At 38.9% G+C, this 60,948-nt stretch overlaps 5 protein-coding genes, 1 long non-coding RNA gene and 2 pseudogenes across 7 annotated transcripts; 4 read left to right on the forward strand and 4 right to left on the reverse strand.

Moving 5' to 3' along the window:
* The first annotated feature begins 1,401 nt into the window (after window positions 1-1,401).
* On the forward strand, window positions 1,402-4,165 carry LOC137741940 (G-type lectin S-receptor-like serine/threonine-protein kinase LECRK3). The gene has a single exon (XM_068481642.2). It carries the CDS (start codon window positions 1,549-1,551, stop codon window positions 3,973-3,975), a length of 2,427 nt encoding a protein of 808 aa, XP_068337743.1. The 5' UTR covers window positions 1,402-1,548; the 3' UTR covers window positions 3,976-4,165.
* Window positions 4,166-7,744: 3,579 nt separating this feature from the next.
* Window positions 7,745-15,790, reverse strand: LOC148692637 (uncharacterized). The gene is made up of 7 exons (XR_015953168.1): window positions 15,345-15,790; window positions 15,175-15,243; window positions 14,483-14,544; window positions 9,487-13,800; window positions 9,317-9,385; window positions 8,625-8,686; window positions 7,745-7,942 (listed from the first exon to the last, which is right to left on the reverse strand). It is a non-coding gene; the product is annotated as an uncharacterized LOC148692637 (long non-coding RNA).
* Window positions 15,791-18,186: 2,396 nt separating this feature from the next.
* LOC137742136 (G-type lectin S-receptor-like serine/threonine-protein kinase RLK1) lies at window positions 18,187-20,906 on the forward strand. Its single transcript, XM_068481897.2, has one exon. It carries the CDS (start codon window positions 18,312-18,314, stop codon window positions 20,733-20,735), a length of 2,424 nt encoding a protein of 807 aa, XP_068337998.1. The 5' UTR covers window positions 18,187-18,311; the 3' UTR covers window positions 20,736-20,906.
* A 14,370-nt stretch (window positions 20,907-35,276) lies between these two features.
* Window positions 35,277-36,017, reverse strand: LOC137742411 (histone H3.2). Its single transcript, XM_068482271.2, has one exon. The coding sequence runs from the start codon at window positions 35,872-35,874 to the stop codon at window positions 35,464-35,466; it is 411 nt and encodes a 136-aa protein (XP_068338372.1). The 5' UTR covers window positions 35,875-36,017; the 3' UTR covers window positions 35,277-35,463.
* Window positions 36,018-46,456: 10,439 nt separating this feature from the next.
* Window positions 46,457-49,643, forward strand: LOC137743841 (IRK-interacting protein). Its single transcript, XM_068483775.2, has 2 exons — window positions 46,457-46,950; window positions 47,943-49,643. The coding sequence occupies exons 1-2, from the start codon at window positions 46,711-46,713 to the stop codon at window positions 49,485-49,487; spliced, it is 1,785 nt and encodes a 594-aa protein (XP_068339876.1). The 5' UTR covers window positions 46,457-46,710; the 3' UTR covers window positions 49,488-49,643.
* A 390-nt stretch (window positions 49,644-50,033) lies between these two features.
* Window positions 50,034-53,827, reverse strand: LOC137742693 (carbamoyl phosphate synthase small chain, chloroplastic). Its single transcript, XM_068482627.2, has 10 exons — window positions 53,556-53,827; window positions 53,028-53,160; window positions 52,512-52,600; window positions 52,367-52,427; window positions 52,196-52,263; window positions 51,941-52,069; window positions 51,729-51,838; window positions 51,010-51,357; window positions 50,736-50,901; window positions 50,034-50,439 (listed from the first exon to the last, which is right to left on the reverse strand). The coding sequence occupies exons 1-10, from the start codon at window positions 53,683-53,685 to the stop codon at window positions 50,390-50,392; spliced, it is 1,284 nt and encodes a 427-aa protein (XP_068338728.1). The 5' UTR covers window positions 53,686-53,827; the 3' UTR covers window positions 50,034-50,389.
* A 1,759-nt stretch (window positions 53,828-55,586) lies between these two features.
* LOC137741598 (UDP-glycosyltransferase 92A1-like) lies at window positions 55,587-57,834 on the forward strand (annotated as a pseudogene).
* A 104-nt stretch (window positions 57,835-57,938) lies between these two features.
* LOC137743238 (lysine-specific demethylase JMJ30-like) lies at window positions 57,939-60,387 on the reverse strand (annotated as a pseudogene). The gene is made up of 6 exons (XR_015953295.1): window positions 59,851-60,387; window positions 59,443-59,651; window positions 59,183-59,317; window positions 58,925-59,069; window positions 58,506-58,599; window positions 57,939-58,313 (listed from the first exon to the last, which is right to left on the reverse strand). The product of XR_015953295.1 is annotated as a lysine-specific demethylase JMJ30-like (transcript).
* Window positions 60,388-60,948: the final 561 nt, after the last annotated feature.

The raw sequence follows: 60,948 nt of genomic DNA on the forward strand, positions 1-60,948 counted from the left end.
TTTCCCGGAAAACGCCTCGAAAGCCGCGAAGGCCGTTGGAAACTGGTAATATTCAAATGAATATAACTTATTCAATACTCAATGAAATTAAGTGAAACAAAAAGGAAAGTTGTAGTCCTCAGCGAGACGAAGAGATTGATACGTTTCACACCGGCCAACTCACTGTGGTTTGGCTGGAAATTGCATCGAAAGAGGCCGTGCTCGTAGGAAAACTGAGGAAGTATCCCGGAATTGGTTCTTCTTGGTTTTGACGTCCAAAGCAAGTACAAGGGGGTTAGTTTTCAACCAGTGACGAGGGACAGACGATCAAAAGGGTTTAGAAACTTACCCTCGTGACGGGAATTCGAGAAAAGATTTCGGAGCTCATCCTGCATACCGGAACTCAGTAACTCTTTCGCCTTTGTCGGGTTTCAATGATGCAGGAAGGGAGCTCGAGGATGGTGGTGTTGTTTGTTGGTGAGAAAAGCCCTCGGAGGGGACTGAGATAGAGAGAGCCGAGAGGGGGAGAGAGTTGTGAGAGGGAGAGATAAGGGAGAGTGAGCCGAAGGAGAGAAAGAAAGACTTTTCAGAAAAAAAATAAAAGAAAGGGAAAGGGCACCGGGGGACAAAACAGGGGTTGTGCCCTTGGGTTCACCAATTAAGACCCAAAAATCAATTTTAAGAGAAAAAGAGCTAACCACAAGTGAAATTTCATGAAAATACACATATTTTCCGATAAAATCGGAACGATGTTGTTACGGGAAGACTTAGTCGTCTTTGTTTGGTCATGGAGGTCTGTTTTCAATCTGCATTTACTTTTCAAATTTTCTTTGTGAGCCCCATTGTTGAATTTTGACTGGTGGACTTGAATGGCCGGCAGATGCGTGATTCATACTCGTATTTACTAGTCCTTTTGGTTTGGAACATTCATATATATTATATATTATATTTTGGAATCTAGAATCTCGAGTGTAGTGATAAATGTTCTTAACTATTTAAGTTACAAGTTCTTTGTTGATTTGGAACATTTATAAGTGCTTAGGTAAGTAGAATCATAAAATGGACGAGGGACGAGAATAGGATGAAAAGAGATTTGAGAGAGACAAGTCAGCGGGCTATTACTAATTACATCAATATTGCTCTAACTTGCAACATTATAAAGAGTTGAGAGAAACAATAAGTTTGATCACAGAAAGTTTCGGTGTTATTATGTACAGAACTATTCATTATATTATTTTTTCAAAATGAAATTCTTGTATTTTGAACAATGATTAAATGTGTAATTTGAACACGATATGTGTAGGTTCGGAGAAATTATTGTGTAGGCTCGGATAAATTTTTGTTTGTGACCCTAGCGAGGTCTGAGGTCACGTCGTGGCTGATGGGTACTACGGATGGGGTAAAGGCCTTTAATTTCAGGAAACAACTTAGAAAATGACAGGGATGGAGATTAGTCAAGCCTAAATTATGGTGCACGCACATTTACTTGCAGAGATAACAGGGAACCAATGCTTTATTAAGAAATATAGCTAATCAATAAAGCTAAGTTGAAAAATTGGTGCTTTTGCAATGGCAGTGGCTCTTTCTGTAGAGATACTTTTGTTCTCCTCACTGTTTTTGCTACCAATTTCTGTGTTTTCCCAAAATAATGGAAGAGTAGCAGTTGGGAGTTCTCGAACTGCAAGTACAGGTGACTCCTCATCATGGCTTTCTCCATCCGGTGATTTCGCGTTTGGATTTTCTCCCCTCGGAAACAATGATCTTTTCTTGCTTTCGATATGGTATGCGAAAATCCCAGAAACCGTAGTTTGGCATGCATATGAGGATAACAACCCCGTGGTTGCACCTGGGGGATCAATTTTGAACTTGACTGCCAACGGTGGACTAGTTCTCAACAATCCTCAGGGTGGAGAGATATGGAAATCCGGAACAACCTCCGGGACTGTTGCGATCGGGGTCATGAATGACATCGGAAACTTTGTCCTTCAAGACGAAAACTCGGGGAGCTTGTGGGAGACCTTCAGCAATCCTACAGACACCGTTTTGCCTGGACAGACAATTCAGAGAAATGGGAAGCTTTCGTCTAGACAATCGAAGACTAACTACACAAGAGGGCGGTTCCAGCTGCGCTTGCAAGATGATGGAAACCTCGTGCTCAACACCGTCAACTTGCCAACAGATTTTGCCAACAACCCTTACTTCGACACGAACACCACCGCAGGGACTGGGGAAGGTAATGAAGGTAGTCAATTGATGTTCAACAGCTCAGGGTACATGTTTGTTCTGAGAGAAAATGGTGGAAGATTCCCTCTTACAGGGCCACAGGGAGTCTCGGCGAGGGACAACTACATAAGGGCAACTCTTGATTTTGATGGGATTTTCACTTTATATTCTCACCCGAAAAACTTCACTGGAAATGAAAGCTGGAGTAGTCCTCTGTGGTACAAGCCGGATGACGATATTTGCCAAACACTTCGTGAAGACATGGGTGTTGGTGTTTGTGGTTACAACAGTGTCTGTGAGCTCAAAACAGATAATAGGCCAACCTGCAAATGCCCGGAAGGGTTTTCTTTTCTTGATCCGAATGATATATACCGAGGATGCAAACCCGATTTTATACAAGGCTGTGAAGAAGATGAGCTGCAAGGTCCCAGAAAAGATTTGTATGATGTCAAAGTGCTGACAAATACTGATTGGCCAACCTCAGATTATGTGCAGCTAAAGCCTTTTACCGCGGACAAGTGCAACGAGTCTTGCTTTCAAGACTGTTTGTGCGCTGTTGCTGTTTTCCGGTCTGCAACCTGCTGGAAAAAGAAGTTACCTCTCTCGAACGGGAGAGTGGATGTCAGTCTTAATTCACAGACCTTCATAAAAGTTCGAAAGGATAATGCCACTCTGCAGCCTCCTCCAAAGCCAATTCCAGATGATAAAGAGAAGAGCCGGAACGCTGTGATACGCGTAGAATCAGCACTATTAGGTACCTCTATGTTTGTTAATTTTGTCTTAAGTTCTGCTATCTGTCTCGGTATTTTCTTCATTTTCCGGAAGAAACCTGTAAGATCTAGTACCGATATTGTTTTGGACTCGAATTTGCGCTCTTTTAGCTATGAAGAGCTACGAGAAGCTACAAATGGGTTCAATGAAGAATTAGGAAGGGGTGCTTTTGGAGTGGTTTTCAAAGGGGTGATGCAAATTGGTTCTGGTGTTGAAGTGGCGGTGAAGAAGCTAAACTATGTTATGCAAGATGTCGAGAAGGAGTTTAAAACAGAACTGAAAGTAATTGGTCAGACGCATCACAAGAATCTGGTTCGTCTTTTTGGATATTGTGACGAGGGGCAACAGAGATTACTAGTTTATGAGTTCTTGAGAAATGGCACATTGGCAAGCTTTCTTTTTTCTGATATGAAACCAAGTTGGAGACAGCGAATTGAAATCGCTTATGGCGTTGCGCAGGGGCTTTTGTACTTGCATGAAGAGTGCGGCACGCAGATTATCCATTGTGACATAAAGCCGCAGAACATACTTCTCGATGATTATTACACTGCTCGGATCTCTGATTTTGGTTTGGCAAAACTTTTGCTGATGAATCAGAGCCAGACTCAAACCGCCATCCGAGGAACAAAAGGTTATGTTGCACCTGAGTGGTTCAGGAACTTGCCAATCACTACCAAAGTTGATGTGTACAGCTTTGGTGTTGTACTGCTGGAAATCATTTGTTGTAGGAGAAGCGTTGACATGGAAGGTAACTGTGAAGAGAGAGCAATTTTAACGTACTGGGTTTATGATTGCTACGTTGAAGGAGGACTAGATGCTGTTGTAGATTGTGAAGTTGAGGCCTTGGGTGATCGAACGACACTGGAAAAGTTTGTGATGGTTGCGATTTGGTGTATTCAGGAAGATCCATCTCTTAGGCCTACTATGAAGAAGGTTGTGCAGATGCTTGAAGGAGTTGTCGAAGTGCCTGTTCCACCATGTCCATCCCCATATACCAGATAAGGTTGAACCGCCGTTATTTGTATTGCAGCGATGGTGTATTTATTGTCACAGTAGTAGCTAGCTTGTTTCCTGTTTGTCAGTCTGTGTTTAGTTTACCAATTTTTGGTTTTGTAAGGCAATGATTTAGATAAAACGGTAAATGCTTTATGTATGTAACTCTTGTTATGAATGATAAAGTTTGTTATGAAAACATTTTCGTTTGCTTAGTCTGTTGGTGCTGATGAAGTTTGTGGCTTATCTTGTACGAATTGGACTTATGGCATCTGAATTTTGATTTTTCAGTTAGTTTTTTTCCTTAGGAACTCAAAAACACAAAAATTTGATGTTATCAAAACATAATGGCATCATTTTTAATTTTTAGTTACTTTTTTTTTTCCTTACAAACTCAAAACGTACACATATTTAGTTTTGTCAAAACATAATGGCATACCCTCTTTTGGCATCTTTTGTTGGTTCAATCTTTATTCTCTATGGAAAACTCGTAAAATTACTGTAGTAACCTACTAAAAATACACACAGATTTGGTCTTATGGTAACATAATGGCCTTAGATTTTCATTTTTCAATTACTCTTTTTTCTTATGAACTCAAAACACACGATTTGGTCTTAGCAAAGCACAATGGTCTTCCCTCTTCTGGCATCTTTCGTTTGTTCAATCTTTATTCTCTGTGGTAAACCACGTGAAATTACAGTTACACTCATGAAAAAAACACAAATTTGGTCTTATTGAAACATAATGGCCTCAAGTTCTATTTTTCAGTTACTCTTTCTCCTTGTAAACTCAAGATGCACAAATTTCATCTTATCAAAAGAAAGTGTTGTTCCCTCTTTTGGCATCTTTTGTTGGTTCAATCTCTATTCTATGTGGAAAATAACTCATGAATTTACTATTGTACCCTCCCGAAAACACACAAATTGGTCTTATCGAAACATAATGGCCTCATATTTTAAATTTTCAGTTACTCTTTCTCCTTATGAACTCATAATCCACAGATTAATTCTTATCGAAACGTCTTCCCTCTTTTCACATTTTTGTGGTTCATTATGTAATTGGCATCTATCGTTAGATCAGTAGGTATTATCTGTGGAAAAACAATAAGTTAATTTTTTAGTTACTCTTTTTCCTTATGAACTCAAATCCCACAAGTTTGGTCTTATCAAAACATTATGGCCTCCTTTCTTTTGGCATCTTTCATTGCTTCAATCTTTATTCTTCGCGCAAAAATCATGAAACTAATGTACCAATATCCCAAGAAAACACACATATTCGGTCTTATCGACACATAAGGATCTCAGATTTTTTTTTTTTTTAGTTACTCTTTTTCCTTATGAACTCAATAACACAGGGATTTGTTATTCCCTCTTTTGGCATCTTTCATTGGTTCAATCTCTATTCTTTGTGGTAAAACACGTGAAATTACAGTTACGCTCTTGAAAAAACACACAAATTTGGTCTTAATGAAATGGCCTCAAGTTTTATTTTTCAGTTACTATTTTTCCTTGTAAACTCAAAAGGCACGGATTTTATCTTATCAAAACATAGTGGCATATCCTCTTTTGGCATCTTTCATTTGTTCAATCTCTATTCTGGAAAATAACTTGTGAATTTACTATTGTACCCTCCCAAAAAATGCACAAATTTAGTTATCTTATCGAAACATAATAGCCTCATATTTGAAATTTTCAGTTATTCTTTCTCCATATGAACTCATAACGCATAATCTTATTCTTTTCGAAACATCTTCCCTCATTTGACATCTTATGTGGTCCATTATGTATTTTGCCATCTTTCGTTGGACCATTGTGTATTTTGGCATCTTTTGTTGGACCAGTAGGTATTAATTGAAAAAACTTGTGAACCCCTCTTGAAAAACACATAGATTCGGTCTTATCGAAACATAATGACCTGATTTTAATTTTTCAATTACTCTTTTTCCTTATGAACTCAATAACGCACGAATTTGGTCTTATCAAAATATAATGGTCTTCCCGCTTTTGGCTTCTTTCGTTGGTCCAATCAGTATTCGTTGTGAAATTACCGTTGTCACTTCCCAAGCAAGAATTCATCCCAACCTCCCTATATAACCCAACATGGTGAAAGCTAAGACGAACAAACATATCGACCATTCAAGTCATTTACCCTGTGTAGCTTGCGCAACTCTCATGGTTTATGTAATTGAGTTTCGAACTCAATCATTTCATTGTTCTTTCACCATCCAACTTCTCCAATCCACTTCAAACAATCACATGATGGATTCATTCATGATGATCATCATCCTCGTTTATGATGAAGTCATGCCTAATGACGCCAGTCAGCAAAATTTCGATCCTCCAACTCCTGATATCCGAGAGTCCAGTCTTGCCCAGGGAGTCCACCGTCCGTCAGACAAAGACGATGGCCGTGGTGATCACGAAAATGTTTCCATTGATGATGAGAATATTATTTCTATTCTGGGAGATGATGATGGACGGATACACAGCCTCCCTCAAGAAGGGGTGGATCGTGACGATTTTGTGGTGCCGTTGGATCACCTGAACAGAAGCACTCCGGTGGTGGGTCGTCATGATCATGAGGCAGACTTGAAATTACCGTTATACACTAACCTATATTCTAAGTTCCTAACAGAACGCTATGACAGAACAGAAGGGAAAATAATCGTACTTACCCATATTCCCATTTCCATCAACCTTCATTCTACCTTCAATTTCCTATGTCATCCTCATTTCCCAAACTCCATTTCCGTCAAGCAAAACAATGGATCCGGCAGACCCGCCACCAGCATCACCACAACCAGCAGCAGCAAGCCATCTTGGTTAGTCGGCTGATCCACTCAGCTTTCACCGAAAAGCTCAAACCCCAACTTCACCCGTCCTGAGGAGCATGCCTATAACGACACTATCAAGGAGGGGCTGCAGCGTCACCACAACCAGCAGCAGCAAGCCATCTTGGTCACTCGGCTGATCCACGCACCTTTCACTGAGAAGCTCAAACCCCACCTCACCGGTCCAGAGGAGCATGCCAATAACGACGCTATCAAGGAGGGGCTGCAGCACCACCACAACCAGCAGCAGCTAGCCATCTTGGTCACTCGGCTGATCCACTCAGCTTTCACCAAGAAGCTCAAACCCCACCTTCACCCGTCCCAATGAGCATGCCAATAACGACGCTATCAATGAGGGGCTGCAGCCGCTTGATGTGGAAATTATTTCTCATCTGGGAGCTGATGAGCGATTCACAGCATGCGCCACGGCGGACCCGACAAATGGTACAGTTGTCCGATACGCCACGGAGTGTACGAGTCGGCACAGGTCTTCTCTATATATCCTAACAGAGCAAGATGAAAGCTACGACATAACCAAAAAAAGGAAAATAATCGTCCGCGGCCCAAACCTCATCTTTGTTTAGGTTTTCCTTGCTGCCAAAGTTAGTTCTTTGTTACAGTTCTATGTACTGTTCTCCCCTCTTAACAAATTGAAAGTCTAAATTAATTTACATTTTGACAGAACATTTCATCTTTTTATTACCTTTTTTTCCAGTGCCATTGGTCAAGATTTCATCTTTATATTGCTTAAGGGAGCACAATGCAATTTGGATTTAGCTAAACCCAATATAAATCTAATCTATTTATAAGAAAAATAAACATAAAATTGCACCTCCAATGACACGCCCCGACCCCGATATTCCCTGAATACCAGGATAGGCACGCGCTGGCCGACACCCGAGGGTGACGAAAGCCATTTATTAAGTGCAAATGCTGAAAATAAGGGATAAATAAGGCTTATAAATATAAAAGAATAATGAATATGCAAATAAGGACCGTGTTCAGAGCACACCTCTAATCTAGAACACTAAAGAAAATAATATAAAATTGAATGAAACAAAGGAGTGGGTCCTACACCGAGAGGACTCGAAGATGCCGATGCGGAAGTGCCTGGACGTCGGGATTGTATGCCTCGATTCTAAGTCCTGAAGGGGGCGCAAAACAAACATGAGTGGACCAAGTTGATATATATATAATAAAACAGTTATCAACATACTAACCCCCAGGTTTTATGAAAACACAAATATAATGATAAACATAGGTTTTCCGAAATCTAGCATGTCGTGCAATGTCTCAAATCATCAATCGCATAAATAATAAACACTAGTGAATGTCCGATATAACACTTCAGGCCCCATGCCGGCTCCCCGTCTCTGAGCAGACAGTCAGAGGAAAATGCACTTCAGGCCCCTTGCCGGCTCCCCGTCTCTGAGCAGACAGTCAGAGGAAAACACACTCCAGGCCCTATGCCAACACCAAACCGTCGCCCGGGACGGACCGGATCTATCCCTACGTCCCGTAGCGGAAAGGACCACTAGGTAAGTATAAAACCAGTGAACATACATATATTGAAAATCAACTTCATAGTATAAAGTCATCCATCATCTATACTATAAAGAAGTGTTCTAAACATGTTCTAAATATCATATCGTCATCCATCAGATATTCTATAAGAACATGGGTTATAGGAAAAATAGTAATAATTCAAACTAGCCTCAATAAGCATGTTATCTCGTAAAACGTTCATAAAACATAATCATCAAATCATGCTTTTCATGTATGCATTTATACTATCAAAACATGCATTTTTAGAAGGGGTCCACTCACAGTACTTAGCTGCCGAAGAGCCATGCAACTAGCGAAGACGGAAACGCCACAATTAAACGCCCCTAAGCACATAAACGGTACATTTAGTCAAACTCTACTCAAACGATTGAATTTGGGAAAACGAACATCGGAAACGGGTTTAGAACGTCGAAATTAGCCTAGGAGGGGTCTCGCACGAAAACTCAAAAAGTCAACGATCAAAGTCAACGTTGACCGTTGACCAGTCAAGGTCAAAGTCAAAGGTCAACGCTGACCGTTGACCCACTCAACGGGTCACGGGTTTGGGCTTTAGGGTTTTGGGGTTAGGGTAATTGGGTTAGGTTTTAGGTGGGTTGGGTTTGGGTTAGAAGGAAAGTGGGTTTGGGTTTGAAATCTCATGGCCCAAGGCCTAATTTAAAAGGGGAAATGTGTTTGGGCTGCAACCAAGGCCCTAAGGCCTTTGGGTTTTTAAAATGAAACAAAATAAAAATAAAAAGGAAAAGGTTTAGGGTTTTGGGCCAGAGACCAAACGGGCCTAAGGCCCGTGTGAGGGTGGAGAACGGCCCGAAGGCCTGGGTGTGCCGGAGAAGGACGCCGGAATTCGGCCGGAATTTAGACAAACTTTGAACATCCATAACTTTGTTAATACTCGACGAAAACAAGTGATTCAAAAATGAAAATCGTAGCTCTCGAAGAGACGAAGAGAATGGTACCTCACACGACGTCTAACTCGCCGTGGTTTGGCTGGAAAACACCTCGAAAGTCACTGAGGTCGCCGGAAACTGGGTAAGATTCAAATGAGTATAACTTCTTCAATACTCAATGAAATTAGGTGAAACAAAAAGGAAAGTTGTAGTACTCAGCGAGACGAAGAGATTGATACCTTGCACGCCGGCCAAATCGCCGTGGTTTGGCCGGAAATTGCCTCGAAAGGGGCGGTGCTCGCCGGAAAACTGGGAAAAGTCTCCGAGGTGGTTTCTTCATGGTTTGACGTCCAAAACACAACCACGGGGTTAGAAAAGAGCTATAGGTGTGGGCATGGGTGTGTGTGTGTGTGTGTGTGTGGGTGTGTTCTGCTCGGAGAAAAGAGCACCGAGAGGAGGGGGGAAAGAGAGAGCACGGAGGAAGAAAGAGAGAAGAGAGGAGAAGACTTTTCAGAAAAAAAAAGGAAAAGAAAAGGGAAAGGGAAGGAACCGGGGACAAAAACAGGGGGTGGGCCCTTTGGGCTCACCAATTAAGGTTCAAAAACAATTTTAAAAAGGAAGGTATCCCCCAAACTTAGTGAAAATACAAAAATACCTATTTTCTTATGTAAATCCCGGGACGGGTTCTTACAATCTACCCCCCTTAAAAGAATTTCGTCCCGAAATTTAAAATCACCACTTAAACCGAAAAGCTTGAAAATAGGAAGAAGAATATATGTATAAAGAGAATTCAAGTCAGAGTGGGTGCATCAAAGAGAATATGCCACACCGTCGCGAGCGGGTTGCCAAATCCTCTATCATGCCTCCAAACTCTTACTTTCTTCCCCATCAGTGTAAAAGTAGAAACATACTTTAATAAGATATAAAGTTGAAAACATATATAGACGTAAGGTCAAAAATAAGTACACAAAATACTATAGCGTCAAAATAGTCAAAATAGATATGTACTAACATATAGGTCGAAAACTCGCGCTTAACTTAAAAACTGAAAATGGAAATACTTCCCCCAAAACATTTGTAACGTCGAAAACAAATAATTACAGAAAAGGAAGTTAAAATACTTACTGAAAATCAAAACTGAAACTCAAAGCTGAAAAAAAATGAGAGTGGGTCTCGCCTAAGCATACGAATGTCACGTACTCCGAGAAAAGATGCGTCTCTAGGTCAAGTCCTAACAATAGCAAATCCGTACCAACTGCTGAAGACGAATCTTCCTGCCCACTTGCTTAACGAACCCAACGAATAAGTTTTCAATACCACAGTCGGCCGCCCGTGATATCGATCACCCATTTGTTGTCTCGATAAGCAAGCAGTAATTTGCTAAGGGTGCACAATTTCACGCGTCTTAAATTCCATCTTTCGAATACTAGTTCACAATACTCCTCTGCTAACCAGTATTGCCTGTAGAACTCTCGTACCATGCCGCAAAAAATGGCGTACTCAAACCGAACAAAACAAAAACTGTCGTCATAAAACTCTAACCAGTATCAAGCATACTAACCTCCTCAATTCTTCCAAAAGTGACCAACTACTCCAGTGTTTTGCCAACAAAGAACCCATTTGAAAACTGTACCTTGGGATTCAAAAGAAGTGGCTACCATGTTACTAGTAGACCCAAAAGCTCAAGCCAAGCAAGCAGAAAATGAAAAGTCACCTTTCCCAACAAGCAGTATCTCTTGGGAATCATTGTAGTGCTCAAACCACCTCTCCAATTTTGCTTAGTTGCAGATTTCTAGTAAAACAAGGTCAAAGTTGATGGAAAGTAGGACCCTCAAGTGATCAACCTAAAAAATAAATTAGAGTACACACCTTTCGAGAGAAGTGTAAAGATTTTCCGATTCTCGCCTCGACCGCGCTGGGGTGCCAACCCAGAGTACACTAAACAGATATGCTAGAAGTGTTTCAATAACCACGTACTCACAACAAAAGAGTCTTGAAGTGAAACAGTGAAAAGATGAGTTGAGACGGCACATAACATTGGAAAAGAACCGATGTGATGCCTATGAATTATAGTAAGATAGTGATACAATCCACTGACCTTCTGTACTCAAACCTTCATCCAACTCTTACTAAAAGATCGCACAAACATCACGCTCACGTGCTCACGAACCGAAGGATCCTGGTGCCAAGGTAGTGGAAAGCTACGTTGAAGCGAACACATCACATCATCGAAAAGGTCTACCAAAGTACGATATGATGGTTATGAATTGTAGCAAGATAATGAGTGGTGACCGTTCAATTCAGCGTGAAGACAATGATGCAATCTGCCGCTCACCTGCACCACAATCTTCACCAACCTCTTACCACAAGTCAACTCCAACCTCACACCCACGTGGAACTCTTCCTGGTAAGTAGGGTAAGCTTGTGAAAAGATTATGCTCCCAACATTTATGTCTGAAAAGATAAGAATTGGGCGCACAGTTCCGCCGAATTGATCGATCGTGAATTCTTCACTGATTGAGCGAGAAGCCATGTAGAGAAGGCTAAAAGAACACTCAAGAATTTGAGGATCAAAACAAGTTTATTAAAACTAAAGTACAAGATATCTGGATGAGTGAGAAATCATGCCAAGAACAAACAAGCGAAAGAAGGTAAAGATGCAGAAATAGAAATCACTGTTTATGATTATTTGGTTAATCAACACAGTAAGGTTGATTGGTTCCTTAGCCAAAAAGGAAATAGGTATAAGCTCAAGAATAGTCAAGAACTGCTAATAAGGTTTGGCGAGGCCAAAGACATTTCGAAATTCACAAAACTTTGTGAAAGCTGTTTCAAAGTTCAAAAATTAAACATAGAACCTCTGAACCAACAGAATGACGAAGAAGAAAGATACAAAGCAATCTGTGTAAGCATGCAGTGACACGATTGGCTACCTCAAAGTGATGCTCTTGAGCAAACCAAAGCTCAATGAGTCCAGGGAAGTTCAAAGTAAAGCTCGATCTTCGTACAAAGATGAATATGGTAGTCTTAAGCCATTACATTGAAAAGTTACAAAGCTGAACAGTTAGTGGACAAGAGCACTGGTCAGTTGGGCTACAAGCAAAAGGCTAAGTTCACTTCCACCGAAAGTATGTGGACAAGGTTCTAGGACTTACCGTCTAGTGCCAAATCTAGGTGAAGTTCAAGAAGTCTGTTTATCCAAACAAGTATGGATCTTCATCAACCAAATCCAGCTACAACAACAAAAAGAATTGCAACTCCTTTTGGAAAATTGATGGGAATAGCGTCTGCTACCGACGAGTCACTTAAGAAATTATCTAATTTAAATGAAGTCAACGCCTGAAGAATTTGGTGTAGAGCTAACGGTCAAAGGTTAAGGAACTTGACTTCGCCGTTGAGGTAAGCAAGGAGGTTACTGATAAAACAATCATCGAAGATTCATTCTACCGATTCACACTAGTTTCTTCAATGGTAATGAGCCTGAGAACATTGATTTGCTCCCGCCAACTACCACTTACTAATCGTCGTCACCACTCGCGCTTACTCGCTTTCTCAAACACGCACTTCGAATATTTCAAGTAGTTGCCACTGCAATCTGACTCTGCCCGCCATTCCTAGGGAACGCATGTCGCAGAGTGATGTCATCGTTTCAGGGTTCTAGTTGATCTTAACCAACTCGTACCGTCAAGATTTTTCCGCTTCTCGAGATTTCGGTGTAAAGCCGACTCTGCCCGCAATTCCTAGGGAACGCATGTTGCAAAGTGGCATCGCCATTTCTTATCTACAGCTGGTCTCGACCAGACTTCCTCAAACTAAGATTTCTAGAACACGTCCCTCCCAAATAACACTAACTATGCCCGCCATTCCCTGAGAATGCACGTCGTAGAGTACAAAACCGCTTCATATCTTCCAAATTCAACTCACTTAGGGTTTTTCCGTTTCTCAACGCTCCTAGTTAAATCCAATTATGTCCGAAATTCCCAGGGAATGCACGATGTAGAGTATCGATCCGATGTCGAAAGTCGTCCAACAATCCACTTCATCACCACTGAGGCACAATCCCGACACGAATTCTTGTATTTCAACCAGAAGGTGAAAATTCAAACAGAGAAAGGTTCGAACAACTACGTCGAATGACACCAAATCCGGAAGTCATGACATCCAAATGATGTCATGGCAGACACACTACTACAGTAACAGAAAGTCCTAAGTATGCTCTGAACAAAACCACGCTCTGATACCAATCTGACACGCCCCGACCCCGATATTCCCTGAATACCAGGATAGGCACGCGCTGGCCGACACCCGAGGGTGACGAAAGCCATTTATTAAGTGCAAATGCTGAAAATAAGGGATAAATAAGGCTTATAAATATAAAAGAATAATGAATATGCAAATAAGGACCGTGTTCAGAGCACACCTCTAATCTAGAACACTAAAGAAAATAATATAAAATTGAATGAAACAAAGGAGTGGGTCCTACACCGAGAGGACTCGAAGATGCCGATGCGGAAGTGCCTGGACGTCGGGATTGTATGCCTCGATTCTAAGTCCTGAAGGGGGCGCAAAACAAACATGAGTGGACCAAGTTGATATATATATAATAAAACAGTTATCAACATACTAACCCCCAGGTTTTATGAAAACACAAATATAATGATAAACATAGGTTTTCCGAAATCTAGCATGTCGTGCAATGTCTCAAATCATCAATCGCATAAATAATAAACACTAGTGAATGTCCGATATAACACTTCAGGCCCCATGCCGGCTCCCCGTCTCTGAGCAGACAGTCAGAGGAAAATGCACTTCAGGCCCCTTGCCGGCTCCCCGTCTCTGAGCAGACAGTCAGAGGAAAACACACTCCAGGCCCTATGCCAACACCAAACCGTCGCCCGGGACGGACCGGATCTATCCCTACGTCCCGTAGCGGAAAGGACCACTAGGTAAGTATAAAACCAGTGAACATACATATATTGAAAATCAACTTCATAGTATAAAGTCATCCATCATCTATACTATAAAGAAGTGTTCTAAACATGTTCTAAATATCATATCGTCATCCATCAGATATTCTATAAGAACATGGGTTATAGGAAAAATAGTAATAATTCAAACTAGCCTCAATAAGCATGTTATCTCGTAAAACGTTCATAAAACATAATCATCAAATCATGCTTTTCATGTATGCATTTATACTATCAAAACATGCATTTTTAGAAGGGGTCCACTCACAGTACTTAGCTGCCGAAGAGCCATGCAACTAGCGAAGACGGAAACGCCACAATTAAACGCCCCTAAGCACATAAACGGTACATTTAGTCAAACTCTACTCAAACGATTGAATTTGGGAAAACGAACATCGGAAACGGGTTTAGAACGTCGAAATTAGCCTAGGAGGGGTCTCGCACGAAAACTCAAAAAGTCAACGATCAAAGTCAACGTTGACCGTTGACCAGTCAAGGTCAAAGTCAAAGGTCAACGCTGACCGTTGACCCACTCAACGGGTCACGGGTTTGGGCTTTAGGGTTTTGGGGTTAGGGTAATTGGGTTAGGTTTTAGGTGGGTTGGGTTTGGGTTAGAAGGAAAGTGGGTTTGGGTTTGAAATCTCATGGCCCAAGGCCTAATTTAAAAGGGGAAATGTGTTTGGGCTGCAACCAAGGCCCTAAGGCCTTTGGGTTTTTAAAATGAAACAAAATAAAAATAAAAAGGAAAAGGTTTAGGGTTTTGGGCCAGAGACCAAACGGGCCTAAGGCCCGTGTGAGGGTGGAGAACGGCCCGAAGGCCTGGGTGTGCCGGAGAAGGACGCCGGAATTCGGCCGGAATTTAGACAAACTTTGAACATCCATAACTTTGTTAATACTCGACGAAAACAAGTGATTCAAAAATGAAAATCGTAGCTCTCGAAGAGACGAAGAGAATGGTACCTCACACGACGTCTAACTCGCCGTGGTTTGGCTGGAAAACACCTCGAAAGTCACTGAGGTCGCCGGAAACTGGGTAAGATTCAAATGAGTATAACTTCTTCAATACTCAATGAAATTAGGTGAAACAAAAAGGAAAGTTGTAGTACTCAGCGAGACGAAGAGATTGATACCTTGCACGCCGGCCAAATCGCCGTGGTTTGGCCGGAAATTGCCTCGAAAGGGGCGGTGCTCGCCGGAAAACTGGGAAAAGTCTCCGAGGTGGTTTCTTCATGGTTTGACGTCCAAAACACAACCACGGGGTTAGAAAAGAGCTATAGGTGTGGGCATGGGTGTGTGTGTGTGTGTGTGTGTGGGTGTGTTCTGCTCGGAGAAAAGAGCACCGAGAGGAGGGGGGAAAGAGAGAGCACGGAGGAAGAAAGAGAGAAGAGAGGAGAAGACTTTTCAGAAAAAAAAAGGAAAAGAAAAGGGAAAGGGAAGGAACCGGGGACAAAAACAGGGGGTGGGCCCTTTGGGCTCACCAATTAAGGTTCAAAAACAATTTTAAAAAGGAAGGTATCCCCCAAACTTAGTGAAAATACAAAAATACCTATTTTCTTATGTAAATCCCGGGACGGGTTCTTACATCCAAGATAAACAAATTGTAAATATTTCATTTCATCAGATATTCTATAAGAACACGGGTGAAAATTAGTAATAATTCAAACTAGCCTCAATAAGTATGTTATCTCATAAAACGTTTCGTAAACGTAATCATTAAATCATGCTTTTAATGTATGCATTTCTACTATTAAAACATGCATTTTAGAAGGGGTCCACTCATAGATACTTAACCGTCAAAGAGCCGCGCAAACTAGCGAATATGGAATCGTCACAAATAATTGCCCCTAAGCACATAAAGGGTCCAATCAATAAAACTATACTGTAACAATTGAATTTGGGAAAATAGATGTCGGAAACGGATTCAGGATGTCGAATTACCCTAAGAAAGGTCCCAGATAAATTTCGTAAACGTCAACATAAGAATATTCCACATAAAGGGTTTGGGTCGGCTAGGGTATAAGGTTTTGGAAGGTTAAAGGGTTTAGTGCTTGAGGCCCTAGGTTAACAAAAGTTTGGATTAGGCTTTTAAAAAGGGTTGGGCTTGAAGAGTTTGGGTTTAGTTTCAAACAAATAAAATAAATAAATAAAAGGGTTTCTAATGGGTTCGGCTTGAAATAAAATAAATAAAAATAAAAAGATTTGGGTTGGGTTTTAAAGAGATTAACGGGCCTGAGGCCCGAGCCTTTACAGCCCAAAGGCCTAAACTAACAAGGTTTGGGTTTTAGGTTACGCTTTAAAGGGTAATGGGTTTGGGTTTCATTTGCTTGGGCTTAGGGAATTGGTTTAGGTTGGGCTCGGCGCTGGTTTGGGCTGATTCTTTGGCCCGTTTGTTATGTGGGTCGCCGGAACCAATTGAAGAAGGCCGGAATTCGGCCAGACATTAGACACACTTTAAAAGGTCATAACTTTGTCAATACTCAACGAAATCGAGTGATTCAAAAACAAAAATTGTAGGTTTCGAAGAGACGAAGAGAATGATATCTCGTAAGACGTCTAACTCGCCGTGGTTTTTCCGGAAAATGCCTCGAAAGCCGCGAAGGCCGTTGGAAATTGGGTAAGATTCAAATGAATATAACTTCTTCAATACTGAACGAAATTAAGTGAAACAAAAGGAAAGTTGTAGTCCTCAGCGAGACGAAGAGATTGATACATTTCACACCAGCCAACTCACTGTGGTTTGGCCGGAAATTGCCTCGAAAGAGGCCGTGCTCGTAGGAAAACTGAGGAAGTATCCCGGAACTGGTTCTTCTTGGTTTTGACGTCCAAAGCAAGTACAAGGGGGTTAGTTTTCAACCAGTGACGAGGGACAGACGATCAAAAGGGTTTAGAAACTTACCCTCATGACGGGAATTCGAGAAAAGGCTTCGGAGCTCATCCTCCATACCGGAACTCGGTAACTCTTTCGCCTTCGTCGGGTTTCAACGATGCAGGAAGGGAGCTCGAGGATGGTGGTGTTGTTTGTTGGTGAGAAAAGCCCTCGGAGGGGACTGAGATAGAGAGAGCCGAGAGGGGGAGATAAGGGAGAGTGAGCTGAAGGAGAAAAAGAGAGACTTTTCAGAATAAAAATAAAACAAAGGGAAAGGGCACCGGGGGACAAAACAGGGGGTGTGCCCTTGGGTTCAGCAATTAAGACCCAAAAATCAATTTTAAGAGAAAAAGATCTAACCACAAGTGAAATTTCATGAAAATACACATATTTTCCGATAAAATCGGAACGATGTTGTTACGGGAAGACTTAGTCGTCTTTGTTTGGTCATGGAGGTCTGTTTTCAATCTGCATTTACTTTTAATTTTCTTTGTGAGCCCCATTGTTGAATTTTGACTGGTGGACTTGAATGGCCGGCAGATGCGTGATTCATACTCGTATTTACTAGTCCTTTTGGTTTGGAACATTCATATATATTATATATTATATTTTGAAATCTAGAATCTCGAGTGTAGTGATAAATGTTCTTTTAACTATTTAAGTTACAAGTCCTTTGTTGATTTGGAACATTTATAAGTGCTTAGGTAAGTAGAATCATAAAATGGACGAGGGACGAGAATAGGATGAAAAGAGATTTGAGAGAGACAAGTCAACGGGCTATTACTAATTACATCAATATTGCTCCAACTTGCAACATTACAAAGAGTTGAGAGAAACAATAAGTTCTATCACAGAAAGTTTCGGTGTTATTATGTACAGAACTATTCATTATATTATTTTTTCAAAATGAAATTCTTGTATTTTGAACAATGATTAAATGTGTAATTTGAACACGATATGTGTAGGTTCGGAGAAATTATTGTGTAGGCTCGGATAAATTTTTGTTTGTGACCCTAGCGAGGTCTGAGGTCACGTCGTGGCTGATGGGTACTACGGATGGGGTAGAGGCCTTTAATTCCAGGAAACAACTTAGAAAATGACAGGCATGGAGATTAGTCAAGCCTAAATTATGGTGCACGCACATTTACTTGCAGAAATAACAGAGAACCAATGCTTTATTAAGAAATATAGCTAATCAATAAAGCTAAGTTGAAAAATTGGTGCTTTTGCAATGGCAGTGGCTCTTTCTGTGGAGATGCTTTTGTTCTCCTCACTGTTTTTGCTACCAATTTCTGTGTTTTCCCAAAATAATGGAAGAGTGGCAGTTGGGAGTTCTCGAACTGCAAGTACAGGTGCCTCCTCATCATGGCTTTCTCCAAATGGTGATTTCGCGTTTGGATTTTCTCCCCTCGGAAACAATGATCTTTTCTTGCTTTCGATATGGTATGCGAAAATCCCAGAAACCGTAGTTTGGCATGCATATGAGGATAACAACCCCGTGGTTGCACCTGGGGGATCAATTTTGAACTTGACTGCCAACGGTGGACTAGTTCTCAACAATCCTCAGGGTGGAGAGATATGGAAATCCGGAACAACCTCCGGGACTGTTGCGATCGGGGTCATGAATGACACCGGAAACTTTGTCCTTCAAGACGAAAATTCGGGGAGCTTGTGGGAGACCTTCAGCAATCCTACAGACACCGTTTTGCCTGGACAGACAATTCAGAGAAATGGGAAGCTTTCGTCTAGACAATCGAAGACTAACTACACAAGAGGGCGGTTCCAGCTGCGCTTGCAAGATGATGGAAACCTCGTGCTCAACACCGTCAACTTGCCAACAGATTTTGCCAACAACCCTTACTTCGACACGGAGACCACCGCAGGGACTGTGGAAGGTAGTGAAGGTAGACAATTGGTGTTCAACAGCTCAGGGTACATGTTTGTTCTGAGAGAAAATGGTGGAAGATTCACTCTTACAGGGCCACAGGGAGTCTCGGCGAGGGACAACTACATAAGGGCAACTCTTGATTTTGATGGGATTTTCACTTTATATTCTCACCCGAAAAATTTCACTGGAAATGCAAGCTGGAGTAATCCTCTGTGGTATACGCCGGATGACATTTGCCAAACACTTCTTGAAGACATGGGCGTTGGTGTTTGCGGATATAACAGTGTCTGTAAGCTCAAACCATATATTAGGCCAACCTGCGAATGCCCGGAAGGGTTTTCTTTTCTTGATCCGAATGATATATACCGAGGATGCAAACCCGATTTTATACAAGGCTGTGAAGAAGATGAGCTGCAAGGTCCCAGAAAAGATTTGTATGATGTCAAAGTGCTGACAAATACTGATTGGCCAACCTCAGATTATGTGCAGCTAAAGCCTTTTACCGCGGACAAGTGCAACGAGTCTTGCTTTCAAGACTGTTTGTGCGCTGTTGCTGTTTTCCGGTCTGAAACCTGCTGGAAAAAGAAGTTACCTCTCTCGAACGGGAGAGTGGATGGCGGTCTTAATTCACAGACCTTCATAAAAGTCCGAAAAGATAATGCCAGTCTGCAGCCTCCTCCAAAGCCAATTCCAGATGATAAAGAGAAGAGCCGGAACGCTGTGATACGCGTAGAATCAGCACTATTAGGTACCTCTATCTTTGTTAATTTTGTCTTAAGTTCTGCTATCTGTCTCGGTATTTTCTTCATTTTCCGGAAGAAACCTGTAAGATCTAGTACCGATATTGTTTTGGACTCGAATTTGCGCTCTTTTAGCTATGAAGAGCTACGAGAAGCTACAAATGGGTTCAATGAAGAATTAGGAAAGGGTGCTTTTGGAGTGGTTTTCAAAGGGGTGATGCAAATTGGTTCTGGTGTTGAAGTGGCGGTGAAGAAGCTAAACTATGTTATGCAAGATGTCGAGAAGGAGTTTAAAACAGAACTGAAAGTAATTGGTCAGACGCATCACAAGAATCTGGTTCGTCTTTTTGGATATTGTGACGAGGGGCAACAGAGATTACTAGTTTATGAGTTCTTGAGAAATGGCACATTGGCAAGCTTTCTTTTTTCTGATATTAAACCAAGTTGGAGACAGCGAATTGAAATCGCTTATGGCGTTGCGCAGGGGCTTTTGTACTTGCATGAAGAGTGCGGCACGCAGATTATCCATTGTGACATAAAGCCGCAGAACATACTTCTCGATGATTATTACACTGCTCGGATCTCTGATTTTGGTTTGGCAAAACGTTTGCTGATGAATCAGAGCCAGACTCATACCGCCATCCGAGGAACAAAAGGTTATGTTGCACCTGAGTGGTTCAGGAACTTGCCAATCACTACCAAAGTTGATGTGTACAGCTTTGGTGTTGTGCTGCTGGAAATCATTTGTTGTAGGAGAAGCGTTGACATGGAAGGTAACTGTGAAGAGAGAGCAATTTTAACGTACTGGGTTTATGATTGCTACGTTGAAGGAGGACTAGATGCTGTTGTAGATTGTGAAGTTGAGGCCTTGGGTGATCGAACGACACTGGAAAAGTTTGTGATGGTTGCGATTTGGTGTATTCAGGAAGATCCATCTCTTAGGCCTACTATGAAGAAGGTTGTGCAGATGCTTGAAGGAGTTGTCGAAGTGCCTGTTCCACCATGTCCATCCCCATATACCAGATAAGGTTGAACCGCCGTTATTTGTATTGCAGTGAAGGTGTATTTATTGTCAATCTGTTTGTCAATCTGTGTTTAGTTTACCAATTTTTGGTTTTGTAATGCAATGATTTAGATAAAACGGTAAATGCTTTATGTATGTAACTCTTGTTATGAATGATAAAGTTTGTTATGAAAACATTTTCGTTTGCTTAGTCTGTTGGTGCTGATGAAGTTTGTGGCTTATCCTGTACGAATTGGACTTATCGCTGCCCTCTCTACTCCCTAGTGTTCTTAGTGGAGAGGGCAGCGATTTACGATCCTTTTTATCGGCAAGTACTTGTTCAGTTTAGTTTTCAGCGGCGGTACAAACTTCAATCACATTGGTAAGAGTAGCAGACTTGGAATTCAAAAAGAACAGCAGCCGCAGTCTCATTACACAAAATTGCAGCTGGATATTACTCCTACATCCTTCCGTTCATCGTCTCCCTCAGACGGTTTTATATGTTCACTCTGATTTGGTTTTGTTGCTACCAATTTGCTTCTACTCTACGCAAGCAGATAAAACTTGCATCATCGGAATCCTCCTAAAAAAACAGATGAATTGCCCTTATCCAAACACTGCTTCTATAAATTACAATCCATTAACTAATATCAGCAGGATCCTGATAGGTTCATAATTCACTTACTTTGTACTAATTTTAATTAATTTGCAGGAGAGAAGTGATTTAAAAAGACACATTTCTTTATTTTATCTATTTTCAGCTTTTCGTCGAACTTTTAGAGACGGTCCAACGGCCTACTACTAATTAACATCAATACTGACTTAACTTAACCACATGTGCAATCCATTAGGTCTGGTTTAATACAAAATTAAGGCCTCAAAGCAATTAGTAGTCGAACTTTTCAATATAAGGGGATTTAATTTCATCAAGTTTCCGATGTTGCCATGTGGGACATGCATCAACACACTTAATTAGTTTAAGCGGAAAATACATTTCTTTGTGTGTTTTAGACAAGAGGCCAGTTTCTCCATAATCTAGACATCTTGGAGTCGAATTACGAATCGTGCCGTCAGCTGCTTTGAAGTGGAAGAGTATTTTTCCTGTTGGTCGAATGACTTCCATTGCTGAAAATTCAGAACCGAGTTATAGCGTCGAAGAAGAAGATTTGAAGGCTCTCCCGATTTTTCCATGAAGTATGCGACCCCAATCCTTGAAGAAGACATCCAAGACTTGCCAAAACGTGTTTTTCTAAAATTTTCTAGACCATGAAAAAACCCTAAAACGTGCCTACAACCTGACTGATACGCTATCTAGTCAAAGTAGGATTTCTACAATAATTTTTTTGTTTGGATTTCCTTTTATTTTAAGGTTTTGTTTTGCTTTGTGCCAAATGTTCTGACCATACTCATCCACGAAGCATTGTTCTTCTAGTATCCCAGAGTTCGACCAGGAGCAAAATGATCCTTATCGAATAATGCAATTACAGTGTTGGCTGTAAAGACCTCCCAACTTTTTCCTTGAACAATCAACAAGAAGTTAGTCGTTCATCTCTCGAAAATCTGAATGCTCAATTAAAGCAGGCCACTCAAAAACAAAATACAATAATGCAAGCTTCCATCACCAAATTCCCCAGCCAACCTAAAATAAAATTCGAGTCCAAAACAATTTTGGGTTCAAATCTGTGTTCTTTTAGCTATAAAGAGATTCGAGAAGATACAAATGGATTCAGGAGGAAGCTAAAATCCGTATTGGTGCTGTTGTTTCTATACGAAACTTGTGTGAATTTAGTTAGAGGCGGCTATCCTGCCATTATACTTTAATTGAACTGCAATTCCACCTCCTGTATAGCAGTATTCCTTTCCAAAAAAAAGGTAAGAGAAGAAAGTTAGTGCTCATGGACCTCCTTGTTTTGTTTAGAACTAGGACAGGGTGCTTTTGGAGTTATTTACAAAGTGGTAATGCAAATTGATTCTGGAGTCGAATTAGTGGCAGTGAAGAAGCTAAACTATGTACTGCATGACATTGAGAAGGATTTACGACATAATTGAATGTACTTGGTCAGATACATCACAAGAATCTGGTTCGCCTTTCCGGATATTGTGATGAGGGACTAGTTTAAAAATTCTTGAGCAATGGCACATTAGGAAGCTTTCTTTTCGCTGAGGTGAAACCAAGTTGGAGACAACGAATTGAAATTGCTTATGGAGTTGCCAGAGGACTTCTTTACTTGCATGAAGAATGCATCACGCAAAGTGTCCAGTGTGATATAAAGCCTGAGAACATACTTCTCGATGATAATTACAATGCTCGGATCTCTGATTTTGGATCAGCAATTTTGACAATGAATCAGAGCCAGATTCATACTGCCATTTGGAGAACAAAAGGTTATGTTGCATGTGCACCTGAGTGGTTTCATATCTTGCGAATCACTATCAAAGTTGGCGTATACAGCTTCGATGTTGCGCAGCTAGAGATCATTTCTTGTAAGAGAAGCGTTGATGTTGAAAGTAACTGCAAAGAGAGCAAATATAACAGATTGGGTGTACAATTTCTACGTTAATGGAGAATTATGTGTTGTAGTAGATTACGAACCCCAGGCCTTTCTTGAACAATGGAAACTGCAAAAGGTCGTGATGGTTGCACTTCGGTGTGTTCAAGAAGACCAATCTCTTAGGCGTACTATGAGGAAGGTTGTGCAGATGCTTGAAGAAAAAGTGGAACTACATGTTCAACCTTGACCGTGTCCATTCCCATATACCAGAACTGGTTAAAACCGGCGTTGTTTGGATGGCATGGCATCCAAACTGTGGGCTATCAATCTTTTTTAGTCGACTAATTATTGGTTTGCTTTCTAACTCGTGCTTTAGTTTATGATATCATCGTATTAAGAATTATAAAGTTTGCTACGAAACTGTGTTTTCCCAAGCGATTGGTATTGATGAAATCTGTGGCCTATCTCTTTTCCTGTTTAGCATTCTCGCCACCCTCCCTACTCCCTTGTCTTCTCTTTGTAGGGAGGGCCTGAATTATGATCATGTTTATTGGCAAGAACTTGTTGAATATAGTTTTTAGCCGCAAGCGCGACTCCATCCACATTGGTTAGAATTCAAAATGAACATCTGCAGTCTGTGACGACCTTGTCTTCACTGCTGTGAATACAATGGCCATGGCTTTTGCTTCTGCCAATAACAATTCCAGAATGGAAAGTATTCTCACTGCAGGTGAAGAGCCTGCTTGGTGGTTCTCAACTTACAGTGATTTTGCGTTCGAGTTTCGAATACTTAACAGTGATCTCTTCTTGCTTGCCATATGGTATCAAAAGATACTACTACAAACGCACAACTTTGCTCTTATCGAAATATAATGGCATCTGAATTTTGATTTTTCAGTTAGTTTTTTTCCTTAGGAACTCAAAAACACAAAAATTTGGTCTTATCAAAACATAATGGCATCATATTTAATTTTTAGTTACTTTTTTTTTCCTTGCTAACTCAAAACGTACACATATTTAGTTTTGTCAAAACATAATGGTATACCCTCTTTTGGCATCTTTTGTTGGTTCAATCTTTATTCTCTATGGAAAAATCATGAAATTACTATCATAACCTACTGAAAATACACACAGATTTGGTCTTCTAGTAACATAATGGCCTTAGATTTTCATTTTTCAGTTACTCTTTTTCTTATGAACTCAAAACACACGATTTGGTCTTAGCAAAGCATAATGGTCTTCCCTCTTTTGGCATCTTTTGTTTGTTCAATCTTTATTCTTTGTGGTAAACCACGTGAAAATACAGTTACACTCATGAAAAAACACACAAATTTGGTCTTATTGAAACATAATGGCCTCAAGTTCTATTTTTCAATTACTCTTTTTCCTTGTAAACTCAAGATGCACAAATTTCATCTCATCAAAAGAAAGTGTTGTTCCCTCTTTTGGCATCTTTCGTTGGTTCAATCTCTATTCTATGTGGAAAATAACTCATGAATTTACTATTGTACCCTCATGAAAACGCACAAATTGGTCTTATCGAAACATAATGGCCTCATATTTTAAATTTTTAGTTACTCTTTCTCCTTATGAACTCATAATCCACAGATTAATTCTTATCTAAACGTCTTCCCTCTTTTCACATTTTTGTGGTCCATTATGTAATTGGCATCTATCGTTAGATCAGTAGGTTTTATTTGTGGAAAAACAAGAAGTTAATTTTTTTAGTTACTCTTTTTCCTTATGAACTCAATAACACGGGGATTTGTTCTTCCCTCTTTTGGCATCCTCATTGGTTCAATCTCTATTCTATGTGGTAAAACAAGTGAAATTACAGTTACGCTCTTGAAAAAACACACAAATTTGGTCTTATTGAAATGGTCTCAAGTTTTATTTTTCAGTTACTATTTTTCCTTATAAGCTCAAAAGGCACATATTTTATCTTATCAAAATGTAGTAGCCTCAAATTTGAATTTTTCAGTTATTCTTTCTCCTTATGAACTCATAACGCATAATTTTATTCTTCTCAAAACGTCTTCCCTCCTTCGACATCTTATGTGGTCCATTATGTATTTTGCCATCTTTCGTTGGACCATTATGTATTTTGGCATCTTTTGTTGGACCAGTAGGCATTAATTGAAAAAACTTGTGAACCCCTATTGAAAAACGAATGATTTGGTGTTATCAAGACAAAATTGCATCACATTTTAATTTTTTTGTTTCTTCTTTTCCTTCTAAACTGAAAGCCCACAGATTTGGTCTTATCAAAACATAATGGCCCTCCCTCTTTTGGCATCTTTCATTGATTAAATCTTTATTCTTTGCACAAAACTCGTGACACTACCCTTGTAGCAGCATCCCAAGAAAACGCACAGATTCGGTCTTATCGAAACATAATGACCTGATTTTAATTTTTCAGTTACTCTTTTTCCTTATGAACTGAATAACACAGGGATTTGGTCTTATCAAAACATAATGATCTTCCCTCTTTTGGCATTTTTTTGTTGGTTCAATCTCTATTCTCCGTAGTAAAAAACATGAAATTATAGTTATGCTCTTAAAAAAAATACACAAATTTGGTCTTATTGAAATGGCCTCAAGTTTTATTTTTCAGTTACTATTTTTCCTTATAAACTCAAAAGGCACGGATTTTATCTTATCAAAACACAATAGCATTCCCTCTTTTTGCATCTTTCGTTGGTTCAATCTCTATTGTATGTGGAATATAACTTGTGAATTTACTATTGTACCCTCCCAAAAAACGCACATATTTAGTGATCTTATCGAAACATAATACCCTCCTATTTTTATTTTTCAGTTACTCTTTCTCCTTATGAACTCATAACGCACAAATTTATTCTTGTCAAAACGTCTTCCCTCTTTCGACATTTTATGTGGTCCATTACGTATTTTGCCATCTTTCGTTGGACCGTTATGTATTTTGGCATCTTTCGTAGGACCAGTAGGTATTAATTGATAAAACTCGTGAACCCCTCTTGAAAAAAACGCATAGATTTGGTTTTATCGAAACAAAATTGCATCAGATTTTAATTTTTTTTGTTACTCTTTTTCCTTATGAACTCAAAGCCCACGGATTTGGCCTTATCAAAACATGATGGCCCTCCCTCTTTTGGCATCTTTCATTGGTTCAATCTTTATTCTCTGCACAAAACTCGTGACACTATTGTTGTACCAGCATCTTGAGAAAACGTATAGATTTAGTCTTATCGAAACATAATGACCTGATATTAATTTTTCAATTACTCTTTTTCCTTATGAACTCAATAACGCACGAATTTGGTCTTATCAAAACATAATGGTCCTCCTGCTTTTGGCTTCTTTCGTTGGTCCAATCAGTATTATTCATGACAAAACTCGTGAAATTACCGTTGTCACTTCCCAAGCAAGAATTCATCCCAACCTCCCTATATAACCCAACATGGTGAAAGCTAAGACGAACAAACATATCGACCATTCAAGTCATTTACCTTGTGTACCTCGCGCAACTCTCATGGTTTATATAATTGAGTTTCAAACTCAATTATTTCATTGTTCTTTCACCATCCAACTTCTCCAATCCACTTCAAACAATCACATCATGGATTCATTCATGATGATCATCATCCTCGTTTATGATGAAGTCACGCCTAATGACGCCAGTCAGCAAAATCTTGACCTTCCAACTCCTAATATCCGAGAGTCCAGTCTTGCCGAGGGAGTCCACCGTCCGTCAGACAAAGACGATGGCCGTGGTGATCACGAAAATGTTTCCATTGATGATGAGAATATTATTTCTCATCTGAGAGATGATGATGGACGGATACACACCCTCCCTCAAGGAGGGGTGGATCGTGTCGATTTTGTGGTGCCGTTGGATCAGCGGAACAGAAGCACTCTGGTGGTGGGTCGTCATGATCACGAAGCAAACTTGAAATTACCGTTATACACTAACCTATATTCTAAGTTCCTAACAGAACGCTGCGACAGAACAAAACGGAAAATAATCGTACTTTACCCAAATTCCCATTTCCGTCAACCTTCATCCCACCTCAATTTCCTACGTCATCCTCATTTCCCAAACTCCATTTCCGTCAAGCAAAACAACGGATCCGGCAGACCCGTCAGCGGCACCACCACAACCAGCAGCAGCAAGCCATCTTGGTCAGTCGGCTGATCCACTCAGCTTTCACCGAGAAGCTCAAACCCCAACTTCACCCGTCCCGAGGAGCATGCCTATAACGACACTATCAAGGAGGGGCTGCAGCGCCCACAACCAGCAGCAGCAAGCCATCTTTGTCACTCGGCTGATCCACTCACCTTTCACTGAGAAGCTCAAACTCCACCTCCACCGGTCCAGAGGAGCATGCCGATAACAACGCTATCAAGGAGGGGCTGCAGCACCACCACAACCAGCAGCAGCAAGCCATCTTGGTCACTCGGATGATCCACTCAGCTTTCACCGAGAAGCTCAAACCCCACCTTCACCCGTCCCGAGGAGCACACCTATGACGACGCTATCAAGGAGGGGCTGCAGCCGCTTGATGTGGAAATTATTTCTCATCTGGGAGCCGATGAGCTGATACACAGCATGCGCCACCGCGGACCCGACAAATGGTACAGTTGTCCGATATGCCACGGAGTGTACGAGTCGGCACAGGTCTTCTCTATATATCCTAAGTTCCTAACAGAATAAGATGAAAGCTACAACAGAACCAAAAAAAGGAAAATAATCGTCCGCGGCCCAAACCCCATTTTTGTCAACCTTCACCCCCCACCTTCAATTTCCTCTCGTCATCCTCATTTCCCAAATTCCCATTTCCGTCAAGCAAAACAATGGATCCTTTTGTCTGCAATGGTCGTGATCTTTTCCGAACCCATCTTCGGCACCACCACCACCACCAGCAAGCCATCTTCTGTCTGCCCATCCCCACCAACCTTATAATCGAAACCTTCTGATAGAGTTCTACCCTCCAGGAATTTTGATGAGGATGGTGATGGGGTGGGGGAGCAGGAAGCGGAGGAGGAGGAGCTTGAGCTTGGTCACTGGGCTTATTTACTCGGTTTTCACCAGTGTTCACTGTACAAGGCGGTGAGCACCTAATTAAGGGAACAAAACAAGACTTGGCCGAAAGCACGAGAAGGATATCTAAAATAATAAACTCAAGCTGGTGCAATTTGACGACGGCAACGATGACAGTGATTATCCCCATTGGTTCATCTATTGTTTAGGTTTTCCTTGCTGCCAAAGTTAGTTCTTTGTTACAGTTCTATGTACTGTTCTCCCCTCTTAACAAGTTGAAAGTCTAAATTAATTCACATTTTGACAGAACATTTCATCTTTTTATTACCTTTTTTTACCAGTGCCGTTGCAAATTTCTATCAAGATTTCATTTTTTTACTGCTCAAAAGGGCACAAAGCAATTGGGATTTAGCTAAACCCAATACAAATTTAATATAATTATAAAAATAAAAAACATAAAATTGCACCTCCAAGATAAACAAACTGTAAATATTTCATTTCAGAAGGCACTATAAATTCCGATATAGGTTTTTAAAAAGAAGTGTTCACAAACTTCACCTGCAATTAATTTTTAAAAGAAGTCTTCATAAAAATGGCCACCAATTTTATTTTTCCAGTACTCATTTTCAAATAGAAAACTCACAAATTCAGTTTTATTGAAAAATAATGTCCTCGGATTTCAGTTACTCATTTTTTTTTTTTCTTGATGAACTCCAAACGCACAAATTCGGTCATATCAAAACATAATAGCCACGTGTTTAATTTGTAGTTATGCTTTTTTCTTCTGAACTCAAAATGTATTTTTGGTCTTATTGAAACATAGTGGCCTCATATTTTAATTTTTCGGTTACCGTTTTTCCTTATGAACTAAAAGCGCTCAGATTTTAATTTTCCTTATGAACTCAAAACACACAAATTTGATCTTATCAACAACTAATTTTCTTATATACTCAAAATGCACATATTCAGTCTAATCGAAACGTCTTCCCTCTTCTGACATCTTATGTGGTCCACTATTTTGGCATCTTATGTTAGACCAGTAGGTATTATATGTGGAAAATTCGTGAAGTTACGATTGAACCCTCTTGAGAAAACTCATAAATTTGGTCTTATCAATGGCCTCAATTTTTTTTTTTTTTTTTTTGTTACTCTTTTTTCCTTATGAACTCAAAATGCATAGATTTGGCCTTATCGAAATATAATCGTCTTCCCTCTTTAGGCATCTTTCGTTGGTTCAATCTTTGTTCTTCAAGGTAAATTCATGAAATTACCATTGTATTGGGATCCTTAAAAAACGCACATATTTGGTCCTATTGAACATAATGGCCTCACATTTAGAGTCTTCATTTACTCATTCTCCTTATGAACTCATAACACACATATTTATTATAGGAACATCTTCCCTCTTTTGGCATCTGTAGTGGTCCACTATGTATTTTGGTATCTCTCATTAGACCAATAGGTATTATCTGTAGAAAAAATTTGTGAAATCACAGTTGCACTTCTTGGAAAAACGCATAGATGTTTGATCTTATTTAAACAAAATAGCCTTAGATTTTAATATCTATGTTACTATTTTCATTATTATACTCAAAACACACGGATTTAATCTTATCGAAACATATTGGCCTTGGACTTTAATATTTTTCACTTACTCCTTCCTTATGAACTCAAAGCGTAATTATTGGTCTTAATTATCAAACATAACTACCAAATGCATGGATTTGGGCTTATTGAAACAAAAAGATTTCGTGTTTTAATTTTTCAGTTACATTTTTTCTTGAACAGCAAACATGTGAATTTGGTCTTATCGAAACAAAAAGATCCCGTGTTTCAAATTTTCAGTTCCTTTCTTCCTTGAACACCAAACGCGTGGATTTGGTCTTTTCGAAACATAACTACCAAATTTTTTTTTAATTACTTTCTTCTCTTAAGAACTCAAAACGCACAAATTCGTTCTTATCAAAATATATCGATCTCATGTTTAATTTTTCATTTACTCATTTTCCTTTTGAACTCAAAAAGTACATAATAGATCTTATCGAAACATAATGGTCACAGATTTTAATTTTCAATTACTATTTTTCCTTGTGAACTCAACTCATTTTCCTTTTGAACTCAAAAAGTACATAATAGATCTTATCGAAACATAATGGTCACAGATTTTAATTTTCAATTACTATTTTTCCTTGTGAACTCAAAATGCGCGGATTTGGTCTTATCGCAACATAATGGTCTTAGACTTTAATTTTTTCACTTACTCTTTTCCTTATGAACTCAAAACGCACATTTTGGTCTTGTCAAAACATAACGCTCTCGTGTTTTAATTTTTTTAGTTACTCTTATTCCTTACGAACTCAAAAAGCACAGATTTCGTGTCTTAATTTTTTAATAACTTTTTTCCTCTAACGCAAAACGCATGGATTTGGTCTTATTGAAATAGAAAGATTCCCTGTTTTAACTTTTCAGTTACTTTTTCCTTGAACGCCAAACGCATGGAATTGGTCTCATCAAAACATAAAGATTATGTGTTTTAATTTTTCAGTTGTTTTCTTCCTTGAATGCAAAACGCATGGATTTGGTCTCATCGAAACATAATAGCCACATATTTTATTTTTTTAGTTACTTTTTTTTCTTATGAACTTTAAACGCACAGATTTGGTCCTATCAAAACAAAGGGTCTTGTGTTTTAATTTTTTAGCTACTTTTTCCTTTATGAACTCAAAACACACATATTTGATCTTATAGAAACATAATGGCCACAAATTTTAATTTTTAGTTACTCTTTTTCCTTATGAACTCAAACACACATATTCAATCTTATTGAAACATAATGGACTTGGACTTTAATTTTTTGCATTCATTGTTTTTCCTTATGAACTCAAAACGTACATATTGATCTTATCAAAACATAACGCTCTTCTTTTAATTTGTCAGTTTCTCTTTTTTATTATGAACTCAAAATGGCCAGATTTCGTGTTTTGAATTTTCTGTTACTTTTTCCTTCTAACGCCAAAACGAATAGATTTGGTCTTATCAAGACAAAAGAATTATGTGTTTTAATTTTTCAATTGCTTTTTTACTTAACACCAAACGCATGGATTTGGTCTTATCAAAACCAAAAGATTCTCATGTTTTAGGGGGGTGTATTTAATTGGGAATTTAGGAGATTTTAATGGATTTTTACGGAGTTTAACTGATTTGTAGAGATTCTATGTAAAATTTTGATTCAATTCCCTCGAAATCTCATGGGAAGATATGAGATTTGTGGATGCTTAAAATACACTACAAAATCTCTCCAATTCCGTCTAATTCCTCAACTTTTCCAAATTCTCTAAATTCTAATTCTAATTTAATACACCTAGAATGTTATAAACTTCTTTAAAATTCTAATTGAACACACCCGGATTTCTAAAGATTTTAATAAACTATCTTAAAATCCTGATTGAATACACATTGAATTTCAGAGAATCACTTAAAATCATGATTGAATACCTCTAGATTCATTAAAAGAATTAAAATCTCTCAAAATCCCAATTAAATACACCCCCGTTAATTTTTCAGTTACTTTCTTTCTTTAACACCAAATGCATGGATTTGGTCTTATCAAAACATAATGGCCACACATATTTTTTTTAGTTACTCTATTTCCCAAAACACACAGCTATGGTCTTATCATAACATCACGTGTTTGAATTTTTCAATTACTTTTTTTTTCTTTTAGAACGCAAAAAGCGCATAAATTTTGTCTTATTGAAACATAATGGTCCTAGATTTTAATTTTTCAATTATTCTTTTTTCTGAAACACAAAACACACATATTCGGTCTTATCGAAAAAGAATGACGACAGATTTTTAATTTTTAGTTTTTTTTTTCCTTATGAACACATAAATCAAGATTCGGTCTTACTGAAACAAAAAGGCCTCGGGATTTTAAGTTTCTTTGTTGGTCCAATCCAATTTGTATCCTCCGTTGCAAAAGAAGAGCTCATGAACTTACCATTGTGCCCTTCCGAGAAAGAATTCTTCCCATGCCTCTCTATATAACCTAGTAAGGAGAAGCCTAAGAGAACAAAAACATATCGACCATTGAAGCCATTTATCTTGTGTTTCGCTCAACTCTCATTGTTTATATAGAGTTTCGAACTTAATTATTAAGGTTTTCTTTCACCATTCAACTTCTCAAATTTTCACTTCAATCAATTGCATCGTGGATACATGCATGATCATCGTCATCAAAACTTGATGTCCCTCACCCAAGGAATCGGTCATGTAAAGGAACAGATCTATGCCGGCAATTGTTCTGATAAAGAATTGGTCTGCCATAGTTAGTTGGTATTATGTACAAATCTGCACGAGGTTTGAGCTCTTTCAGGTTTCACCGAGTAGCTAAAACCCCACCCCTTACCAACAGAATGGTGACGTGGATGTTGAGGAGGTACTTCAGCAGAAGTTTGACGATATCGAGGAAAATATTATTTCTCAAATGGGAGCTACACAGCCTGCCCCGCGGATCAAATAATTGGTGCAATTGTCCAATATGCCTCAGAGTGTACGAGTCACCACAGCTAATCTTGGCTCACACCGGCGTTCACTACAGGGCCCTGAGCACTGCAGCGAATGCAATAAGACTCCGTCGTAAGCACAATAAGTAGAGTCAAAACTCCAGCTCCTGGAATTTGATGACGGCAGTGTCCCTGTGGTGCCTGTAAATCCTACAAGCACCGCGGCGAAGAAGAGAGGCCGGAAGATGAAGATCAATCTTCTTGCTGATGCGGTTGCTGCTCTCTGTGGAGGAGTGCATCATCGGAATGGCACCGGTCTGTTGGTGGGTCGGCATGATCACGAGGGGAGTACTTCCGGCCATCAATGCCACAGGTCAGTGAGAGCTAGTTAGCAAAAGATAGCTCGGGCATTAGGTATTCGTTGTGGTGTTGCTGAGCCTCAGTCCGGAAGAAGGTGCATGATGACCATAAGGTGTCTCTTATCACCAGAGGTCCAGAACCAAACCTCTCTGGTTGTGGCTGCAGAAAAGCATGCCGCTAGTACTTCAGGTATGTCATGAGTCCATAAGAGCCAAGAAGAGGAGCTCGTGCAATGTCAGCACGACGCCAGTACTTCTGGCTATGTCCATGAGTCCATTAGAGCGATCAAGAAGAGGAGCTCGTGCAATATCAAGTTAGCACGACGCTAGTACTTCAGGTTATGTCCATGAGTCCATAAGAGCGAAGAAGGGAAGAGCTCGTGCAATGTCAAGTTAATTTGTAATTTTTATAAGTTAATTTGTAACAAATTGGTAGTCCATATTAATTAAATTTTCTCAGAACATTTTATCTATTATTACCTTTTTACCAGTGCCATTCCAAATTACCGTCAAGAATTTCATTTTTTACTGCCCAAATAAGGCCACAATACAATTGGGAATTAGCTAATTAGGCACCATAGAATTTCAATTTATTATACCCAAAAAAAAAAAAAAAAACATAAAATTGCACTTACAAGATAAAATAAATTGTGCAGATGGAAATTTTATCTCCTTTTCATACCAAAACTCTAAATCTAATTTTACTTCATAGCCGTCGGCCCCTTGCCACTTCTCCTTGGCAGCCTTCCTCCTTCCTCTTTTCATCGATCGTTGCATTTTTGTTTTTTGTTTTAGTATTTCCGTCTATAAGTGCCTTCTTGATGAAGTTATTAGTATCCCTTAGTGATTATTTTAATTTTGTGTTCATGTATTATGGGCTTCTAGTGTGCCTACTTCATTGTTATTGGTGGTTTCGTTAATGGTGTCGAGCACAAAATTCAAATTGGTATGGACACTCATTGGTTCCTTGTTAGTTCCTCTTTAGAGTCGACACTGCTCGTTGTCAAAGAGTGTCTTCATATTCGTTATATTACAGTTTTTGTGGGCAAAATTTTTTCAAGCGCCAAATCGCAAAGTGTTTGACCCTTTCACTCGGAATGGAGTTCATTTGGCTTTGGAGTGTCATCCCAATTTTCTGAGTTTGTGTGTAAATGATTTCAAGACTTGGATGCTTTCCTTTGCTTATTTTCACGAATGTCTAGCCGCCCCCATATTTTAATTTCAGTTACTATTTTTCCTTATGAACTCAAAACACACAGATTCGTCTCATCGAAACATAACGGCCTCGAATTTGTTCATTCAGTTACTCATTTTCCTTTTGCGCCCAAATACATAGATTTGTCCTTTTCGAAACATAATAGCCTGATATTTTAATTTTTCATTTATTCTTTCCTTTCACATTTTCTGTATTATCAAAACATATGGTCTCGGAATTGAATTTTCAATTACTCATTTTCCTTAAGAACTCAAAACACATAAATTCGGCCTTATTTAAACATAATGGCCTTGGATTTTAATGTTTCAATTACTCTTTTTCCATGTGAACTCAAAACGCATAAATTCAGTCTTATCGAAATATAATGGTCATAGATTTTAATTTTTCAATTACTTGTTTTCTGATGAATTTAAAACGCACAGAATTGGCCTTATGATAACAACCTCGGATTTTGATTTACAGTTTCTTTTTTTCCTTATGAATTCAAAACGCATATATCCAACCAAACGGCCTCGGATTTTATTTTACGGTTTCTCTTTTTCCTTACAAATTCAAAACGCACAAGTTTGGTCTTATCTAAACATAATGACGGTCCTCTCAAATTAAATAGAATTCATCCCAACCTCCCCCTATATAACCCAATAAGGCGAATGGTAAGACAAACAAAAGATCAACCACTCGAGTCATCAACCAGTATTGAACGTCGTTGTGAGGGGAAAAGAGCTGTGGTGACTCGTACACTCCGAACCATATCGGACAAGTGTACAAATCATTGAACCATCGATGCAAGCTGTACATCTAACTTCCTCTCCCAAATGAAAAACAATATTTGCAACATCAACAAAAACTGGGAGACAAGTAGATATACAGTTTGCCTCGAGGATCGAACGATCCGTACATGTCCGGCATAAAACAGGAGTGTACGAGTCCTCACAACTCTTTGCCGCCCACATTGGGATTAAGACAAACACAATTTAATTAAACAACTGCAAATGTTTCATTTCAATCACAAAAAGATATACAAATTCAAGCCCAGCAGCTAATTCATGATTGTGAGTAACAATCAAATTCTTAAAACCCTAATCAGAGATTAAAATAAAAACCCTGAATCGACTACAAGTTATCGAAAAGAAACCCAAGAAATTGGGATTTTTTTTTGCTTAAGCCCTCTCGCCTCTGATCCTACGAGCGAGCTGGATGTCCTTGGGCATGATCGTGACCCTCTTAGCATGAATGGCGCAGAGGTTGGTGTCCTCGAACAGACCCACCAAGTACGCCTCCGCCGCCTCCTGAAGCGCCGCGACAGCACTGCTCTGGAACCTCAGATCGGTCTTGAAGTCCTGGGCGATCTCCCTCACCAGCCTCTGGAACGGAAGCTTGCGGATCAGAAGCTCAGTGCTCTTCTGGTACTTCCTGATCTCCCTCAGCGCCACGGTCCCGGGCCTAAAGCGGTGGGGCTTCTTCACTCCTCCGGTCGCCGGAGCCGACTTCCGGGCAGCCTTGGTGGCCAGCTGCTTCCGTGGGGCCTTGCCTCCGGTGGACTTGCGAGCAGTCTGCTTGGTACGAGCCATTTGGGATTGGAGTTGTGACGATTGAAGGATTTAGGATTAGGAGGGATTTGGACTGTTTTGGGCTGTTTGTTTCTCGGGAAAATCAGTGAGAAAATGCGATGAATTTTTGAATTTCGAAGGATTTGGTCGGATTAATTTATTTAGTGGAAGACTAAAAGAAGAGGCGAGTTTGAAATATTTGGGGAATTTGAAAATATTGGATGAGGTAATACAGATCGTTGATTTGTTCTTGTTATCAACGGTTGAAATTATTTTCATGGAGTGAAGCGGATAGCGATCCGTGTGGTCTGGACGCTAGCCAATAGGATTTGGCTTTACAGCGGCAACTGGATTTTCAGTGTTTTTCGACTTTTCAAGTTGGCGAGTCAAGTTTTTCACTTTGGGGTCAGATGGCGGGTCAAGTTTTGGGTGTTTTGGACATGGGCTGGACTGGAAAATTATGCAAAGGTGAAAAGGGCCCAATGAGATAAGATTCAAGGAACATGTGAGTTTAAACATTATGCCCAAAGAAGGGGAAGGGTTGAACTTGATAAGGGAAAGGGTTTGAACTCAAATGGGATGAGAGTTTAAACTCGAAATGTAATGAGTTGAAAAGAATCAAGAGGTGCCTTAATCATCAGCACAATTCACTATTGCAGGGTGAGGAAAATACTTGGAGTAATAGATCTTCAAGTTATCAATGACCTGACTCCCCCTTCTCCTCTTTCATCGTCGTTGGTCCTTTCACTCATAATCTCACAATTTTTTGGTAGTTTGCGCGAACTGCTGCCATGGGTAAGAAAGAGAGAATGATGATTTCTGAAGAATGATGAAATTGTTGTGCAATGTACTCTATCACGATGTCAAACAAAACTATATATTGAATCGTGAGTCGTGAGAATCATTGATAACTTCATATATGATCGTTGTTCTTAATTGAGACACAATTTGAGTTTCATCTCGGAACATTGCCGGGTTAGGAGTACTCGTGTAAGTTATTTGCGTGTGTAATATATATTTTGAGTGTAATTACTTGTTCATGGTTACATCATCATAGTTTTAGCCTTTTTCCAAATTAAACGAGATCGACTAATCAATTATTGCCCTCAATCTTAATTACTATAGCATTATCATTTTTGCAGACTTGTATTAAGTACGGATCACTATCTAGTCTTTTGGGTGATTCTAAATTAGTCCTAACTTTTTAAAATATTCCTAATAACTATCTAACGTTTTTAAAAGTGGACGTATGTTAGCTTCACTAGCATTAAGTGATGATGTGAACAATTATAAAGAGGGCTTTTACTCTCAAGTCATCTATGGAGCTTTGAATGGATGCAATTTAGCTAATCAAAATTATGACTTAACTTGGCTAAAAGGAGTTGATTTAGAGAATTAATGCTAGAAACATCATCGCTTAGCATTGGTAAAGTTATCACTTTAAAGCCTGTGACCTAACAGATGTATACTTTTAAAAATGTTAGATAATTGAAATGTTTTAAAAGATTGAAACTAATTTAGAATCATCTCGAAAAATTAGTTAGTTATCCGTACTTAACTCTAGTTATCTCTATACTTATAAGGTATAAGAAAACATATTACAGGCAACTAGATATGAATAGTTTGAGCTTCCAACACTTTTCAAGTTAGCTTTTTGTATTGCATTGAAGTAGTGATTCCTTCTTTGAATTGAAAACACAACTTTAGGTTTTTTCCTATTAATATAAAAAGGTTCTATCTCCAATGTATTTGTTGGGTAAAAAAGGTTCAACATAAAGAGTGGCTACTGCTTATACAGTGCAGTCGGACATCGACATTTCAATTTAGAAGCAAAAAGTTACCCAAAAAGCTACCAAACCAACCTTATAGAAAAGGGCTGAAAGTTGGTATATTTAAGATTGAAGACAAGTGTCTAATCACGGGTCAAGATTAAGATTGGTATGACTAATTAGTCACCTAATTAATTACTTCTCCTGTAGGATTAGGAGATATTTAACTTATTTTATTTGTATTGGTTGTTATTTCTTTTGCAAATTAAATCAGATCAACTGTATAAATGATTATAAAATATAAAGGAGAGTACTTTAGAGATATGATTAAATTAGAGATTTGATTTGATTTGATTTGGTATAAGTTTTATGTCTTGTGGACAAAAGTTTTATATGATTTATTTTCTATTAGGCTCCTTTGTAATCTTTAAAAAAAAAAAAAAAAAAAACTCTTTATGTACAAGAATAAAGTATTTGATCGAGTATGTGAGATTATTAAATATATTAGTCATAAACATTTTATTTTCAATTTGATATCAAAGCAAAGTTCGATTATTAGTTGAACTTTGCTGTGAGCGTTTCCCTGTGAGTGTACAAAGTTAATTTTTCTTCATGCACCCAAAACCAAAAAGGGAAGATTGTCAACAATTGTCAAGAGATTTATTTATAGGACTTTCGAAAAAGTAAAAAAAAAAAAAAAACGTTATGGGCTTTCGAAAAGAGATATTAGTTTCAAGAATATGATTTGTTGGTCAAGCAAGAAGTGTTTGTTCTAATTAGGCTTTCGAAAAATTGGTGCTAGATTCAGCTAAGCATTCAAAAAGAGGTGTTAGTTCTAACAAATTATGATTTGATGAGAACAAATTATAATTTGATGAGCTTTCAAAAAGATTGGCATTAGTTTCAGTATCTTGACAAAAAATTTCCTACACACGTGGCTCGCGAAAATGTGTGGTTTCACGTGAGGGGGTTGAATTTGCTGAGTTTCAAATTAGATTTCATTTTTTTTCTTGGCTATCATGAGCTTGATCTCTCTTACAGATCCTCAGTACTTCTACTAATCTCGAGGGTACTTCATCTTTTTACACAATGTCAAGATACACAACGTAAATGCTCAAACGCCATAGCCCTAAACAACCGTCATTGTCGTTTCAGAAGCAACCTCTCTACTTCACCATCCGAAAAAAAGTTCTTTAGCAAATACCACAACGTCGTTCTCCAACTCCAGTGCCCATTTTCCTGTTCATTCTGTAGGGTTATTATTTTAAATAACGAGAAATATTCTACACTAAATTCATCTAAATTACGAGAAGAAGAATTTAAACTTAGAAAATATATAGGGAACGCTTTATTGTGGTCAACTTAACTAAACTCAAATAATGAAACACAACTTTAGGTCTTACATGTTGAAGCAAAATACTATCATACCGTTCAACAAAACTGGCAAATGAGACTCAACATAAAAGAAGGGCAACAAAATTGGATATTTTGTTGTAGAAGCTAAAAAGTGAAAGAGGATTCTCTCATGAGCTCAGGATGGGGATCCTCCTGATCAGCTTATCTGGGCCAGTCAAATTTAATCAAATAGCTTCAAACATAAAGATCCTTTAAAAGTTATAATAATTTTAATCGTTGGATTAAATTGAACGGTTCGGATAGGCTGGAAGGATCCCCATTCTGAAGAAGAGGATCCTCTTCCCAAAAAAGCTGCCCTAATCTACCAGATTAACCAACTCTATAGAAAAGAGCTGAAAGTTGGTATAGCTCTGAATCTGAAGAAGTTGTGCGGAAGAGTGTAGACCGGAGTATCCTTTTCGTGGGTCAAGATTAAGATTGGTATGACTAACGATATTGACAAGAATGGTATGACTAATGACATTGACAAGCTAGCTTAACTAATCCAACACTAGCTCGTGAGTCTTTCATTGTGGGCGTAAATATGTGATATATCAGCACAGAAAATAGACGGTCATGATTGAATTAAAAAATTACTATTTTTTTTTTTTATCAATTTGCCAATCCAATTGATAAATAGTTGAATTCTTGCTGATTGGAGACAAACCCGTATAACTTTAGGTAATGTTATTCGTACATCTATTTTTACTTCTCACACACCATTCTCAATTTTCAGTCATTGGATGGAATGAATTGAAATAGATCAATAACCAAAATTAACAAGAATGTGTAAGAAAAATAAATAAATATGTGGATAACACTGTCCTAACCATATATATTTCATCATGCATTAGGCATATGACCCAAATGAAACCACAAGGGCTCCCCTCGTCTAGCTAGTCTTTAATAAGTCAAAAACAATTAAATAACCCAAGTGAATTTTATTTTAACAATTTCAACATTTGGAATTTGAAAAAAATGGTACTCAAACTACTATGCTTAGGCATTCCACAATAGTTTAAGTGAATATGATACCTATATGACTATATATGAGACTTATGCAATCTGAGTTTGATAACTATAATACTATTACTACACAAGTGTTATTTCAATATATTGATATCAAATTCATGAGTTTTATATATCACAATTATGAGTTTAATATATTGAACTCTCATGAGTTCTATAGTATATCACACTTCACAATATATATATATATATATATATATATATATATATATATATATCACACTCAAATTTTCTCGCATACTGTAGGAGTGTGATTTCTATATGAGTTCAATATATTGATATGAAATTCATTTTTTCTAGTCTACTATGGAAGACCTTGGCTAGTTAGCCATAATAAAATAACCCATTTTGCTACATCCATAATTCTAATTAGGGCCTACAGACTACAGTAGTATTATTTCAATGAAGCTAATTGGTAGTTCCTCAACTTGTACGATAGCAATGAACGATATCGACAAGGCAATATGATCCCACATTTTCGGATCAAAATCCACTCTATATGGCATGAAGACAGCTGCACAAACAAAGAAGAAACAAAGAATCTGTATTATTTACTAATTAAGAAGAGAAGAAGGAAACAAAACAAGTACCTAACCCTAATTGTAACCCTAATCAATTTGTTTAAGAAGAACTGCAAAAGAACAGACACAACGTGGATCCCCACAAAGAACAAAGACACGGGTAACAACAGCGACATGAAATGCTATAAAATAAAAAAAAGTAAAAACCCTAGTTTTGGTAATGAGGAGTGGGTGATAAAATAAAACCCTCGCGAATCCACTTTTACTATGATCAATCCACTTTTACTATGATCAAACAATCAAAACATGACAAAATTAAGCATCATCCGAAGAAGTCCAGCAAGAATATTAGTACAGTATCTCTTTCTGCTTCTTGCTTTGAACTCAGCTTTGTAAAAAGAATATGTACTTTAAAATGGCACAATATATTTTTGAACTTATATGTATATGTGTGTGACTGTGTGTATATACAATTATGTATATGTATATAAAGGACACAGTGCACAAACCACGCACAAAGTGATAGAGCAGAAGAAGTTGTTTTGATATTTGTGGTTGGTATTTTCACTGGAAAAACTAAATTACCATCAAGTTAGGGTTTAGGGTTATCTGCCTGCAATATTATTTTCTGTATTATGATTATTATCTATGTCCTTATTTTTAAACAAGAAGAAGGATGTCCTTATTTTAAGAAAAAGAATGTCATTATTTTTTGCACAATGCATTTTAGCAATTTGAAATCGTCTGTATTTGAAGTCCTTAAATGTTCACCCCTACCAAAAATCGTCCATATTCGAAACTTTTTTTCTTTTCATATTCAAAACTGTTTGGTTATATAAACTTTGTACAAAAAAACACTTTGTTAGATGAAAAATATAACTAAATGAATGCAACAATTAGAAGATGCGACTATGAGATGGAGACTCAAAATAAAAAAGGTAAAGCAAAACCTATGAAGACTTTGAAAGAGACTATAATAAAATATATGTAATCTTGAAGCTAACGGAAGACTTGGCGCAAAGCCGAGCATAATGACGTTTTATGATTTATACAGCTGACCCCACTTATTAGGATAAAATTTAGTTGTTTTTGTATTAATTTTGTTTAAATACTTAATTATAAATTAAATAAGTTAAATGATAGAGAAAGGCTCATACAGATGTATTTATCTATCCATATTATAATATATTACACCCATCTTGTCAACCATTATTTTTAATTATTGGCCTATTAACTTGAAAACTATAAAAGTAAGAACTGATTGCATATTATCATTCAAATACACTGACACACCCCGATCTAGATCAGGGCATGCTAGCCGTCACGTGGAAGTGACGTAACCATGTGCACAGTGCGGAAGCTAATAAAATAATAATGGAAATAGTAATACGAATAAATAAAAACTAGTCTTACATAAAGTAATAACAACAAGTGCAAGCGTAAGTGTGACGCTAAGTTCAGAGCATAAAGCCTAAAGCAGTCCGGGAGAAAATGACGCAACAAAAGTACACCCGAAGGTGGCCCTACGCTGGTGATCGTCTGTCAGATATGCCGGGAAAATCCTCAGGGAAACCACCAAACGTGCTAGCCAACTAGAACTTGGAGGGGTGCAAAACAAAAGCGTGAGTGGGCAAAAACAAAGCTTTTCGAAAACCATTTAATAAATAAGTTCTAACCCCTCGCCGTAAAACCTGTATACTTCCCAGAAAATAGATATATAGATATATATACCAATGCTCAAGAATATGCTATGCCAAAACCTCAAAATGAAATGCAAGTGCTCAGGTAATATCACATCAATATCATATAAACTGTCAGCCGGAGTCACCTAACGTGACCTGTACGGCTGAATCTAAAGCTCAAATCTCAATCTCACTAACTAGACCTGCACATAAGTCGGAACCACCTAAGCGGTCTGTACGACAGGCCTGGGTGTAACATATATATACGCTCAAGTGCTACGATCACGTGAAAGCTGGGCGAATAATCGCGGGTCACCTACGAGTCGGAACCACCTAAAGTGGTCTGTACGACAGGACTGTGCACCTAACTTGGATCCAAGCTGAGCGTGTGGTGCGGGAGGTGAACATCACGTGAAGGACTGTGCCCAACTCTGGGCGGGAGCACTAACACCGGGGGTGCAGGTTATGAGCTCTCTATGCATCTCAAATCACTACTGAATGTAAACATGAATTACACTTACCTGGCACTTACCTGTGCGTCCGCAGCACCAATACATACACATATATAAATGCAACTAACCATGCATAACAAATGGCAATATAATATATGGCATATAACTAATAAACGTTTAAATCACTTTCTGGGTAAAATATAAGTATATAGGTATATACGGAAAACCAAAAGCCCACTCACTGGTAAGTGGAAGGGTCGTAGCCCCCCTGCCTCGAGTGACCACGCTCGTCCTAGGGATAGGATTCACCTATATGCGAAACAACTATAAAAACGTTAATTTTAAAGCACATAACCAAATTTAAGAAATAACTTCTCATACAATGCTCAAATAGGGTGTATGAATACACCAACGTGATCTACTCAACATCAGGATCAACCCCATATTTTTAAAATAATTTTTCACCGTCGCATGCGCCCCCACGCGCCGGCCAAGGCACGGGCACACGCGCCGGCCACGCGCAGGCACGTGCCTGGCACGCTGACGGCGTCAGTTGACGCCGTCAGGAATATTCCGTTATCTCTAACGGTTTCTGTCAACGGTGTTAGGAATATTCCGTCAGTTTTGACGGAATATTCCGTCGTCTTTTCCGGCGAGGCTCCGACGCCGTCGCCGGCGCTGGAAAATCGGGAAATTTTCAAATCGTGATATCTTCTTCGTTTTTCAACCAAATTTCACAAAATTGGTACCAAAATGAAGCTTACAACGAAAGGAACAAGATCATACCACTTTCAAGTGCCAAAATCCACGAAATCTCACCTGGAAAATACCCCCAACTCCGGCCAACCTCGAAACTCGTGATCCCGACGTCCAAAACCTTCAAACGAACCACCCCAAGCCTCCTAAGGACCTCACTAAGCTTCCTACAAGCTTAAAATTCCCAAAAACATAAGAAATTACGTGTGCATGAACAGTACCCAAAATCGGGTATCCCGAGTTCAACGTGAAAACGAAGGTATCCTTACCTGAAATGGGTATGGTTAGACTCCAATGAACCTCACGAGCATGGATATGTACTTTGTTTCTTCGATCTGTGAAGATTTGATGGGTTTTGGGTGTGTGTCCGTACGTTTGGATGGAAAATGGGAAGGGGAATGGCACGGGAAAGGGAAAGGGTGAGTGTGTGTGTGTGTGGGGGAATGTGTGGTCCACCATCAGCCAACAACCAACCAAAAATAACCACAAAACGTAAAGAAATCGCTCTAGGGGCAAAATCGTCTTTTCACGCGTACGTTTTAAAAGTTTCGAAACGGGCTGTCACATACACCCTCGTTTTTATTTAGGGAAATTATATTCACACCTCAAATTACTTTTTTTACATCCTTTTAATTTTTTAATATTAATTTATCAAATGTTAGTGGTGTGTAGAAAATATTAAAAAATTAAAAAGATGTAGGAGAAATAATTTGTGATGTATGAATATAATCTCTATTTATTTAACTCTCAGCCCATTTGAACACACATGATGTATGCAATGCCCATCCATCCACGGTATGATTAATTATGTAAGATAATCACCAATTTTTATTGCAAATATCAAGATTATTGTAAAGTATAGAACTTAATTATGTTGAACCAACATGATAGGCAGACAGTGTAGTGAGTAGCAAGCAATGGGAAACCCTAACGTGGTATGACTTTCCTTCATCTCCTTCAAGAAAGATGAGCTTAAATATATATATATATATATATATATATATATATTTTATTTGACCATTTGCTTCTATAACAATTTAAGATGTCATTAAATAGAATTAAGTTAGGATTTTCGTGTTTTCTATCAAAGGTGTATCAAACTCAAAGTGTATAGCTAAAATCAATAAGAAAACGGCCGTGTGTCAATATCACATAGTGGTGTACACAGTTGCACCGAAAAAGTCACTAAATATAAGGCATAATCAAGTGAACATTAAGACATAGTAAATTTGGCATAAACTAAGCCAACTTTAACTCATTCTAAACAAGAAACTAATAAGTTCAAATTTGTTTCATTGAGGACAGAATATGCAAAATTTCAAATCTATTTTATTTTATTTTTTTCAAAAAGATGACTTTGTGATTAATTTAAGCATAATCCGTGAAATGAAGTTGATTAAAAAAATAAAATAAACACTTTTCTGCATGTGGAGGTTGACAAACCACTCTAGCTTTTGGGTGGGAAGTTGGTGATCGATCATAAAGTTAACATCCTTAGTCATTTCTTCTTAACAAAGTTATTGAAAAGAAGAAGATCGGAAAAACTGAGTGTGATACTAATATATTTAATTTGTAAAGGAATCATACTTTAATAGTGGCCTAAAGAATTTGAGTGTGATATATTAAACTTATCAGTGTAATATTAATATCTTGAACTCACACTAATGTAGCAGTAGTGTTGTAAGTATCAAACTCAGGTTGTCTAATTCTTGTATATAAGTATTATACTCACTCAAACTACTTTGTAAGGGTCAAACAACGACACAAACTTTAAATATTTCCTTAATCCTACATGGAATTCCTTTTCCAAAATAAACAAAGGGCCTTCCAATAAAGTCATTATTTCATTTACTACCCCTGCTTCTTTCATTCCCATGACTCCAAACATAAAATCTAAGCATGGGTAATTTGGTAAATATACTGGGAGAGGGTAATGGCCCGTTTGGTCCCCGCTGTAGCACTACTTTACAAGATTCACTAATTACAGAACGGCATGACAACGAGTGTTTGGAAGGTTTTCGATATTTCTGTCCCCAGTCCCCAACTCCCCTTTCGGCCCTTGGACAGCTCAGAAATTTTTTATTTATGGACCAAACTACCCTTTCCTCATTCACTTACACATAAGACCCTTATTTATTTACTTTTTCTTCAAACTTTTTTTCTAAAAATGTATTGTCTAAAGCTAGATGATGGAAATTAAAGCTTGATGGTGGAAATGAGAGCATGAGAATCGATCTATGATCGTAAGTGCAAAGATAAGTACTTTATTTAGTTGTCATTTTAATTGTAAATGCAGAGATAAACACTCTATCATTTATACTCGTTCTGATTGCAAGTGCAAAGATAAGTACTTTACCACTAATTCATACTCTGACAATAAATCCATGAAGAAATGCTCTGCCACTAAAATTAAAATCTTTGTACTAGGATTTATATTTCCTCAAATGCAAACATAAAGGATAATATACTTCCAAATGATTTCCAAACTATTTGGAGAGTAGAAGGTATTACTAAGTAAAAAAAACTACAGTTTCATGAGCCTTCTTTCATATGCTCATCTTCTTGAATTTTAGCTTTAACTAGACAAAAATTATTATCGTGAGTTTTGTAGCTCTTATCATCGTCAATTTAATCACATTCTTTTCATTTTTGTTTTACCCTATTGAAAGAAGAAGCAGCATGTACAATCACATGCACATGAACTTAAAAGGACCAACTCACTTATATCATCAATTGCCATGATAACATAAAGAGTATTTCACAATTAAAGTGGGCATCATCACTTCTTGAAAGTACAAACAATTGAGTGGAACATAGAGAGTGGAGAATTTCTTCCCATAGTACCAAGCAATCATGTTCACAGTAGTACCAACACCTCATGTTTTGGTTGCATGGTTATTGTAGGAAACTATGGCTATAAGGGCATTTTGATAATTTTACTTTACAATGAAGCTGCTTCGGTGAGTAAGAATTACCCTCTCTCTCTCTCTCTGTGCTTCACATGCTCACATTCTATCAAAATCCACCAAGAACCAAGAGAAAAGCTCATTGGCCTTAGGGTATCCCTCTCTCTCTCTCTCTCTCTCTCTAACTTCTGGTTTTCCAAGATTCCACTGTAGATATGATCTTCATCTCTTCACATCAAATCCAACCATTAGATTCCCACTCCTCCATTCTCTTTGTTCGTTTCTCTCCCTGAACAATCTCACCCCACTCCTCCTCTGCCCTCCTCTGTTTTTCTCTCTGGTTTTTCATGGCTTCTTTTACTACAAATAGTAACAATTTTCAACCCCAAGGGAATAATTCCCATGTCAAAAATGATGTCAGCAGGCAGGAAATCCAAGCCGCCATTGCCAAAGCAGTGGAGCTGAGAGCTCTCCATGCTGCTCTGGTTCAAGGAAGCAGCCCTGCAAATCTCAGGTTTCCTTCTTCTTCCCCGGCCTCCCGCCCTGCCTCTCAGTTATCTGCCCAAGACTACCCTGTTTTCACTCCGGTGAGTCGAAATTTTCGACATTCTGTATTTCTCATCCTCTGGTTTCTTGAATTTGTTCTGTTTAACTTACTTGTTGTGAGCAATTTGTCCTTTTCTTTTAACTAATATTTTTGGTTTATAATATGGTTTTAATTTATGAGGGTGATTTTTTGTGATTGCGAGCGTGCCACTATTCGGTTAAAAAATTTCGCAGTAGAAGTTTTTTTTCGCCATTTTTCGTTTTCATTATCTAACCTGGAATTTGCTTTGTTTTCTTTGTCATCGTGAGAAATTTTTGTTCTTGGTTTTCTAATGAACATTTTTGGTGTATAATGTAGTTTTAGTTCCCAATTATATTATGGACCACTTGAATCAAGAACTAATATATAATTATTTCTAATAATGTAGTTTTAAACATTTTTATAGAACTAATGAGTGAAGGGGAACATTTTTTATGACTATAATTTTTTTTTATAATGGTGTATTTAGAGCTAACGGAATATTTGGTGCAAAAACAAATACAATAGCATTTTATGATTTATACAGCCGACGCCACTTAATAGGGTAAGACTTTGTTGTTGTAATCTTTCAATGATTCAATGATGTGTTTTTCCTTCATCAAGTTCCCACATGATAGACCAAGAAGTTATTATTTTCAGTAAAATGAAAGGTGGTGATTTTTTGCAATCTTATTTTCGGCCCAATACATTGTTCTAGCTTTTGGATTGGATATATCAAAAGAAAATTCAGAACACAAAAAAGGGACGACAGAAGGAGAAAATTGGAGCGTGAAAATCACAAACTCTTCGCAACCTAAATCTAATACTCAAATGCTGTATTTTATGGATACTTAAATTAGGCCTGTTGGCTAAGTCCTTAAAAAGTTTGAATTCGTCCCATCATATATTAGAGTAGTTTAGATTTTCGTATTTAAAAAAAAAAAAAATTAATAAGGATTGTATTTTGTGGTTTCTAATGCTGAAGAGTTCACTAAGTTTGGAGACATTTTACAGAGTTACGCAGATGAACCATTGCCTGGATTTCAACAAATTCCGACGATGAATCGAACGCTATCCGAGAGTTGGGACGAGTACAGTGGGCTAGAAGGAAATGGGGATGAAACAGTTGCATCAAATTACAAGGAAAACTCATCTTCAAGAAAAGGGTTCCCTTCCGATTTCGCCAACTTAGAGTCCCATGCTTGTCCAGCTGAGGATCACAAATCTGTTACAAGCTCTTCATATGCAAACAACATCACTGTGCTTCAAACATCACCCGCCAATGAATACTTCAGGTCGAGAAGGCGAAATAGTTTGGGGGATTTCAACTCGGTTTCATCATGTAATCGATGCAAGCCAGCGACCATAACAAGCGATTCGGAGATTGGGATGAGGAACTGCAGGAATTCTAACATTGTTGTGCCGTTGACAGAATCACATTCGTCTGTTCAATCGCAGCCAAAAAGCCGGGGAGTGATTTCGTGGTTGTTTCCGAAGTTAAGGAAGAAGCACAAGAACGAAAGCTCTCCAAACCGAACAGAATCAGAGGAAGTTTCTCAGGTTTATAGGGAATTGGGGATAATGTCGATTGAGACGTTGAGGAAAGAGCTCATAGAAGCGAATGAGCATAGAGACGCCGCGTTAATGGAGGTTTCGGGGATGAGATCTTCGCTCGGGGAGCTGAAACAGAAGATGGACTACTTGGAAACTTACTGTGAAGAGCTGAAGAGAGCTTTGAGACAAGCAACACATACCAAGATCCAAATCCCTGAAAAGCTTGGGAACTTTCCGAAGAGTGGCAAATCCAACGACGGGAACGCAGAAAACCTAATGCCGGTCAGCGAGGAAGTAATGGTGGAAGGTTTCTTACAGATAGTATCGGAATCACGACTGTCTGTAAGACAGTTCTGCAAGATCCTTGTAGCGCAGATCGAGGTAACGGATAACACCCTGGTGGACAATTTGAACATGCTTCTCGAGCCGTTCAAATTGTCATTGAGTTCTAAGTACTCCAAGACAGTGTTGTACCATTTGGAAGCCATCATCAACCAGTCACTCTACCAAGACTTCGAGAACTGTATGTTTCAGAAAAATGGCTCGCCAAAGATTTTAGACCCTCACCAAGCACGCCAAGCGCAGTTCTCTTCCTTCGTTGCCCTCAGAAACTTGAGCTGGAATGAAGTATTAAGAAAGGGAACGAAGTATTACTGCGAAGAATTCAGTAAGTTTTGTGATCAGAAGATGAGTTGCATCATTACAACACTAAATTGGACAAGGCCGTGGCCGGAGCAGGTTCTTCAAGCATTCTTTGTTGCTACCAAGTGCATATGGTTGCTTCATTTGCTTGCATTTTCGTTCAATCCGCCTCTCGGAATTCTGAGGGTGGAGGAGAATAGGAGCTTTGATCCACACTACATGGAAGACATGTTCATGGACAGGCAGAGATCGCACGGTCCGAGCCGGGTTAAGATTATGGTAATGCCGGGGTTTTATGTTCAGGATAGGGTTTTAAGGTGTAAGGTTCTTTGCAGATACAAGTCTGCAGGTTCAGTAAATTGATCCTTTCTCTTTAAATTTTTTTCTTAGTTTTTTATCAATCAATTATTGCCTTCTTTTAGGTTTTTTAATTTATTTTTTATGGGTTAATTGTTCAACATGAGGAAGTATGTACCTTTGATGTTTAAAGTAGAGGCTGACATAAAGATTGGTTTGTTATTCACTATGCCTCCTTTAATATTGACCTGTTGTCTGTCGATTACGCCTTTCGGCCTGATCTTAGGCCCTTAACTCACCCTCCGTAGACGAACCTTGCGGGGGACCCCTTCGGTTTTTGGGGTTTGATTCTCACCAATATTTGCGTTACTCAAGCCGACATTCTCCCTTCCGCTCGACATATATCGTCCAAGACAATTCATACTTTCAATTATATAGTTGTTGGTATTGTGTTAATATGGTTATCAGTGAAGGTCTACATGGCAAATTACTAGTTATGTGGCATCAGTCCATTAGAATTTAGATGGTCGGACCAATCAACTGGTCAGGCGGTATGACCCAACTCCTTCCCCCTGAACCAGTACCTGCTTATAAATGAGACAATTCACCAAATGCAAAAAAGTATCATCACCATTAAATTATGCAACCACTGATCTCATGGATTCTGAAGCAAACAATGTAACTGATATTGTAGAATAACCATTCTATTGAACCAAGTAAAGCAAACAAAACAAGAACAAACGAATCAATTAGAGCAAAGTTTCGAGCGTGGCAAATATTCATCTCAAAATTTCGGTCGCTAACAGCATCATGACTAGAAAAGACGGGGTGGAACTCCTAACAAGGTTTTTGCAACCGTAAATGTTAATCCCATAGATACGAGCAGAGGCTGGATTTGTTTATGACAATTCGAACCCTCGCCCCCTCAGGGCATGCCGTCCATCAACTGAAGCTCAGTGCAGATACCTTCATGCATTTACTTTTACTTTCTTCATCAGCTCTATGAATTCGCTAAAAACTGCAGCAAAAGAAAAAAAATTCCCTTGAACTTTTTTTGTAACGTAACGTTAACACAATATGTAACTTTATAAAGAAATGGTATCGTAATTGTGATAGAAAGTAGCTAGAAAGAAGCAACAGGATAAAGAAAAGCCGCCATTGCTATGAGCTCTAGTTTCACCTTTCAGTAGATGATGAAATTCCTAGATTTCCTGTTAATAGTGCATGTCTCTAGTTGGTGCAAGCACCTACCACATAAAATACTACTAAATTTAATGTTTACTTATTAGTATGTAGAAACACAATTCACATTACCGTAGTCTGAATCATGAGGTCCCGGGGATGCTTCAGGGTGGTACTGAATAGACATGATGTTTCGTGCAGGATAGGCAAGACCAGCACAACTTCCATCATTGAGATTAACATGAGTTACTTCTACACCCTTGGGAAGTGATGCAGCCTCAACTGCATAGTTGTGATTCTGTGACAAAATTAATGAGGTTCACAGATGTCCATCACTTTGACATGTTTACTTCAGGATGACAGTTCAAAAATTTCGAACATCATAAAATTTATATGATTGAGATACCTGAGCGCTTATCTCAACATCTCCAGTACGAAGATTACGGACTGGATGATTTCCTCCATGGTGGCCAAACTTCATTTTGAAAGTTTTACCGCCTAATGCCAGGCCAAGCAACTGATGGCCCATGCAAATTCCAAAAACGGGAACCTTCCCAAGAATTTCCTTGACTGTTTCAACAGCATAAGGAACAGCAGATGGGTCTCCGGGGCCATTGCTGAAAAGGACCCCATCTGGTCTCATTTTCAGAGTCTCTGAAGCTGGCCATGTTGAAGGCACAACAGTGATTTTACAACCATACGAAGCCAAGCGCCTGAGTATATTATGCTTGATTCCAAAATCATATGCAACAACCTTCAATTCATACCGAAAGGAATAAGAAAAAAGGTCAACTAAGACCAAAGTACCAACATCGGAGCAATACTGGTCCGTTAGCAAATGTGTTTCCCTTTTGTTTTCTAGTTAAAGAGATAAAGGGATGGAGGAGGAGAGAAACAAGATATGAGAGGTGAGTGGTGAGTGGTGAGTGGTGACGAAGAGAGTAAGAATAATAGGATACAATTAGAACTAAAAAGCATTTACTTCCAAAACCATCCTACATATTTTCCCTTCATCTCTGTTCTCATTCTCCTCTCCTTTTTCCCTCTCTTTAATTTAAAAACAAAAAACGAAAATGATACCAAACATTCCGGAAGGAATTCAAATTTGACTCAATGCTGACTTACGTGAAATGCATCTCCATCTCTTTTGCTGGAGTTAAATGCCCACTCTGAATGTGTTTTATCAACCCATTCATGAGGGGCCTTACAAGACACACCACTTATTAGATCCACCCCTGCAAAATTAAAACAATAAATCTTGGAACTTTAATCCTTCGACGTTGTTTTTCTTCTGTTAAATCCTTTCACTTATTCAACTAGCTTGATTTAATCCTTACCAACAATGTCCCACGAACGAGACATTTCCAATAGTTCTTCGTCTGATTTTGTCTGCTCTGTGCTCAAAACACCAATAAGGCTTCCATCTTGCCTTAGTCTTCGGGTGATAGCACGTGTGTCAACATCATCTGTTGCATAATCAATCAGCATGGGACACAAAGAGTGAGATTTACACACATACAGCTTAGCACACCAACTAACAAAATTCTTCAAAATATTAGTGCCTTAAATATTGATGACCGGGTCTAACTTACAAATTCCCATGATGTTTCTTTCTGCTAAATAATCACCAATTGTTTCTGCACATCTCCAATTTGACGTACTGCAAATTTTTAAAGACACACAGTTTAGTTTATTGTCAAAACTGAGCACAGCTCAATCACGGAAGCAGCTGATATTAATATTCCTACAGCAAGGAAGCACACCTGATACTTAAACTTCGGATCACTAAACCGGCAAGGAAGCATTTCCTTGATTCTTCATCATCTGATAAGGACAACACCAATTTCGTAATTCAGCATATCCAAGACAGCATAAATTTCAAAAGTAGAGAAAGAAAACTCCACCTACCAAAATTTACACCAGTGTTTCCAATATGTGGGTTTGTCATCAGGACAAATTGGCCAGCATAACTAGGATCTGTAATAATTTCTTGGTACCTGCGTAAACATGTACAATGCATGTGTATCAGACTCCATATAATACTCATGCTGAACTTATCAATTCTTGGACATTGATGCCCAACCAAAGACGAGGTAACTAGTTCAATAATACAAGTACCAAAATTACGTTAACCAAAGTGTGATCATCACTACGGAATGGGAGAAAGAAACATAGGAGCTTTATGAACTTCACATAATCGCTCAGGTTGAAGACAGTCTGAGAAGGCTAACAAATAATCACCTAGTACTCTGGTTATTATACTACCAAGCTCAAAAGGTTATTCCTACAAAACATTACAATGTTAAGACATGCAGCTAAGTCCCACGAATATGCAGCTAAGTTCCACGAATATGCAGAACCCGACATCAAAGTTAAAATGTTAAGATAAGTTGCTGGCAGATACCAAATCATAAGTTGTCTCACCCGGTCAAGGATGTGTTGAATACAACTTCACCAACTTGGGTCCCTGAAGCACCAAACGACTTTGCTTTCCAGATTGAACCATCTTCAAGCACTAGCCTAGCATCTGAAGTCTTCCAAGGTTTCTCTGCCAAATCTAAACCCCCACAAGCAATGCAGAACACAAAGAATTATACATTTTTAATAATAAAACTACATATTTAATCTGTATTATCAAGAAATTAACAACATTATACGTGTCTGAGAGTGAATGCTGAGCCTAAGAACAAGAATTTCCATAAATAAACCCATCATTATTTTTCCTTTTTTTTTTTTAATTTTTTTTTTTTTTCAAATATCTGGACATAAAATTGGATTTCCATGGCACCCAATTAACTTGTTCTCCCATCTTATTACCGTCAAATATACACACTCTTTTTTTTTTTCTAATAAAAAACAAACCTTTTGAATATTCATGCGCATTAACGTAACGGGAAAGTTGGAATACTAAAAGAAAAACAATTGAAACAAGAGGTAGCGGCAGAGCAGCACCTGGGACGGCGGTTGAGGTGGCGGAGGAGCATCTGAGAGTGAAAGCGCGAAGCTTTGAAGGTTTTGGAGACTTGGGATTGAATAAAGTCGACGGATTTCTAAGAGCTAATTCCATAGCTGCCGTGGCCATTCTCCTCTCTCTGTTGCGGCAGTGGATTATTTGGCTTTGCTAACTGAGAGAGAGAGAGAGAGAGAGAGAGAGAGAGAGAGAGAGAGATACGTTGTCCCCTTTTTGTGGGTATTCATAAAAATGTTTTAATTTTTTTTGCTTTGGACTAAATAAATTGAAGAGTATTAATACTACAGTTTTATGATATTCTACTTCATTTATAAGTGAAAAATCTTAAGTTCAATTCTCGTCAAATATAAATTTGAATTTTATTATTACAAGCCCATTGTGAGGCTTAGCTACTCTCCCACCCTCTTAGTATAGATAATATTGTTTGGTCAAAAAAATAAAAATGAAGAAGATCTATGACAAAAAATTAACAAACGTGTGTGAGAGGTAAAAATGAGTGTGTAGATAACAATATCCATTTTTAACTTTAGAATTGGCCCAAATCTTTATCCTAGTTTATAATTTAGACATTTGTTCATTAAGGTTTCTGAATGTAACAAAATATTATCATTCGTTCATATCATCAACTTTGGAACAAAGCTACAAACATACAAGTCTATCTAATTCATCACTTTCCTCTCTTGATTTTCATTGATTTCTTCAATAGATTGGCAGCTTTAAGTTTGAGATAAGGTTCCTCCGCAAGGTTTGTCCACGGAGGGTGAGTCAAGGCTTAAGAACATGTCGAAAGGCGTAATCAACGGACAATAGGTGAATATTCTTTTATTACCCCTCATCTTTTATGGCATTTCTGATCATGTCCCTAACCTCACAAGACAAGCATTCTTTATTTTAACCATGCAGATGCAGCTCCGCCCTCTCGCCGCCTCCACACACACGCCGACCTCTTCTCCCAAGAACTTAGCATTGTGAAACTGTTCAGGTTCAGCTCCCAAAGGCCACCCATGTTTCACCTTCCCATGACAAATTGCTTCAATGAGTTCACATATACTTAGTTCAGTTTGGTTGCACAGTTTCTCTAGATCATTTTTGTCTTTGCATTCGGATTCATTAAAAGTTAATGTTGATATTGGCCAATGGGAAAGGATTTAGACAATATTTGGTACCATGTTTGCTGCTCATATAAATTTCTCTTGCAGTTGTTACCTGACCATTAAGGCATGTTAAACAAAAAGTTAGGTGCATCAAGAGAGAAATAAAAAAGCAAAGATAAGAAGAATTAAGCATATAAGGTTTGAACAAGTGGAGAGAAGTTCGGCTGGGCTAGCCCACAAAGCCACCCTAGCCCCCCACCATCTCTCTCATTCTCTTTATTCTTTGCTGCCAAGATATATCAACTGTTGCCGGCAGGGTTGGCAGGTCTCAAGTTGCTAGGATAGAGGGAATGAGATTCTCTCTGGATTTTTATGTTTGAAAATCATGGACCTAGAGATTTGGACCATTCAAAAAGAGAGAAAGAGATCTGGACCATTCAAGTTTTTGGATTTTTGTGAAGTGGGCAAGTCAAATGGGCTAATAGGAGTTGTATGATTAAAATTGAATGGTCTGAATCTCTCGGTCTGCATGCAACAGACATAAAAATCCAGAGTGGCTCCCAATCCAGGACGGTGCATGCATGCTAATTAATCCCAAATGAACCCTTTAATAATCTCCTTTCTCTTGACACACACACACACACACACACACACACACATATATATATATATATATATATATATATATATTTATCACAGGTTCTGGTAAGGAATAGTAAGCAACACAATATAGAACACACACACACACACACACACACATATATATATATATATATTTATCACAGGTTCTGGTAAGGAATAGTAAGCAACACAATATAGAACACACACACACACACACATATATATATATATATCACAGGTTCTGGTATATATATATCACAGGTTCTGGTAAGGAATAGTAAGCAACACAATATCCATCTATATTTTTCGTTCAATTTTCAATAGCAATGGCAGAAATCAAGGAACACATAGTTATGTTCCCATTCATGGCACAAGGCCATATAATTCCATTCCTAGCTTTGGCCCAACAACTAGAGCACAGAAAAGGTTGCACCATAACCCTAATCAACACCCCACTAAACATCAAGAAGCTCAGCTCCTCCCTTCCTCTGAACACCACCATTCGCAGCTAAGTCTCACGAATATGCAGCTAAGTTCCACGAATATGCAGAACCCGACATCAAAGTTAAAATGTTAAGATAAGTTGCTGGCAGATACCAAATCATAAGTTGTCTCACCCGGTCAAGGATGTGTTGAATACAACTTCACCAACTTGGGTCCCTGAAGCACCAAACGACTTTGCTTTCCAGATTGAACCATCTTCAAGCACTAGCCTAGCATCTGAAGTCTTCCAAGGTTTCTCTGCCAAATCTAAACCGCAACAAGCAATGCAAAGCACAAAGAATTATACATTTTTAAAAATAAAACTACATATTTAATCCGTATTATCAAGAAATTAACAACATTATACGAGTCTGAGAGTGAATGCTGAGCCTAAGAACAAGAATTTCCATAAATAAACCCATCATTATTTTTCCTTTTTTTTTAATTTTTTTTTTTTTTCCAAATATCTGGACATAAAATTGGATTTCCATGGCACCCAATTAACTTGTTCTCCCATCTTATTACCGTCAAATATACCCACTCAACATCAAGAAGCTCAGCTCCTCCCTCCCTCCGAACACCACCATTCGCCTCCTCGAAATCCCTTTCAAGAGCTCTGACCACGGTCTTCCCAGTGACGCCGAAAACACTAATTCCCTATCCTACCATCTCATCCTCAAACTCTTTCAAGCTTCCTTGTCACTCAAGCCTTCTTTCAGAAACCTAATGCACGGTCTTGTCCATGAAAGAAATGGACTACGCCAACCGGTTTGCATGATCACTGACATCTTCTTTGGGTGGACGATTGAGATAGCTCATGAGTTTGGCATGTCCCATGCTGTGTTCTCCATAGCTGGAGGGTTCGGCATGGTGTGCTATTACTCCTTCTGCTTGCATTTACCTCATCTGAAAGCAAAATCCGGAGAATATGAATTCACACTGCCTGATTTTCCAGAAGCTAAGAAATTTCATATATCCCAGCTCTCAGAAAGTCTTAGACTGAGCAATGGCACCGACCCCTTTTCAGTGTTTGTGCATAAAGCATTCAATGAGTGCATGAAGACTGACGGATAGGTAATCAACATGGTGGAGGAGCTAGACAAAACCGGGCTATTGTACCTCCGGAAGATCTTTAAATTGCCAGTTTGGGCAGTTGGACCGCTTCTTCTATCATCCGGAAACGGGACTAAAAGGGCAGGAAAAGAATCCAGACTCGTACCAGAAGCATGCAAAAACTGGCAGTTTTGTACATTTCATTTGGTTCTCAAAACACAGTTTCAAAGTCTCAGATGATGCAATTGGCAGTGGCATTGGAGTCAAGTGGTAAAAACTTCATTTGGGTTGTTAGGCAACCATTGCAATATGATGTTGATTCAGAGTTCAAGGAGAACGAGTGGTTTCCGGAAGGGTTCGTGCAGAGGATTAAAGCTCGAAACAAAGGGCTAATTGTTGAAAAATGGGCACCTTAGGTGGAAATACTGTCTCACAAAGCAACCTCTGCTTTTTTGAGCCATTGTGGATGGAACTCGGTGAGTCCCTTGTTCATGGGGTGCTTTTACTTGGGTGGCCTTTGGCTTCAGAACAGTTTTTTCAACGTCAAGTATCTGGTGGAGCAGGTCGGAGTTTGCGTCGAAGTAGCGAGGGGGAAGAGTTGTGAGGTTCATAAGGAAAATATATTGGCGAAGTTGGAGTTGGTGATGAACGAGACAGAGCAAGGTAAGCAAATGGGAAGGAAAGCTAGCGAGGCAAAGGAGATTATTAGGGATGCCATGAAGGATGAGGAGGGATACAAAGGGTGTTCTACTATGGCTTTGGAAGACTTTCTAACAGCTGCTGCAATGTCATACAGGGTCGAAGAAAACGATGAACTCAAAACCAAATGAAACTTTACTAAAGAGGAGAGAAAAATTAGCACTTACAAAGAATTTAAAGGCCGCGGTTCTTAAGAGTGTTTTGGTTTATGATTTTGTTTTCTTGCCTTTATAATTTGTCTGCTTAACTTTGATTCCCTTCTCTGCAGTTGATGTTCAGTTTCAGTTACCAACTAATCACAAATATTTGATATAAGTACAAATCAATCGCACATAACATGATCAGAAAATATCCAGTAGCATAACACTGTAAACCAAATTGAACGAATCTGACTCAATTAATGAAACGCGAGAGAGAGAGAGAGAGAGAGAGGTTGAAATGATATGCTGTAAAACTCAGCAGAATTGCTTATACATGATAATGTAGTCTTGTTGCAGCTGAAAACTGCCCTGTCTATGCCAATAATAAAAAACAATAAGCAAGACATAGCTGGGCTTTCATCCTTCGTCCACCAAAAGCTCCGAACTGCATACCACTCCACCGTAAAAGCTATGAACTTTCACACTCACTCCACCAAAAGCTAACAGAGAGACTTGGCGTTAGAGATCGCACATAGTGCCACCACTTTGGTGGAATATAAATCATATCACCTTCCTCTAAAATGCAGTCATGAAATTCCAAGTCACGCATCTTTGGGAACTTGTTCTCGTCTATGTTGCCTAGATCAACCTTCAAACCAAAGTCTTTTCAATCAGTATATATATTTGAGCTTCAGAACAGGGAATCCGATTCCATCTATATGATCTACATTGACCTCATCAGAGATAAAGGAATCAGGCAAGGCACTCATTGTTTAGAATGGAAAAACAACGTAGCATCAGTAAGCTAAGCACAACAAAATAAGGTCAAGAATGTAATTACCTGGCTTGAGTTGCATAGCATGGTCTCAGCATATGGATAGAGTTCCTCGGACAATGATGCAAGGTGGAGCCTTATATACTTTTTGCCAACTACCCGAAAATGAGCAATGGGTTTACCTTTTAGATATGCACATGGTTTTACTTTTTAGAGATGGAACTGTGACAATGCGTTTAGTATACAAGCCTTTGTTTTCTTTCCGTGAGATTCGTATATCCACCATCACACACAACTATCCCATTACAATTTTTTTGTTCCCTTAGAAAAACTATGAACGAACTCTGGAACTCATAATTGAAACAATTTTACGGTAAATCCAGCTTACTGGATGATTATTCTACTGAGTAAGTAAATCATAACACTCTAGAAGGCAACATCATGATGTAAATACTTAAATTTTAGGAAACTGAATCTAATATACCTGAGCAAGAACATTATGGTGTGGATCGTGGTGTAATGCAGTTACTGTTCCAGCCGGACCAAACCAAGCATTTAGAGACCTTAGTTCGCCACCACCGCCGCAAAACAATAGTCAGGAATACATATGTCCTCACGTAACTCGTTTATCTGCATATCAGTAATGGGATGTCAGATATACGTAGGTGGAAAATTGGCAAAGTCCAGCCCAACAAGTAGGCGTATCGCCATTAAAAACATGGTAACGGTGTAAAAGAACACACCTGATCAAACAATGGATGCTGAGCAAGATACGTTGGGGCAGCAGAAGCAGAGCCATTAGCCTGAATCCTCTCAAGAAACTGGGAAAACGTAATAAGCTGTTGCTTCCACTCCGGGTACAAATAATTTTTCCCGACCTGCAGTGCATTCAAAACTTTACCAATTTTCAGTTATATAACAAAAAATCAACGAAAGAACGAAGTAATTCAATCAAGCATCAATTTTCAACAAACTAGTACTACTACATTATGAAGAAACTCACCTCAACTGGCACGGTGCGATCACCGGCAACCTTTGTTAGATAATCCAAGTCATTCCATTTACTCCTGGCCGGCCAATGATCCATGCCATCGGTTATTATCACCGGGCAACCTGGTAACAAGTACTCACTCAAAATCCCTCCAAAGATAGACCTGATCTCTTCACAACCATTTTACAAGAAAGTGACTTTCTGGGCAAAACTCCAAGCAACTGCAAATCAAAATGTAAACACAGTAAAAATCAACGGTAATTTGAAAGAACCTCAGTAATTTCAAAGCTACCCTTTTGAAAACAGAGGACTTTAGGAATTGGGATATCATTAATCCTCTGAATTGCAAAGAAAGACGCTGCCTTTGAGCTATGAGAGTTAAAAAGGCTGTGAAATTTGATGTGAAATGACGAACCTCACCTCCTCCGAGACGACGTCTTGCCGGACCAATCGGCGGTCCGAATTGGGACACTTCTGCTGTTGCTGACGACCCCTAGTGGCCCTGGCTTTGGCGGCGACAACGGAGACGAGGGAGTGCAGGTCGGGCTTCAAGAGCGGGCCGCCCATGATGAGGCCCATATCGAGAGCACGGAGAGCGTCGCTGAACTCAACGGCGGCGACATGGAGCTTGGCCACGTGGAAGCAGGCCATGGAGTAGGCGTCGCGCCAAACTGGCAGAACGCAGTTCCAGGGACCCGAGTGGAGCTGCTCCCAGGCCATCTTGCGAGTGGCCTCCCCCGCGCGGAGGTCCCCGGCTGCGGCTCGAGACGCCATTCTGACGTAGGCGTAGCCGCCTTGCCCGGAGATGGATTGAAGAAGGTGGGTCGACTCGGAATCCAGAATTGGGGTGTCGACGTGGTGGTCGGAGTTGGCGTCGGACATGGCGGTTGGTGGAGAAGGAATGAGTAGACAGATTTGGTCGGATATTTTTCTAACTGATTACTGATAAGAGATCCGAAAGACATTTCCTTTGTTGATAAAAACTAAAAAAGTATATATGCGACGTGTTGGCGCGGTTTTTGGTTTCCATTTTTTCTCTTTTTTGTTTTCTTTTGTTTTGTTTTTTGTTGTGTTTTATTTTGGGTCAATGTGTTGGAAATATGGATCGGTACACTAAATGTAATAATATAATTAGTTAGAATATTTATATTTTGACACTTGGTGTACCAGATTATTTTCCTATTGCACTGAAAAATTTCTCCAAGTTGTGCCAACTAGGGGAGGGCACAGGCCGGGACGGGCCCAAATTTGAAAGAACCGGACTAGACTCGTTTTAAAATGTAACAGGACGGGTCGGATCGATTATAAGAAATTTGAGTTTTGAAACCGGACCTAACACAACCCGTCTAAAACAGGTCAAATCAAGATGGGTCCACAGGTCCAATCCATTTTTTTTCCAGAACAGTTAGATTCAATCAACAACTTTGTCAAACAGTCGGATTCAACAATTGACACATTCTTCAATTATCAGAGAAATAAAAGAAAAATCTATAAAAATGATGCAAATTCTTGAGCATG

This window comes from Pyrus communis, chromosome 11 (genome assembly GCF_041283825.1).
Source record: "Pyrus communis isolate YQ-2024b chromosome 11, ASM4128382v1, whole genome shotgun sequence".
NCBI lineage: Eukaryota > Viridiplantae > Streptophyta > Magnoliopsida > Rosales > Rosaceae > Pyrus > Pyrus communis.

Bases quoted from the DNA above. Each gene is read 5' to 3' on its own strand.
- LOC137742693 (XM_068482627.2), bottom strand. From the start codon at position 53,685: ATGGCCACGGCAGCTATGGAATTAGCTCTTAGAAATCCGTCGACTTTA. The intron at 50,902-51,009 runs GTATCTCAATCA...ATTTTGTCACAG, and splicing joins ATGTTGAGATAAGCGCTCAG to AATCACAACTATGCAGTTGA. The intron at 50,440-50,735 runs GTAATGTGAATT...CTTTTGCTGCAG, and splicing joins ACCTCATGATTCAGACTACG to TTTTTAGCGAATTCATAGAG.
- LOC137743841 (XM_068483775.2), top strand. From the start codon at position 46,711: ATGGCTTCTTTTACTACAAATAGTAACAATTTTCAACCCCAAGGGAAT. The intron at 46,951-47,942 runs GTGAGTCGAAAT...GACATTTTACAG, and splicing joins ACTACCCTGTTTTCACTCCG to AGTTACGCAGATGAACCATT.
- LOC137742411 (XM_068482271.2), bottom strand. From the start codon at position 35,874: ATGGCTCGTACCAAGCAGACTGCTCGCAAGTCCACCGGAGGCAAGGCC.
- LOC137741940 (XM_068481642.2), top strand. From the start codon at position 1,549: ATGGCAGTGGCTCTTTCTGTAGAGATACTTTTGTTCTCCTCACTGTTT.
- LOC137742136 (XM_068481897.2), top strand. From the start codon at position 18,312: ATGGCAGTGGCTCTTTCTGTGGAGATGCTTTTGTTCTCCTCACTGTTT.